Source organism: Rissa tridactyla, chromosome 9, assembly GCF_028500815.1.
Source record: "Rissa tridactyla isolate bRisTri1 chromosome 9, bRisTri1.patW.cur.20221130, whole genome shotgun sequence".
In the NCBI taxonomy this organism is placed as follows: Eukaryota; Metazoa; Chordata; class Aves; order Charadriiformes; family Laridae; genus Rissa; species Rissa tridactyla.
Window position 1 is genome coordinate 41,813,334 of NC_071474.1, and position 72,089 is coordinate 41,885,422.

Here is a 72,089-nt window from a genome sequence, read left to right on the forward strand (position 1 = left end):
TTCTGCAGAGCTTGTTACACTACACACAGTATTCTATACTCTCATCCAAAGCCTTTGGAGACAAATATCTAGATAGATAAACACAGCTTCTATCCCAGAAAGACATATACCTCAGGTTATTTAGATGTACCCAAACCACTGAAATCAGGACAGCAACTCGGGGCAGCAAAGCTTGGTATAAATCTAAATCCAAACAAAAACCTTTTCAGAATCAGAGCTCAGGAAAATGCTGAGGATAACTATAAAGAGAATACATGAATAATCTTTTATAGTTAGCTGTATTTTTATTTTCCTTCCCACTCTATCTCAAAACTGACTCTCTACAGAGAGCTCCAGATAGCAGAAGCCTGCAGAGAAAGCAATCCCGATGCCACCCCCACCGTCTCTAATGTACTTTTATTATAATTAAAGTATAAATCATATAAATTAAATTTTAACAAAAGCCTCTATTGTTTTACATTTACTTCCATTTTTATTCTGACGTTGCAGATATGTTGTTTCCGTATTCATCATTGTTAAACTGTAGGAAGTGACATGATAGGGTAAATGTACGAAGGAACAAAAGACAAATCTTTTGGCTGGCTCACATTAGTGACTATCATCTCGTATTCTTCCTGCAATAAATACATGGAAGGGAAGGCACATTTTAGAAAAGTTTTAAATATCCTGCTGCCTACAAAATATTTGATGGCAATTATGGTTAAAGCAGTAACAGCCATGGAGAGAGGGTGCCATTGGATAATTGCAATCACTTGATGTTAGCATGTTATAAACAGAGCACTTCAACCTTCAAGTTTAGAACAGCTTCAATTAGAGAATGAAAATATTTTAATTACAAATTGAGTTAAAAAACATCCCAAACGGAAGAAATAAAAGTTTTAATTTTTTTTTGACAGGACACTTCCAACGCATTGTTCCCATGATTTTTTAGATCAGCCACTGAACTGAAAAGTCCATAAAGAACACAACAGCGTTCTTTAACTACAAGCATTGAGCTGTTACTTCACATTCAGGTGTATTACTAAGTTTATTGCTTACGCTTTATATAACTAGAAGCTATTTAAGACAATGTTTTTCTCTTACATGTCTTCAGAAGACTGGAGACCTGATTCCTGCCCGTGCCTGTCCATGATCACATTATAGAAATAATTAATCTAATAGGAAGAAAAGGGGTCTAAGGTTCCTAACTGCTGTTCACAGCTATTGAAAAGATTCTCTGAGATACTGCTAAACTGCAGAAGGAAATATGTTCCTGCTGGAACGGCCATTTCCAAGCCACAAACCACTCCAAACCACTCCCTTTTGCACATTCTCTGTGAAAGAGGAGTAAGAACAAATACTGAGACTTTGCACCACAGTTGGGGCTTGTCAAAAGACTCCTTCTGAATTAGCTAATAAATAGGTGCAAGCCCCACTCGCTACATTCTGCTGATGTTTCATCATTCCCAGTCCCACCTCACATTTACAGCTTAGTTTGTTCATTTGGGGGAACACAGAAACTTTCTAATTTGCCTTCTCTCAGACATAATTACAACATGCATGAAACAGTAGAGATGATTTTGTCAGGGTTATTGTAGTAGTAAGATAACAGATTCTTAGAAGTGACTTTTCTTGCTCAGGTGTGTAAATGTTACAGAATGATTGAGATTGGAAAGGACATCTGAAGGTCATCTTGTCCAATCCCCTTTTTACAACGGGTAACAATAACTCTGTTGTATTTACAGGAAAGAGATTCTTTCCGTGCTCTGATCTAAGATGCTATGAAAGTTTGTATATTGTTAGATTTATATTCAGGAGACAGAAAGTATTTTTTTAAATCTAACCACAGAACTTGGGTCTTCTGAGACCCAATTCAAAGTTCCTAATTAGCTCTTTTACCTATATATCCACTTTCTGCATATTACCATGAAATAGAAATTGGCCATGAGGGAGAAGGCTGCTGCTAAAGAACAGAAAATACAAAGATATAAGCTGAGAAGCCAACTGACAACTAGGCAAAAGGTGAAAACACATAATCTAGAAGAAGGTAGGGAAGGTCGAAGAGGGACATGGGCTAGCGGCTGTGCATGGAATGATACGGTGGCTGGAGGACCCCCTGGGCTGACGAAACCAAGGTGCAAAGTATGAAGACCAAGAGAAGTGGCTGCTTCTAGAAGGTGGCATTTGTATCTAAGTAGCTCTAAAACGTGTATTGATTTGCGCATACGCACTTGGCCACTGATTCGTGACTCGGGATGTGCTCTCGGACCTCAGCTGTTTATTTTCCCTTTCTGTTTGACAGCCTTTGTTTTTGCCTTTAAACATGTATTTTTGCTGCCCAGTGAGACAGAAGCAAACAGAGAAGGTTGTTAATAGGGTATCTGCACTACCATGGCAATCTCCTTGGGAGATAGCGCGGAGGTTCAGCCAGCATGGCTTTGTCTTGCAGCCAAATCACTTTTCAAACAGCTTGTCCAGACCCAGAAGCTTTTCCAGCAGCCTGCGTGCTGCAGAAGGCCACACGATTATGCTGCTAGAGAGTGGGAACCTGCCGAGCCAGAACTCTGTCACTTTATTAAGTAAGAGTTTCTGAGGAAGCCGTGTGAATTAATCAGGGAGTCAGACAGCAACTTGACTAAATCACTGAGCAAGAGTCCTACAGTAGTAATGAGTTATTGTGTCCCCTGCTCTAGGGGAAGAGGAACACGTGTCAGGAGCAATGCTGACTGTATAAAATGACCTGGAAAGATTACTTGGGGATCCTTTGCAGAAGGGGAAAAAAAAAAGTGCGTGTATCTCTTTTTCCCCAGAAAGCCATTGTCACAGAACAGTGCCTGGGTGTTTATTTTCTCCTCAGCTGAAAATCCAAGGATAAACCCAGGATATTTCAATTGCTTCTATCCATTACACAAAGAGCAACAGAATTAGGTAAAAAGGAAAATATTGCCTTTTAAAAATGGCTGCTCTGATAGAGAAAGCTGATTTGCAACTGTGAAAAGTTCAAGCTGTTCTATTCTGCAAGTGGCAGGCTTGTGCTGCCAATGGAGATTGCACAAAGCCTGCCTGGAGTCTCTGGGGTGTGACTGGGCAAACAGAAAAATGGATGTACTCAAGCCTGAGTACTTCATGGTTATTAACGCAGAATCTATGGTACGGCGTGTTGATTATTAATATATGTGCCACATTCTCACATTGCACGTCTATAACAGCAGTTCACCCAACAGCCTAACATGTAGGAAGGCCACAGTTAGATATTTAAAAGCGTAATATTCGCAAAGGCACCCAAGGAGGCCTTATAAAAGAGACATCAGCAGAAATAATTGGTAAATCTGAGTCAAAGCCTTTAGAGGATTTGCCTAATTATTTACACTTTTGTAAATACAAGTATTCTCATTTTTAGGTACCTAAATACTTGTGTAGGTTTGGCTCAAGATAATTAGCACTGTGCAGACTACCCCAGAAGACAAAGTGGGGAGTGGGCAGGGATGAGATAAAGACTATCACAACATAAGCCACATTCACGTAACACACGTTCGCTTTCACATTCCTGTAACGACCAAGCACCCCTGCCTTTCACGTAGACGGAGGCTGCGTCTGTCAGTGTTGTGACGCACGAGATGCACTGTTAGAGATGTCACCACTTTCTGGGGGTTAAAAAACAGGGAGAAAGTTGTATGACCTCTAGTCATTGGGCTTTTTAAAAAATGAGAAGGCTCACTTTGCAGAATGTGGATATATACAAACTCTGGTAGAAGTCAGGCATATTCTGATCTACCACTTTTGAGTATTTACAAGGAAGAAGCTGTTACAAGGCTTCTCCCTAAAATAAACAGTACACAGATTGCAATCCCCAACACAAACATCTAAATTTGCATTTGCTGAGAACAAAATACTCGGGGGGGAGAAAAAATATCTCTATTTTAAAAGATGCTCTAGGATATTTGTTTCTTCGTTGTTTCACAGAATCTCAGATTTATCTTCAATTATCACACACCTACCAGTAGTTCTAAGGGTGAAACATTGTCTCTATAAAACCTAAGAAACGTGAGAATACTGCTGCATCCTCCAGTCATCAGACATGGGGAGCTATAGCTATGGCTTTAACTTACAAGAACTTCAGGGAGAACTGAAGCTTTATTTTTGTTTTGTTATTCATGTTGCCACATAAGCAACTCTAGAGGAAACTTTCCAGTAATCTTCCTAAGAGAATTAGAAAGTTTATGAAAACTGTAATCTTATGCTTCTTTACCAGTGATACAACTGAGTATAGGGTTTTGGGTTTTTTTAAAAATCTTTGCGCATCTGATATTTCTTCCGTGTTTGTCTGATCTGCAGTATGTTCCTCACAGCATCTCTGAGTATATTCCTGGGAAAGAGATGGTTTTAACCCTATCTGGCAAATGGGGCACCGAGACACGGTGACAATTGCCTGCGTTTCATAGCAACTGCCCAGAATGCTTGATCTGTTGAAAGTTAAAAAGAGAGCCGTGGCAGGGAGCGGGGCTGGCCTGTTCTCCTTCCTTCTAAAGCTCCCAAGGCGGGTATAACCAAGGGCACTAGAGCCAGGCAGACGCCTGGGAGAACATAAAGTAATTCCAGTGACTATTGCTACAAGAAGAGGCTCGTGCCTATTACTAAGCCTAGTTTAATATCTCTGGGTCTGGTTCAAGATTCTGGTCCACACAGTATCCAGATGTGTTCCCAAGACAGTCCGTATTTCACATTGAACGTAGCTTGTTAGTTCATCGAGCTGAATTAGGTCCTGCTACATTCTCTGCTGCATTAACTTCCTTTAAACCTTATTCTGTATTAGCTGACTCATTGCAGCATACAGCTTAAGCTAAAGGACATAGCTTGTGTAAATTTATAGTTAAAATAGCATTGTGATCTTCATTTGCGTGTGGTAGCAGTTCTCTCCCTTAGCACAGGAGATAAACTGCTGCTGGAGGAATGTGGCAGCCTCTAACACTTATTTGCCTTTCTAGACTTCCAGCAAAATTTCAAGAAAGAAACAATGATCACCCATCACCGATCACTTTTTCCCACCAAAATCTCTTCCTTCAGAATGTATCAAATGAAAAAAACCAACCCCTCAACTCTCGTTAGGGGGTTATTGTCTGTACTTGAGGATGTAAAGAGGAAAATAAAAACCCCTATTGCTAGGCTAAGAAAGTATTCCCTTCCTGAGTGTATAAATGTTAATCGGATAAAATAAAAGGCAGTGCTAATGGCTGATTTAAACCCAAAAGCCCAGAGACATTTACATTCAGTGCATTCACCCAAGTAAGCTTCTCTACTGAAGTAGGGTAGATGATGCAGTTTTCAGCAACTAACATGATGCCTAACATCAACTGGGTAAGTCAAGTACGAAAAGTGAGTCCAGCTTGCTTTCCCGATTTTTACTGACCCTTTAATTTTACCTAATGATACTGTTTGTTATTTAATTTAATCTTCCTTTGAACAGTTGTGTTTCTACACACAGGGTTGCAGCACACAGGGAGCTCTCTCCTTAGAATCAGTCTGACCCGAGTAGAAATGAGAGAGCTTACCGAGCTGTAATAGTACTCTTACAATACTCTAATAATCTTTATTATGCTATATTTCACATGGAAATCAAGGTTCGTGTGTCCACGCTGGCACTGCTTGTCATGCGTTCTCAATACTGGCGTCAAAGAATTCTCCAGCTATCTAGTATTAGATATGAATCACAGAGCACGGGTTTGCAGAGTCTGTACCCAGTTTATTTTATCATTACCGGTTTCCTGGTTGATCCCCCATCTCCCAGTGAGTAACATGCTTGCAGGGGGCAGGCAAGCAGGATAGACAGAAGGCCACAGCTGAGTTCAGACTTGGTGTACTACCTTGATAGCTGGTGTATTTCTTCATTACTGCTCTATATGTAACCTCCAAGTGACCAATGCATGAAATTCCCCAAATAAGACGTAATCTGAGTAATGGAAAAACAGAAGTTTCCTTTGCAGTCAGTGATCAAAAAGCGTCTCATTTCCATTCCAGCTGGCACGCAGACAGCCCACGTCAGGTTTATCTGACAGTGCCTCTGAGCTAAGTCGTGCCACATCATTTGCCATTTTAACCAAGACAATTGTATTGACAAGGGAATTTGTCTTTATCTCATCTATGCTATTGCCACGTCTTCAACTTTATCAAAAACAATAGGCAGTATAGCAAAACCAAATAATATCAGTTACCTTTGTTTCCGTGTGCTCTGAGCCAGGGCTTCCCAGATGCTCCCAAAGGTCACACACAACTTGCAAAGAATTTGTAGAAGACTTGGAAAGGAAGTCCTTGTTTGAGACGCTGCATTTAATTTAGGCATTGCACTGAAGATGAATTCTGTTATATAGCACTCCTAACCTGATTTCTCATGTTTAAGCATCCATTTGTGAGCAAAACTTGGAAGTCCCGCTCAAGATTTTATAAACCACAGCTCCTTTCTTTCAACATTATCAATGCTCATTTCTGTTGAAAGGTAACATTTTTGGGAAAGTTTGAGCAAAACACCCTCAGGTCTCTGATTTATGAGAGTGTAAAAAAATACATATTCTGATGTTCGTTTCAATCAATGACTGCCTCTTATTATTTAGAAACCAGCATTACCATGACAGTGCTCTTCAGGATTACAAAGATAAAAATCCCCGTCCAATAGCGTTAGTGAGACTGATGGATCCTAGGGTCAGGTTTTAAAGCTAAGAAGGAGTGCTTTCTGTGAATATTTATAAGAACTAGATAGAACTGATACTGGAAAGGACCCCAGGACTGTGCAAACTGTGTGAATTAAAGTGATTCTTCCCAAGCCATTTTCCCTCGCACAAACTATTCACCTTTTAATCAAAACTTACAACATTAATAGTACCATATTGAAACATGGAAAAACAAAAGAAAATAATTAATGCGCTTAAATTTATGACTGGGGAAAGAGAGAGCCGCTAGGAATAGACAGCAACAAGGAAAGCATATCCAAATCAGAAACTGCAGGTTTTACATTACATTATAATTTTATCTGAAATTTGTTTCAATCCTTGTATAATCCTCAGCCCACATGGCAAACTGCACAAGAGCATAAATCTAGAAGGATTATCACTGCACAAATGTTTTTGGTAATCTCTCCATCTTGGAGGAAGCGGGCCCTGTCAAGGCCAAGAAACTTTAAAATTGTGACAGTGTGGTGGAAAATTTTAAAATGCAAAGAAACCATCAAACCTGGTCACAAGCTGCGCCTTCAGTCACAGGTATTCATTTAAAAGGAACTCATGGCTTGGTCAAGTCAGGTAAGATCAAACAGGACCCTGAAAATACAAAAATCCAAGAGGTGGTCTAGGAACTGACTATTTATTTCCTTTTATATTAGAAAGAACCATTTTAGCTCTTTTCTTCCCCAAGGTTCCCAGCTTAGTTTGCTAACTTATCAGTCCTATGACTTCTTTCCCTGGTTATCATGAAGGAATTGCATCTTCGCAGCACGAAACCAGCCCAGCTTGTTCCTCTCACAGCACCTGTCAGGAGGAGTGCTTTGACTTTGCAGGAAGAAAAATGGATTTCTTAGATGAAACCACTGATACCCCTCAGCACTCTGCAGCCCGGCGTGCACAGCCTGGGGAACTCTCATAGATCCTCCACAAAGCACTGACTCTAGAGATGGAGAACAACAGCTGAATTTCTATACAAATCTGATACCGATGATCATGTCCATGCTGCGCGGAGGAGTTATATCATCCTTTTAGTTGACATAGGTACTCCAAGTGCTTTTATGTCATCTATGAATAACCCGGGTATAACCACCAGGAGGTTTTTCTCTGAGAGATTAAATATGTAATATTTTATAACCCAGTTTAAACATGTCCCATGCAAAATTCAGGATTGGTTTTCAATATATAATTTTCTTTTAATTTTTAAACAAGTTCTGGCAATTATTTTCATTTTATTATCTGTATCTATGGAACGATGAACAAATCAAAATACAAAAATCTACAGATAATTTGATATTTAATCATTAATCTATTCTTGTAAAATGAAATTTTAACCAATCATAAATTTAGATGTAATCAGAACTATATCTGTCACTATATAATTAGATTGCTGAGTTGTCAAATAACAGAAATCCATTATCCTTACATAAACTTCTAGTTTCCAGGGCAATTTAGTCTCTAAGCTCTGAAGAGCTGGCAGTTAAATAAGAGTGGTTTTCTTTTAAGTTTAACATAGAGAAAACTGAAATTCAAAATGAAGGACAAAAAGAGAATTATGGAATAGTAACAAAATGAAATGAAACCAAATTAATTTTTTTTTTTTATAGAAACATAAATTCTGGGCAAAAAATATCAAAAAAGGAATGTTTGGAAGAAATCTTGAATATTATTAGGAAACTCCACTGATGTTAGAATTTTAATCCAATGCTTTCTATCATTAATGAATGGACTCCATTAATGGAGTCTCCAGATACTTTATTTCACTTTTTGCAAATCTACTCAAGGTTTAGAAATAATGCAAAAAGAAGCTTACATGAAAAAGAAATTAAAATAATAACTGATTTGGGAGGAAGCGAAATGGACAACCCGCATTTGCTCTTAAAGGAAATCTATTGCATTGATCTAGCTTTTAGAGCCAGACAAAAAATAAAAATATATAGATTATAGATCTGCAAATGGAGGACTCATTTTGAGCTGCATTGATTCGCAATTTGTGGAATAGTTTGTGATTAAAAAAAATGCAAACATCCCCCTCTCCCCCCAGAAAAAATTAAATTATGTATTACTTTAATTTATTGAAGGTTTTTTGCTCCATGTTTAAAAGAAAAACAAAACCACCAATGCCCAAAGCAAATAAAACTCCCAAAACCAACAAAGGAAAAAGTGGTGTATCTTTGCAACACAGGTAAAGATTCCACTTTCCCTTTTCTCATTCCTGTTCAAGGGGAACTACTATCTACTTACTGTTACTCTTTTGCTGTACTTTTCCAAGTTTTCCATCTTCAGAATTTGTATCCCCTCCACAACTTTCGTTTCCACACACACCCCCCCACCTGTAAACCCAGCTGACTGTACAGCAGTCTCAGAGAACTGCAGCTTAGGGGGGTTCTTCCCTCGAATGGTGAGTACTGACCATCCCGTGGTTCAAGAGAGCTTAAGAAGGCAAAAGTGTGCATAAAAGAAATTAGAGATGTGGTTCATTTGCAGGTTTTCTCATGAAAATTTGTCTCTTCAATACCAGACGTCACTGTCCTTGGTGTCACTGTTTCTCACCAACAAGCTTGTTCATCAATCAGTATAAATATTATTGTTATTATTTCCTCCAGAGTCTGTTTGGCAATCCCTTAGGACACCATGAAAACCAATTTTCACAACAGGTGACTACTATACAACTATTTATCCAGAAGCTTTAGAAAAGATTGTCAAACACTGTTGTGTAACACCTACCTTCCTCTAGGCCAACCTGTATCCCAGAAACCTGAGGGCCAGGAGCTCTTGGTTTGGTCATAGTAAGTCAAACTGTACATGTGGTTCTTGGGCATGAATGACAACACTCGTGAAAGAACTGGGCTATTTTCCCAGATACTCTGCAGCTGGGTATTTTTAAACTGCACAGATGGGGGAGGGAGGGAGAAGAATTTTCCTGTTTTGTTTAAAAAGTTCTCTGCCTTGTCATTGAACTAGGAAAGGAGGAGGACAGATGGACCATGTTGTTAATCTTAATGGCATTCTCATATAGCTTTTTATTACAAGACCAAACACTCCCTGCCATCCTATACTACTTTTGTGGAGATTCTTCCCACTCCTCCACTAATGATATCGATGAACTGTTTATTGCCCCTTGATAAAACTTACTTTTTTGTTCTTACAACAGAACTAAGAAAAAGATCTGTGTGCCTATAATCTAAAATGAGGACATATCATCTGGTTCTGGAACAGCACAGAATATCCTTATATTCTTCTCTCATCCCCTCATGCAGTCCAGTCCTGTCTTTGCCTTTTTGACTGCAGATGCCTGTTAAAATGTTGCCTTAGTTGCGTGCTGTTGGGGGCGTTGGTGGTTTTGGATTTTTTGAGCGGGGGAAAGGCATGTATTACTCTGGCTCAGACTGCTGTGCCGCTGCTGTGCCTCTCGCTTAGTCTGTCCATCCCATTCACAATTCAGACAGCTGAAACTCAAAAAAAGATCCAGTGTAAGACAATTGAAGTCAGGAGGCGGCTGTGCTGTGCAGACACCGATGTGGGCACTGATGTGCAAATACCCGTGGGCCTGGCTGCTGCACGTTACCTTCTTCCCCCCAAATGAAGTAATTGGCAAGCAGGATTCCAGTGGGTTGTTACTTGGCCTGTAGTATCCTTCCCCTTCTGTGTCATGGGCTTTCAGACAGACTAAGAATTATTCATGTGGCAAACATCTGGATTTGCATAGCAGCCAGTAGACCTAATTTGTTCTGGCACGGAGAAGGGACATGTGCAGAACGGAGCTAACAACCCTAAATCAGAATCTAGTGAGGGGCAGGCCAGTGCCACCTCATTGTCCATCCAGCTGGAAAAGTAGAATTTAGGGAGAGGATTACAAAGAATTACAAAGATTTTAGCGGAAGGATTATATTGGCTGCGCAATGGCACATGGGCTGTATCTAGCACCTTCACAGAAGCTTATGTCTAAAACCATAATAATCTATGTTTTGTTGCTAGGGCTGATTTATCAGGAAGACAACAAAACGAAGCAAAATAAACTCCGAAACAAAAGAGCAACATCTGATCAGGCTTACAGGAAAGCAAACAAGAAGCTTACAACAGTGCTAATGCATGCTATTAACACTTACATATGGTCCAGCTCTTGGCCTAGCAGAATGTGTCTGTCACCATCCAGAGGCAGGAACAACAAATTGTACTCAAGCCTGTGGGAAACCATAGGTATAATTCATCTAACACAAGCAATAGATAGTCAAAAGAAACTTTTAATTTCGGATTAAAAGGGAGATAAAAATTATAAGAAAAAAACTAAGAGATCTCAGATTCTGCTACGTTTTCATATATTTATTTGCTCATTTAGTTACACAGGGAATAGATGAGAAAATAGCTTTTCCACAAAGGTATTCAGTAAGGAAGAGGCATGGATCTCTTTGCAAGCGACTGCCACCATTTCTTGCCCCATGATACATACCAGGCTTAGGAGGAGATTCCTACAAGTATCCCCAAACATATCTTACAATCTTGCTTCTTTCAGGATATGAAACTGTTTTCTGGGTATTTGGTTTGCTTTTGGTCTTGCTGGAGGAACCAGAGGTTGGCAAAAGGTGTTGCACAAAAGATGGAGAAACCAACACTTGCCCTTGCCAATGAGGTTCAACAAAAGCAAGTGCAAGGTCCTGCACCTAGGGAGGAAGAATGCTAAGCACCAGTATAGGTTAGGGGTGGACCTGCTGGGAAGTAGTTCTGAGGAGAAGGATCTGGGGGTCCTGGTAGACAGTAAATTATCCATGAGCCAACAATGTGCCCTTGTTGCCAAAAGGGCCAATGGAATCCTGGGCTGCATAGGGAAGAGTGTGGCCAGTAGGTCGAAGGAGGTCATTCTCCCCCTCTGCTCTGCCTTGGTGAGGCCACAACTGGAATACTGTGTCCAGTTTTGGGCTGCCCGGTTCAAGAGGGACAGGGAACTGCTGGAGCGAGTCCAGCGAAGGGCAACTAAGATGATTGAGGGACTGGAGCATCTCCCTTATGGGGAAAGGTTGAGAGAGCTGGGACTCTTTAGCCTGGAGAAGAGAAGGTTGAGGGGGGACCTTATTATGGCATACAGGTATCTAAAGGGTGGGTTGAAGGAGGATGGTGCCAGACTCTTTTCAATGGTTCCCAGTGACAGGACGAGGGGCAACGGGCACAAGCTGGAACATAGGAAGTTCCATTCAAATACACGGAAAAACTTCTTTACGGTGAGGGTGACAAAGCACTGGAACAGGCTGCCCAGGGAGGTTGTGGAGTCCCCTTCTTTGGAGATTTTCAAGACCCGCCTGGATGCAGTCCTGAGTGATGTGCTCTAGGCAACCCTGCTTTAGCAGGGGAGTTGGACTAGGTGATCTCTAGAGGCCCCTTCCAACTCTGAAGATTCTGTGATTCTGTGATCTTATGAAGGCAAGTGAGCTAGCTGAAAGCACATCACCACAGGATCAGCTCTCTTTGGTTTCTTAATTAATCCGATTTTTGTATGTACATGTGAGATGACACCATGATGATAACCAGACCTCAAGTGGAGAAAGCATACGATTACATGCAGTTACCAATGAATCATCCACTTTAACTCTCTTCCAACCAACTCCTCCTCTGATATTTCCAGTATCAGAAATGCTACTTTTCCAAGTCTCCTCTGGGGGAAAAATTTCAATCTCTCAGCAAAATGGTGACTTCTCCATGAATTACACTGATCAGAGTTGTGGGATGGATGGCTAAGAAGATATCAGGCGCTTTTTTCACTCTAAAAGATGTGAATGGTAGAACAGGTGGAAAACAAGGATTGCAGATATGATGAAAGTGGAATTGAGAAGTCAAACACATCTTATTCCATACCAGGTGTTGATTAGACACAGAGTGCCTGCTGAGGTTGGAGAAATAACAGCCTTTTCTGGCTTTTATTATCTGAAGCTGGAAAAATTTGATAGCTGAAATGTAACAACATGTTCTGAATTATTTTCATAGTTTCAGTAGTATCTTTGGTTAACTTCAGCCCTAAAAACACTAATATAAAATGCTGAAAGGGATAATGAGACAGTGGTACTTCAATGTTTCTCTCATTGATGTCCCAGAATGGTATATTGATTCTATTTAACTCCTAATTGGCTCACATTATTAAATTACCAGCATTAAGGATAGAAATTAGTTTAAATGATCAATCAATGCAAAATAAGGTCAAGATTATTAGTGACAGACTGGATAGGCAGATAAATAGATCAACAGAAAGAAATAAAGATAGATCAATCAGAAGTTTAGAATAAATGGAAAAAGTAGGTCGACCTTTTTTCTCATTCTTAATTACATACCCGCTGGCTTTTTCTGTGGGGACTCGAAATCTTGAAGTCTATTTCTACGCTGCATAATTATAATTCTCAGATCTGACTGATCATGTCAAATCTTAAAGCCGAACAAATAGTGAAAACTAGGCACACTGAGATGTTGAGCCATCAAATTACATTAGTAAAGTCACAGCTTAATAGAATCCTCTACTAATTCCACCAAGTTCAGATGTAGAGACCTCTGAAATACTTAGAAAAAAAAAAAGCTCCACATTAATTAAACAAGCTTACAATAAATTGATCTAGACTGGTGCATAACCTTAAGTTTGAACTGTTAGATTAGGCTGATTGTAAATTGACAGCACTTTTTTTTCCAATATTTCCCAAACATTAATTATTGAAAGCAACACATAGTCCTAATTTAACTAATATCCCCAAATCAAGGATTTCTTTTCTTTCCTTTGTTCTGTCACTATGGAACATGGTATATCATCCAGTAAACTTTTCACTTTCACAAAGTGTCTCTGATCTTGTCTCAGCCGCATCCAGAACATCTTATATTTTGGCCTCATTAGCCAAGAATAGTCTGGATTCTTCTTAATGATCCCTAGGGATCACTCAGATTTCTGCACAAACTAGGACAAGCTATTTCACTTTTTTGTGCCTTGGCTTTCCTGTCTGAAAATGAGGACATTGATTTTTGCCCTCTTTTCTTTAAATGAATGGAGATGCTGATGAAGAATACTGTTTAACCTTAAAAGGAACAATTATTTTATTTTCTGTTTTCCTATAAAAACATCACCTCAGACTTAGATGTTAAATCCCTGTTTATAATGTTAAAAGGTATACACCAGTTGTTGGTTTTAGGAAGACCCTTGATTGTACTGCTAACTAGTCAGATTAAAATCTATGGGTTATGACTACATTATTTCTCGCAGGGTTTCCCGAAGCTCCCCTCAAGGGATATCTGGGTACAGGGTGCACCCACAGGTATATGCTTTCAGGTGCACTCACGGGCATAGCCCGAAGCGTGGACAACCTTCTAGGCTTAAGCCTATCTCCTTCTTTACCAATCCCGCCTCCATGAGCAGCTCCTGGCCGCTGTGCCAGCATTCATGTCATTGGAAGGAGAATGGCAGCAGAAAAGTTTGTATTCACCAGTGGTCTCACCCTCCAGATACTGGGTGGGCAAATAAGTCCAGTTATGATGATCCAGAAGGATACTTTTTGGTATAGCTACCGGGTGACTTATTCACTACATAGTGACGCTTGAAGAACATATAAGCAAGCCAGTTTCTTCCAGTAGCAGAGGATTAGACTTTATGAGCCAGAAATTTCTGTGTTTCTATAAAAACTGAGCCCTCATCCACCCTTAATTGAATGTAAAACTTTTCCATGTTTACTTACCAGTTAGATTTCTGAATATACTCTTATTTTCTTTTTTGTCTTTTTTGAAATTTCCATTCCTTTTCCTTTTTTTCTACTGTATCCCACACTCCTTAGTCTCCCACTGCTATGCACTTGCCCACATGGCGGTTGCTCTGCGTCAGAGCTGATTAAAAACATAGAGAAATGTATTGAAGGAAGAAGTTACTGAAGTCAGTCCGTGAGAGTTTGCACAGCCATTTCATGCATTCAGAAATTTCTAAATAGTGTGGAAAAAACAAGTGAAAAAAGTAAGGAAGAACTTAAAATAATTCTTCCTGACAATAAAAACACACGTTCCCAAATGTTTCTGCACTGTATTTTCAGCTCCCATTTGCCCTCCAAGTCTCAAATGACCTCTCTGACCAAAGTCGTTTCTCTTGTTTCTCTTCGACTTTCAGTGGCTGTTGCAGTTACTTTACTCACTCTTGCAGACCGTGTACTGCTTTGCATTTTAGATCTGCAGAATTCTCCTACCTACAAAAAAATAAATCAATGCCTATCTGCCTTATAGCTGATAAAAGCGGCACTGGATCCTTCACCAGTCTTATGATGATGTGTATTATTGTAGGTGTCTAGTCTATGAGTCTGAATACAGCAGAACAGATGAGATGTCTTTCTCTAGACAGACTCCTCATCAGCCTTTTCAAACTCCCACTGAAAAGTCACTGTTTGTTCTCTCCTCACCACCCACTCAGGCTGGCTGCGCCTCAGCAGCTGCCGTAAAATTCTCCCCTTGATGTTAACGCACAACTCACATCTGCATTAATCAGAGTATGTATGTAGAAGCAGCAAGGGGGCAAATATACCCTCTTGTGAATTTGGAAGCTTCAAGAGCATCTAAACATATGTGTTATCCTTTCCTTGAGTGTACTATTAAAAATAAAGCATCCCAAACACACAGGATGCAGTTCAAGATACTCCGACATCTGAACTAAGGCAAGTTCATTTTTTCCTTGTTTATCTGATGGTGTTCACATCTATCGAAACCAAACACACGATAAACAACTGCAAGGCACTCTGGAGAATACTGCTGCCCTGCCATACTAAACTAAAATAGGAAACATTTTATACAATCCTGACATTGAAAAATTTGTTCAAATTGTCATAAATCACACTTTTCTCATGCATTTACATTATCTGCTGGATACAGAACTGACTGTCTCCACAACATATCTAAGGAAATTACAAACCAAGAATGGAGAAAAAAAGAAAATAAAATTAGTTTTCTTCAATAAATTGCAATCACATACTACAGGGGCTACAAGAAAAAATGACAAAGAAATGATGGCACATCTTTTCTTCATTTTGAGACAAAGTTATCAGTAGGGGAAAACGAAAGAAAATATAAAACAAATAAACCCAAAATAATTTTGCATTAAAAATAAAAATATTAGGCTGAGAAAATTAGAGCAATAGAGCCCATGTCACAGGGCAGATGAGCTTATCCTGTTTTAAAGAGATAGCTATATTACCAGCAGCAGACATACAGCTGTCCAAATATCTTTCTCACAGACATTTACTCAGTGATTTGAGGTTCGACAGAAAAGAAATTCCTAATTTACCACACACAAAGATATTCAGTGGTTTTTCCCCAGAGTACCCAGGGAGTACGAACCCAGGTCTTCTCCCCTCTGTGCATTTCTCTTGTCTTTTCCCATGCCTGCCCAATCCTAGCCAATGCTATTATTATAAGAAGCAACACAGTAGAAACGCATCCAGTTATGTCAGTTCGTCCCTAAAGCGAAAAGGACAAGAGGGTAAAAAAGAAGAACATTTAAACAAGAATCTAAGAAATATGTTCTGGGAAGCAACTAACAGTTTTGTTTACTGAAGTTTAGAGAGGACAAAAGATGAGAATTGGAAGCAAAAGGGAATTCAATTCATCACATAAGGCAAATGACCTAGTGTGATAAAGTTATATCTGTCATCTTTTAGGTGCCTTCTTGCACATAAATATAGGATTCATGCACATGATGATCTTCATCACTGTTCTGAGGACACTGATAGATTACAGAACTGGCAAGGTCTTTCTAGGATTTAGACATGTTTGAAGTATTTCTCCTCTATCTGTGAATAAATCAGAGGAAAATTTTCAGTGGAAGGCAGGGGTGCCCTTCCCGAGTCGCTTTTGTGCTGCTCTCTGCATACAGGTGATTTGTAGTCCGCTCACCAGCTTGATTGAAACACGAGACAATTCCAGATACGGGCTAAAACAAATGCTCACCGTGTGGATGTTTTCAAAAGTGAGCAATTTCCTTCCATGTAGCTTAAAGGGTATAAACTTTTAAAGAAAAAAGATCTTAAAGCAGAATAACCCAAAGGTCACCATACTTAACAGGCAAATTATGTTTTCAATATGTTTGGAAGTTTTCACGTGTTTAATTTACTCTATAGTTTTAACTTCTTTTCAGACATTCCCTCTAGGAATAGTTTATCACTGTAAATGTTCCCCAATCATAAAAAAATTACAGGAGACATTAACGTCATGTCTGCACCCACCATTAAGAACTGCAATATTAATGGAATGATTAATATACAGAAATGAATAACAAATAAAACTTGTGCCAGCTTGAAGCCAGATATTCTAAGAAAGATGGAACAGTTGCACAAAGAATGATTGTAATTTAAAAAAGAAGCAGCAATGAATGTCTGGGTGGAGGGAGGGGAGGAAGTAAAAAGAAAACTACCAGTTCTGAAGATTGTTAGGAGCAATCATTTTATACGGCAGATGATAATATAGTACATATGACTTAGCTGGGTGTTGGAAAAATGTTGAAAAAGCAGTAAACGAATGAAACAAAGGAGTTAAGGGATATGAAAATGGACGCACAAACAAGTAGACGTGCTGTTCTTTTCCAGGCAGAGTCCTAAATACACAATAACACTTTATACCAAGGATCTTTACAAGAATTAAGGAAAATCCCATTTAGGCAGCAGAAATGGAGAGGAACTGAGACACGTGGCTCTTGATCTAAGAAGCAATTTGCCTACGGTCCTGCTGGGAGCCAGTGAAAAAGGCAGAACAAATACACAGGTCTGTGAATTCCTTTTCTAACCACTAGACCCTTCCTACTTGGAAGCAGAGTGCGTAGTGGCTTGAAATGTTCTCAAGCACATCGACTTTTACGAGCTTTAAACCGATACCTTTTGGCAATGCCCTCTGCTCTACTTTCCATCCTCATAATATCAGCTGAAGAATTTCTTAACCAGATCCTTCATTTTCTAATGTTCACAGTTCCTCATCATCTCCTGCCTTTCCTTAATTTGGTTTACACCTATTCATGCTGCTGTTCTGATTATAAGACTGTCTTCATCAGTTTCTATTTGCCTTTTCATCCAATAGATCTAAACCCCGTAGGCCTTTAATATGACACATTTTTACCCATATTCTCAACTTTTAAACATTATATACCAATTTTCCCTCTATCTTCTTCTCAGAAACCTTTCCTCAAAGCACCTTCATTCTTTTGCCTTCTTCTTCTCTTGAAAATACAACCTTAATCGTTTGAACAAAAGGACGAAAAAAAAAAAAAAAGACAAAATAGATGGTCCCATACAAGTTAGTCTGCTAGAATTTTTTACAGCATAGAAAAAAACCGCACACAGGTCCTTTTTACCCAAGGACAGAGTTCATAATGGTCTTCCTAATACAAAAAACAGCTGAGCTTTGTTTGTAAAAAGAAATGTCAAAAAAGACACCTACCACTCACAGGGAGCTAGAGGAAATGTGAGACTCATCACTGGTGGCGACACACTGGCTTTATAAAGAAATTCATCTATTTATTTGCACATTGAAAAAGACTTTTAAGTTGACAGATTGGATTCCTTTGCATTTTCAAGACCCTGAGCTAATCCTCTCATGAGAAGTAAAAGAGGAATTAGCATCAAAGCAACTTTCTGCAATAAGTACGGTGGGTTTTTTTCTTGACAGATTTTGATTTATTACAATGCCCTGTAATACGGGGCTCTTTAGTAAGCCAGAGATTTTTCCAACTTGGCAAATTACAGCTGAACCAGATTTGTAGGCATACTTTATTTATTTATTATTATGCTTACTTTATTATACTACATTTGTACTAAGAGGGCAAGGAGCACTGAACACTGTATGGATTAAAACTACGCATACAGTACTATGAATTCTGTAATAATAGTAAAATCACAAAAATATACTCCTTTTTCTTTGCGATTACTCTCTTGAGACTCTTAATAAATACAGAATCTCAGGTGACTACAAGGAATGGAGTAAAGATAAATCAGTGGTGGTTATTAGAATTGTCTTAGTGGATAACATGCAGAAAAAATGACCATTTTGTGAAGTCTGATAGGGAATACTGTAAAGACAGACTATGGAAGAAAAGTAAAAAAATTACAGAACTCAGATTCTACCTTCCGAAAGAAAGCTCTACCACTTCCCTGCAGGCAGCAGAACTGCCCCAAAAGAAGTTGCAATACGCAGGATAAGGTTTGTGTTATTCCTAAACACAGAGATTGATGATTTTAATTCTCCCTCTTAATCATTTGTGAAATACTATGAAATGATCTGACAAGGTTTTTTATTTTATGTATATTTTTAATCTTAATTTCTTTCCTGACCTATTGTTTACATCTCTCAAATTTTGCAAATATATTAAGCTTGTCAGAAGCTCCTTTTAAACTGGCATGGTTTTACTTCCAAAGTAGACATTTCAGTGTATTTCCTTTCAATATTTCCTTTCTGCCTTATAGAAGGGATTAGAAAGGATTTCCGTAGTACCTGGATGTTTTCCAGGTACTATGTGACCTGTTTTCATAGGTGATCACAATAGAGAGAAATGTTAGAGCAAAACTGAACAGCCTGACTGAAGAAGTGCCATTTCTGACATGCTAAGCCAAAAGCACCCTCAGCCAAATTCAGAACTGAATCTCAAGTGTAGTGGAATAAAGGATACCTACTTCTGTCGTTGAGGAGAAAGAGAGAGGAGGAACACACTTATGCTTTGTGCTGGAGACATACAGGGGCTGAAGGGTGAATGTCCAAGCAGGACAAGAATCCAGCTGGACCCCTTGTTAGTTGACAGCTGGTACCAGCAATTTTCACCTACTCGAGATTAACAGATCCAGTGGTTCAACTAAGGTTAGTTGCTGTGAAATGGTCTAACAGGATTGTTTCAGTTTGTTTATATTTTAATTTTACTTTCTTTCCTGACCTGGTTTTTTGCATCTTTCCAATTTTGCACTGATGTTAATTAAGCTTGTCATCAGCTCATATTCATGACACATCTTCACAGACAAGTTATCCAAAGTTAATTTTTAGCATAATATTCATGCATTCATAATTCAATATTCACATATTCCAACATAGTTTTAAGGAAGGTATATGGAGTAAGAGGATTAGTGCTGGATATTCAAGGTGTGGGGAAAAGAAGGCCATCACTCTGCAGTTACGAATAGACTCATCTGTAATTGCTTCCAGCACAAGTCAATGTTAAGATTTGGTTTGTGCTTGTGTGGTTTTATGTATAACTCTCTGAAGTCCATGGAAAATGTATTGGTTCCAATAAGCTTTAGATGAGGTACGTTAAGACAGAACACGGCATCTTATGCTCACAAATGTCAACAGTAGTCCCTCTGTGACTGAAATGTCTGAGCCCAATGACATCTAGCAGTAATTTCAAGTGACACAAACTGTGTTAATCTGGACACTACTGGAGAGGCTAGAAAGACTCATATTTCTAAAACTCACTCTCTGCAGTGAAAAAATTTAAGGAGTTTACCTTGATACCATTCCGTAGGTATTCACTTCACAACTGGCAGCGCAGTCAGCATGTTTGCATGTGTAATCTTTCTGAGGAAGATATGAACTTCACCTGCTTGAGCTGAATTAAACCAGGCAGAGGCTGTAGCTACTAGAAGGGACTCAAAAACTTTCCCTATGAATATATGGAGACATTTAGTAGTCAGTCTCAAGACATCATCCAGAAGCTGCGTAACATTTAGTTCAGAAGTCATTGCAGAAAAATAAGAGAAGGGGCCTGGCTGAATTTTTTTCTTGATTTAGCTCAGGGTATTAAACTATTGCTTTTGGATAAAAATATTGTTATATTTCTACTTTTGTACTGAGGCTTTCAGGCATAGGTACTCTCAGTTAAAGTGAATTATCACTTTAATAATAAATCATGGCACACAGTGATGAGAGGCAGATTATGAGATTTAAGTGGCTTGACTTTGCTCTTTTCTGGTTTCAGAAATAAGAGCAAGGATCCTGGTTAGCTGTAAATGTAACCTCCCCCTCCCCAAATGGAACTGAGTTTTATATCTGCCCAATGCAAGGTAAGCCCAGGTGCCCCAAATAATTTAGCTTTGTACTGGCTCTTAACTCTCCAAAGATTTCAGCAAAAAAGATAAACCACTAAAAAGAAACCCAAAAGGAAGTCTGAGATAGCATCAAATATGGCAGCAGCATTTATATTTGGAACTGATCTGATAAAAGGAAAAAAGGGAAACACCTGTAGTAGCTGAATTAAAGCTCTGAGGAGTTAAAAAAATGAGAACTGAAAGAAGATGGTAGTATTGAAGCTGAACCCAAAGCTGAGAGAAAATATCTAATCTGCAACAGAGTCTGCTTTTTAGAACTTAGAAAAACTTTTAATGCCTTGATTGGATAAGGTGTAGTAATGACAGTACCATTTTCTGTTGTGCCCTTGAATAGATGCTATTTCTAAAAATAGCATCTTTCATCCCCCATCTGAACTTAATAAGAAAATAAATGAACCAAGAAACATGGACTATTTCAGAAACAAGAGTTCTTCTTGGGCTTGCTTGACATAACATAAGCCAGACAGGATAATGATCAATTCATGTTGAATATTTCTGAGAGATTTACTATGCAGCAAGAGGCAATGCAAAGAAGCAGGAGGTGGGAGGCAGAAAGGAAAGGAGAAAAGTTATGTGGTCAGAATATGTTAAAGGGAAGGGCAAACTGAGTATATATTTAACTTTGATTTCGTATCTTCCATTAAAGTCCAGGAAAACCTGCATGGACTAACACTGCCTTCTTGCCAAAACACGGATTTCAAGCTTTTAGAAGATTGAGAAGTCAAAGCTATAATCTAGAAGTCTCTTAAGAGATTCCTCTTTTACATCTTTTGTTATTTTCTATGATTTTTTTGTAGCTTGTTGAGGATGTTTGAGAGAAACATTACCTGGATGGAAAACCCATTGCATCCACCTGTGAGGGAAGTTTTGTTCTCAAGATTCATAAGCTCCATTCCTTCGTGAGTTCCGATGACTTCATCCAGGAAGAACAGATGTTGTGACATGGTAAGCACTGTAGTCAAAAGCTGATTGTAGATCTTATACTGGGTATTAAATAAAGAAATAACAACAGAAAATTAAAGGGTGCCCTTGAATCTCTAAGATCAAGACCTGTCATGAAGCCGAGGACAGAAAGGGCCGTGTATTAGAACTAGTGTACAGGCTCAGTTTAAGTGTGCTGAACTAGACAGGTGTTTTCAGGGACAGAACCAATGCCCCTAGATGTAAATGCAGGAACCGGTATAATCTCAAAAAATATATGTTCCCACTGGACAGGTCATGGAATCGTCTAATTGTTTGGCTTGGAGAGGACCTTTAAAGATCATCTAGTCCAACACCTCTGCCATGGGCACGGACACCTTCCACTAGATCAGGTTGCTCAAAGCCCCATCCAACCTGATCAACCACAACATCTTTGTGCAACCCGTTCCAGTGTCTCACCAACCATACTGTAAAAATATCCTTATATCCAATCTAAATCAACCTTCTTTCAGTTCAAAAGACTTGCCCCTTGTCCTGTCACTACAGGCCTTGGTAAAAAGTCTGTCCTGCAGGTCTGGCAGAAAGTGCATACTGCAAAGTAAATGGGGAGGCAGGAGAGAGGTGAAGAACCCATGGAAGACATAGGAGGGACAAGATACGCAGGGAGAGAAGAGGTTTGGATTTAAAGCTGATGTTTGATAACATGTTTGTTTACAGGACCCTGTAAACAAAGAAGTGTAGTAGCTCATATAAATATGACCTACGTATGCAGGCATTTATCACATTACAAATGGGTGCTTACCGCTGACAAACAGAAATACATCAACTATATCTCTTCCACAGGCAAGATGCTTACACAATGCAGCTCCCCCTGACAGACACTTAATACCTTACCCAGTCCTCCTGACAGAGATGGAGACTGCTTCATGAGTGACACAGATGGAAACATAGCTGCTTGCATACATTTTCAAAATATATCTGCAAAAGATCTTCCTCTGTGTACAGTTACAGTAATAGGGTTATTCCAGCAGCTGATGGAGCCTGAGGCCAGAAGTGAGACAAGGTTTTCAGAGAAGACGTAATATACTTAGAACAAAGGATGTAGCTGGGAAAAATGGGCAACTTTGGGGTACAATTTTAGAGGCACAAGCCTTTTTTTTTAGGTAACAGGAGGTGCATATGAATGGCAGTTGACTGGACCAATAAAGATGTTTCTTATGCCTACAAACTTCACATTGCATTATTTCTTTTAAGAACAGAAGAATAGGCTTTACCTTTCCCTTTTATATATTTGATATGATTCTGTTCTAGCTGTATATTACAGCAGCCATACATATTTCCAGTTGGATTTTACAAGTCCTGCAAAGACGGTTGTCTGCAGGGGATTCTCTAGGGTCTGCAGCACCATTCCACACCAACTGTTTGCACAATTCCTTTTATTACAAAACAAATTGTACACACTAAATTGTAACCCAGACCTGCAACTTACAGCTGGGACTAGGGAGGAACGAGGGACGCCACATGCAGAAGCAGCACCAAATGTAACGATGCTTGTTTGCCATTCGACGAAGAGACACTTCGCTCCAAATCGTTTAAGCTCTGCTGTATTTTGTCCACTAGATAATCAGATGTCAGAAAAGATAACACACTATGAGATGGGTGAAACTGGGAGCTCTCATCAAGTATCTCAGGTTTGTTTTTTCCAAGCCCCTTAAAACAAGCAAAATAAAATGAAAATCCAACCATAGCACTACCTCATCCGTAGGCATGGAGTTTCAATAGAAAATGTCTTGGGAGAGAGGTACCAGAGGTGCGACGCAACACTATATCAGATCATCGTTATTGGATGGGAGAAAAATACATATCTATTAAAAATGTAATATAAATCACTGAAGAAAAATATTACCAGAGAAATATCACCATCATTAAGATAAGTTGGTCCTTGGCAATTCTTTTTTAAATATAGTTTTTTTAGGGATGCTAGTGTACAAGAAAACTGAGTTAGCACCATAACCCAGCACAGGATTCCTCAGCAGTAAGTACAGACAGAAGCCAGCTAGGAACTGGGAACATCAGGGATAACATCACAAAGGGTAATAGAAAAGCTCTAGCTGAGTTCATAAGCCTGTGGATCAGGCAAAAGAGTCAGTGAAAGTTATACGTTGGTGGTGGTACATCGAAGTCGGACATGCTTATTCCTTGGTACTCCTGGAAGAAATTATGTTCTACAATGTATCTTGGAGAAATTGTATTGGAAAATACAAAATTCTTTAGCCACATACTTAAAGTTTTCTCTCATGGTTGAATCTTTCTGACAATTTCAAATACATTTTGTTTTCATACAAAACTTCATTTCACGATGAGAAAATCCTCCCCTATGCCCCTCTCTTCTCCCAAAGTTATGTCAATAAAGATCAATTAAAATAGCTGATTCTAATTCTGCTAGATGTTTGATTCTCTCCACACAGTACCATGTTTTAATTCATATCCAGTGTTCTCAATGTGATTTTTAAAAAACAAAATCACAAGTCTGTCACATCTGCTAGAGTCTTCCTTTGTAACGGTATTAATTATTGCTCAAGTCAGTGTAAGGAACAGATAATACCTGTTTTGTTCTTTTGACAACTATTCATTTCATTGATAGCATAGATGTGTAGGTCTCTGTAGATACAGGATTTAAGGAAGCAGTGTTTAAATCAAATCTTATTTTAAAAAGCTTGATTGACGTGGCAGTATGCCTTGTGATTGTTTTGCAAATTATAACTTGTATCCACTAGAAGAAAAAAGTAGAAAAAGTTTGGGTTTTCTTTTAGGCATGCCAGACCAGACAAAAGAGTTTCCTACTTTGAAGAGATTTGTTGTTGATGCCAGAAGTAGAGCAAATGTGTATGTGAAAAAAATCAATGAAAATTTGAACGTAATGTATCACTTGCGAAATCCAGAGTGCTCTCTGCTCTCCCTTGAGGCGTCCCTCTGCCTGATCCTCACACAGCTTCCAGTGAACACAGCAACAACAGTTGAAGTCATTTTCTCTTGGGCAGGATCTGGTGAGTTCTAGAATATAAATTTAAAAGATCACCAGCTACATTCATGGGACCAGCGAGTTTCTTTAGGCGTGACAACCAAGACGCCCTGTGGTTGCAGACTGCGACTTAGGGGAAAGGTTCTTCTCAGAATTTGGCTTTGCCACTGGGCTTCAGCTCAACTGGTACCAAAAATAATCCTGCAATACAGTTTTCAGATTTTAACCTCTAAAGACAAACAAGCAAAAGGTCACATACAAAGATTTAAAAAGGAGTCAGGCATCCCAGATTTGATCTCAGCCAGAAGAAACAGAACAGGAAAAGTTTTATTCCCCTGGTAATTGCATCATCCTCTTCCAGCAGAAAAGTTGGACGTTTCAGGCCAGTTGACTTCGCCCTCCCGCCGAGTACCTGGCTCTCGCCGATGGGATGAGGCAGCTGCTGAAGCGACTCAGGTCAGGAGTGCTCACCCAGCCCGCAGACCGACCATCTCTGCACCTGAGCTGTGCAGCTCTGAGCTTTCCTTACACTTCAAGGAAGGCAAGCACCTCTGCTGTCTCCCCAGATGTCTCCACATCTACCACAGCAGGTTTTGTGTCCTCTGCCAAGGCATCTACCTACTGAACCAGCAGCTTGTTTCAAGCTTTTTGAATAAGCCTGTTCCTGCTTTCCCCTGGACAAAGTAAATTACGCCATTACACGGTGGTTTGTTATTTTTTATGGGCACCATTGACAGCAGAAGCCTTTCCCACTCACTCTCCAGTAATTTCAATATCACATACTTACTGCTATTCTGTTATGGCAGCCTTAATTAATATAATAATTAATTTTACATATGTATGCGCAGGATGAAGGTTTTTGAGACCGGCTCCAGTTTTGTTAGTTTGTCTCTCCCCTGGTGTTATCCATACCTTTTTCCCCAATCTATAAGATGTAATTTTTAGCGCACACGCCTTGTTACCCACTGTCATTTCCTCTAAAACATTTGCACCTTCCTGACATAGTGCGATGAGGTGTCGCCAGCTGTGCAGCTACAGGTGGGATGATAAAAAGACAACATCCTCCAACAGGGACAATTTGCATGCTTGTGGCTGGCGAGTAATGGACGGTTGGCATTGTGGATTACGGAACTGAAGTGTCACCATGGAAAAGGTTGACCACATCTAATACGTGATTCAAAGGGAAAGAACAGGATGGCGATTTTTCTTTTAAGCACGAGCTTCACTTCAAGTTCCATGCTTGTTCACTGGGTTCATCACCACAGCTGGTTTCTCTGAGAAAGGAAAGACAAACTAGACGGTCCCAGATCACTTCTCAAGCTCATTATTACAGCTCACACTGACTGTCAAGCTACCACAGCCAAGAACAAACCTCTTTTCATCTCATCCATAATAACTGTAACTGTTCTCGGTCTACAGCGGACCATGGTACCCTCAAGGAATCAAACACAACGTAGGCCTCTTAAACCCTCTTTCACTTCAAAGCTAAGTTGAATTACTCGGATTTCCTGAAGGTAAAGAGCATATGCACAGAGTAAGAGGGGCTCAGCAGCTGTGCAACTGGCTGAAAGGCAGTGTGAGCTTCTAGAATAATTTTATGACGAGATTCTACTTATGTTACTCAGTGAAACACATTTCTGATAAACCTAAGACATGCGTTACTCCCATTTAATAACTCTCTAGGACGATGATTTTTTATTTTAACCTCTAACAAACAGAAGCTGATAAGACTGTGAAACGCCCAGGACTTTTTTTATTTTTATTTTTTTTTAAGTTAAAAAATTCTAGAGGTTTCCACAGTTCTTCAGAGCCAGATACACGTTTGGAAGTATTGTTTCCTTAAAATTTAAACACATTAGCTGAATTCAAATCTCCTTCCTGTTCAAACCTGACAGTGACTAAAATCTTGCTGTCAGACCCTCTGTTTTGGATTCAGACAGAACAGCTAAAGCCATCTCTGAGCAGGCTGTGGGATAACCCTCTGTCTGCGGTGCTCCCAGAAGCCCATTTGGCTCTCGGAGCTGGGGCAGAACTAAGATCTATATGTGAAGTGTTGCACAATGGAGAGAGGAGTACAGCAGCTGAGTCAGAGCCAGGCCTCTTCCTACTTCTGCCAGTTCTCTCTCACCACTAACACTTCCCAAGCCCAGAAACCTCCCTGGCACTTGCAGTATCTGACACGTGTCCATGACAGGAAATTTACCTAATGGTAGGGAGAGCAATTCTGAGCATTTTAACCTGTGCACTGGAGTTGGGAAAGGGATTTTTCCACATCACAGCTGTTCCCAAAGCAAGACTGAAAATCAACCCAGTTATATCACAAACCTGCAGTGAGTCAGTCACATAAAAACAAGGGATGTGCTTAATTAAAGACTTTTACGTGCACTTTTTTCCCCGATGTCAGACTCAATCATTAATGCCTTGATAACCAGTCATTTTCTTCCCACTGACATTAAAGAAGTGATTGTACTTATAGAAGAAAAGAGACTAAAACAACTTAGAGATCCACAATCTACCCAGAGAAGCATCTCAAAGGAGGACAGGAGAGTCATACCGTTCAACAAGATGATATAAATGGGGGCTTGTACTCAGCAAATGCAGTAAGAATGTGCCAGTAGAACCACAGAAATAGGGTTGATCTGAGTTAATATTTTAGATTCTTTTCTTGATTCTGTGTATGTAAACTGCCTAATTACTAGTCGAAACTGCTAGATTGTGCTACCCTTAGAGTTGCTGCACCAGGATGAGTATTTCATGTGAGCGCAAGGCTCGCCAGACTCGGCAAACTTACAAGTTTCCAAGGGAGCTTGTGAAAGTGCTTGGATATGATTATTGCTTTGCTTTTAAAAAAATAATTTTAAAACCTCCAATACTTAAGTATACATTAAGATTCAAATCTATCTAAAAATTACCTTTCCTTTAATTAATGATTACCAAATATGACAGATCATAAAATATAAAATAATACAATTTTTTTTTCAGGATTTGAATATAACTTTAATCCTTAAAATTTCTAGTCTGCATTCAGATTAACCGAAGTCTACAATTTACTCAACATACATTTTACTGTAGAGTGCTTAAGTAAGAGCAATTGCTTGCTGCAACTCAAGTTTCCAGTCAACTGCAGACATCTTCAAAATATAGCTCTTCAGCAAAGATGGGATCCTGGCAAGCTAAGTGTTCCTGTTTGCAGCTGTCACTGCTTTCACAATCGTTTCTTCAGTTGCCAGCCGAGGCTGCTAAAACCTTTCTCAGACACGCAATCCACAATACCACAAAAAGTGCCTGGTTTAAATACTCTTTTCTCCACATAATTTGGAGACAATTAAATAACTTTAGAACTCACTGCAGATTTTTTTTTTTTATAGCAGCCTTTCTACAAGCTGGTTTATTACTATGTGGATCCCTAACCATTACACTACTATCATTATGCCGCTTCTAATTAGGGGACCACATTTTATGTGCCAATGCAGCAGTGCAATGGCAAACACAAAGATAAACTCAATTGCTCTTTGTTGCCCAGTTTAATGATGGGTGAATTGTGTTTACCTGTATCCCCTTCCATACTACAACCAGTCAAAGTTTTTACAAGGAAGTGTTTTGCGGATTGCTCTTACCTGGAAGTCTCTTAAATCAAATTACCTAAAACTTTTTTATATTGTATAGTGTGTAAAAACACCTTAAGAGTACAGTTTAAGCAGAGAAAAAGGTGTATCTTTCCTATTGAAATTGGAGGAAGACTTGGTTTTAGCAGTTTATCCAAATCTGAATTTAGCAGAAAACTCTCTCCTTACCTTAAAAGCTTATTAGCATTATTAATGTTCTTCAGGATATTTTGGCTGATAATCTACAGATTGTGGGGCGGAGACTTACAGGGAGAGGTCTCTGTGCCACTATATTTGCCACATATACTGGAGAATGTCTTGCTTAAAATACAATTTTTAACACCCATTTGGCAAAATAAGAAGCAATGACTTTTTAAGCTTCTTTTAAAACTATCTCTTAAGAAGAAAAAAACCCCGTTTTTCACCTGCCACTCATCTGAGGCTCTTACTACTGTAATGCTCTGCGTAATGATTTTCACCCTGATCGTATTTTATTTTCTTCAGACCTGAAATTTCCATCCATCTTACATCCTCTTAGCACAGCTCCGCACCGGGCCCTCCCAGTTCCCTTTTCCCCACAGTGGCTCCCCGTCCCGCCCCTGACTCACTTCCCATGACTGTCGCAGCCTTCTCTCCCACGCTGCGGGTCCACTCTCAGTCCGTCCCGCTTTTGTCCCCCACTTTCATCCTTTGTTTTAATAACCAATGTATTTTTCAAAAAAATAGCCAACTAACTAACAATATGTGATTCCACAGGGGTTTGTACCTCATGGCTGAGTGAATTTTAAACTGAATTATACTAAGGCTGTAGCATGAGTCTATCCCTTATTAGACACTAGAGACTCTACCCAGAGAGAGGAATACCACCCGAGTGACTATTTAACTAGTAAGGACATAGCTTTGTTCTTTTAAGAGTAACAAAACAGAAGCCAGCACATACAGAAATTCCTTAATTCATATGCAACATTCAAAATGCTTATATATGCAGTCAATATTTTTAAGTGCATGGTAAATAAGCCCCGAAAATTTCAACAGAAATAACAATGGGGTGTTGGAACGTATTCATCTATTTCTCCTAATTAAAAGACACCATTGCAGACTTGAGCTAAAGATGAGTCTGGGTGAAGATGCATGAAAAGTGGGGCATATTAATCAGTCTATAAATGAAAACAAGAAAGGTGTGGAAATAATAGCAACGAGATTTTTATCTTTTTTAAATGGCAGGTCAATTACCTTGTTTGCTGCAAAAAATGTTCGTATTTTTCTGTTAATGCGGACCAAGCTCTCAAAATGGCAAGTAAATGGGTTTTAGAAGTGTCAAATCTGTTTTGCCTTATTTGTCAAAGGTACAAATATTCTGCCTGGGAATCATGAAATCATGAAGTCAGAGTTTTCCACAGGAAATAAATATACAGGCAATTTGCCGTTTCCCACAGGAAATTAGTCATAATATTACTTGTAATTTTTCTTATGTACAGTTAATAATCATGTATATTAAAACATTTACTTTATAATTCATGAGGTTTGGACACTAAAGAAGTTCTGAAATTGGACATGCAATTTTAGAAGCTCATAAATATACATGACTAAAAAGCCATAAATAGCAACGTGTCTATCCAGCTAAGAAATGTGCTACTTTTGTGTTTTTATAATCATGCATTGAAATGAGATCAGCCAACTACCGGTAGCTGTTGGAAAATGGGGTATATACAAACACACACCCTTGAATATCTAAAATGATGGCCATTGAGTGATGTTAATTAGGGATCTGATTCAAGACCTCTTAAAATCAGTAAAATAAGCCAGATTCTAAAAAAAAAAAAAGGTTCAATCTGGTTCTTCTGTGATGTTTTGGGAAAAAAAAGATAAAAAAAATAATAGGAACAGGAAAGAAGCCGGTTTTGGAGTACTATTACGACAAGCCAGTCAGATTACAAGGTAGGGTTGACTTTGAATTGTTGTTTCCTAGAACTCATCTCACATGTACAGTGGCATGTAAACAGGCTTGAACACGGTGAAGGTTTATTTGTGATTTAAAATAGTTGTTCTCCCTATGTACTAAGAAGAAAAATTAACAAATGTTTTACAGATTTCCCAAGAAAACAAGCCACTGTTCTTGTACCTCCATCCCAGCATATTGCAATTCTGGTGGAATTTTTAATGAGAATTTTTGACACATTAAATGTTATCAGATATAACTTTAAAAAGCCATTTCACAGTGAAATGAAATCTGTTTACTTTTTCTCCTAAAAAAAGAGTGTCCAGACTATCACATTTCCAAATCAGTATTTCCTAGGAGAAGAATACCCTGCCAGAAAATTTCTAACGCTTAACTGGAATACACCCTTTATAAATAATATTTAACAAGCTTTTAGTTTTTTTTCTCAAACGAGGAAATTTTAGCTATTTCAGAAACAAAACCAACTTGAAAATTACATATTCTCCATCTATGTATTTATTTTTTTTTTTTAGCTTATTTATGGATCTAATCTTCAGATTAACTGAAGATGGCTGTCGACAAGGAAAGATTTCTGTGCCCGGTGTTTCTGTCAGTGTGTTTCACAGAGTAAGCAGTCCGTGCTACCTTTGTCGCCTGCTTCCTAACTGCAACCTGAGGCACCTCGGTCACTTCAGCCATCAACAGAGTAACAGGACGAGCAGGGGAAGTTCACCAAACCTGCAAGTAGCCACGATAAAATCTCCGCATACAGGTAAGCGCTTTAGATTCCATCTGGTTTTAGTTTTGCTTGTAAGAATAAATAGGCAGTTAACATTATTATTAACATCTTTTTAAAATCAAACATGAAATTTACTGTGTGCATACACAGTATACACTAATAATTTTATCGCTTTCTTTTCCCGGGTAATGTATGTATTCACACCTGTCACAAAACAAAAGCAATTTACCATGCAACAACAGAAAGTTTATGAGCAGTGGAGCCTCAACAGAGAAGAGCAGCTTTTTATTTGCTTTTGCAATTGTTTCTGAAAAGTAACAAGTGCAAATTCCCCTATTGTGTTCCCCTGCTAGCTTTTGCTTTTCTGTGGCTTTTACGTAAGACGTGCTCCTCTTCAACGCAGAGCACTGGTCACAGTGCACAAAGAATTCTTATCCAGGGCACGAGTCAGCAAGACGACCCTATGGCATGTTCTAGAAACCAAGCCGGAGAGGTATACATTTGAAAAACAATAGGAAACAGCAATACAACCTTAGCAGGCAGTTCAACTCGCACTACTCTCTGCTTTGTTCCTGTGTGATTTTTATTGCTCTTAAATTCTGCCTTTGTTGATTCCTTACGGTGTGTTGGTATAGAGTTACGGCTCGGAACAGCTTTGAGGCTGCACACGAAACAGCTCTATGCAGGCAGTTTTTTTCAGGTAAGGTTGAAACCTCTTCATGGCAATGCCTTGGAATCTACTGAAATTCTTATTACGAGTCCACTCAGCTGCTCGCTACAGCTAGGACTTCAACCAGTCACCATGAGTCTCTAAGGCACTATACTTGATAGACAAGTGATTTAAACAGTATAACAGATCTACTCCAGAGCTTTCTGTTGCTGTTTCATGCTCAGTTTAAGCTTGTGTGCACAATATCGTTGCTGGAAGGTGGTCCTGCGACTCCTGTATTATCTGTACGTTGCTGCCCTTAAAGAGCTGGTTCAAGCACACGCGCAGCTGAAGGATAAACCAGGCGGAGGAAATGCACCAGCTGAAAAGTCACCCAAGAGAGGGGGGGTGTTTCATCGAGGAAGGTGTCTGCTTCTGCCAGTGGAGGGAAGGGATTGGTCTGGAGTGGGAAATTAGGGGAACCACATCAGCTGGTTTTAAGACTGCAGTGTTGTTTCCTACCTCAAACTGTTTCTTCTACTTTTCACTCCTCCCTTGACTTTGTGATCCAACATGTCCCTCCTTCAGTGTTTCTGTCTGTAGAAATTGCAATAAAGAAAACGTGTACAGAAATAATCAACTTGTGAGTTTGTATTTCTCAGCAACTCACTGTTCTCAGAGCTTTTAATTCTTTTGAATTTCTTCCTGATGAGGTACAGTGCTAGAGCATGCAATAAAATAAACTACTTTTGTATCTCTCTTGCAGAAAAAGTTCAAGCTAAAACTAGGATCATGGAAAGGTCTTAGAAAAATCCTGTGAGGCACCAAAAATGTTCTGAGCAGTCTGACACTAAGGTCATGCACCCAGCATGCTGGAAGGCTTCGGTTCCAGTTTCTTTTCAAAATTAGGCAAAGCGTGAAGCCGGACCTGCACTTCCCGCGAGCCAGGTAAGTGCCATAACCGTCTGCTCCCGGCTGCCTGGGGGAAGGATGGGCCCTGCTGGCTTTTTTCAGTGTTCCCCACTAGGGAACTTTGATGAAACTAATATATTGCCACAAAAGCTTTTCAGTTTAAATGGATCTTTGCTTTTTGATGAAAAGCCACTCAGTCGGGGGAAAAAAAAAGAAAAAGAAATACCACCTTGTTCTGAAAAACAGGAGATGCTGTTTATTGCTCAGGCTTGACAAAGCCTGGCTTGTATAGAGGGTGGAAAAAAATGAACACCCAGAGTGTTTTCATATTTCACAGGGAAAGAGAAGTTTATTCCCCACAGCAGCAGCATCCTCTGCTCAATTTTGGCTGGAGCCAAGGGGAAAAAAAAAAAAGGCAAATGGAGAAGACAGACAAGAAAAGAACTCTTCTTATTCTGGTTTTCAAACAGATACAGGAAACTTGTGAGGACCAGCTCGTCAGGAAGAAAGATTTCCACCCAGACTCCTCCACACAGGTCAGCTCGGTGAGCACACAGCACAGCCTGTGTGATGGAAAGTAACGCGGCTGCACAACAGCCAGGGCTTGTGCTGGAAAAGAGAGGAAGGCACTGAAGAGGAACTGCAAAGTATGCGGGGAAGGTGGATGACACTCAAGGCTGCCGTCTGCTGACAGAGGTTCTATCACAGCCACCTACCCCTCGCAGGGGTCAGAGGCGATAAGCTTGTGCGGGGAGTACTGACAGTGTCGCAGTAAGGACTTGGAGGATGTGAGTCTTGACACTGATGAATATTGCCATGATGCTGGCTAATTTTGGCTAATGCCTCCTCCATCAGTGTTTCTAAAGGCCCGTGGAAAGAATATCCTCTGTAGGCTCTGGGGCTCTTGTAAGCGTGCAATCTAGCTCATGGGTGCTTTCCTTGAATGGCTAAATCGATGATATCATCACATTTACCATTCTGAGGAAGCATTTAGTGTTTTCCTGAGGCTCTGAGATTAAGTATTGTGATAGCTAAACAGTATCTGCACTCTGACTGTTATTTCTGAAGGAGCGCCAGACAGTGAGGGATCATGCAGTTGAATTTCTGAAGATTAGTTAGAGAAAAAAAAAAAAAAAAAAAGAATAACACAAGTGGAATTAGTAGCAGGAACTATCTTACTACATGGCATTTGGAAATGACCCTTCAAATCAGTCTGACTAATGCATGAATTATTATTCATATTAAAAATAATTGCTTAAAAAAATCCCCAAAAACAAGTTCTGTGGAGTTTTAGTGATATATGTATACAAGTTGTCTATACAAACTAGAAATCACCTATATTCTTCAGCCGTATAAATTATTGACTTTTGACCAAAAAGCAGACATAATACATTACTCGACTGTATACTTCAACCATCATTTTATAGCTTGTGTCCAAATTTAGATCTTGTGTATGGATTTACTTTTCTACTAATGCATCCTAATATCACAACCAATTCCTCAGAAAAGACAGTTTGGAGACTTCTGCAAACAGCCGGCTGAGTTAAATCTTAGCAGTTCTAACCTCAAAGCTTAATTGATTACAGTGAAGATTAAAGAAGACATATTTCAACTCCAAGATTTATTGGTTACTCTACCAAAGATAGGTTTCTATCACACTAAGGTCAATAAAGACTTTCTACACTTGCAAACAGCAAGGAAATACAATATAATTGCACTTCAGCGTTAGATGAATATCAGCAGAGAAAGACCTGTGAATCTGTGTAGCTGGCAGAAAATGCGTTATAGGTTCAGAAATTGAACAATGAATTGAAAGCACTGCAGAAGAATGATTCTAGATTTATAAATTTCTTCAGATTTAGAGCAAGCATGGTGCACACAGATGGGCGAGAAATAACAGAATTTGATTTGCTTTGTTGTTCAGTTACTGCTTAAAATAGCACCCATTTAAATATTAAAGAATATAAAAATTTGGCACATTATAAATTTACCATGACTTTTAGAAACCAGAGAAATATTTGGAAGCTTTACGCTACCTGAACCTTACTATCATGCTTTTACAACTACAAAGTAACCTTAAAAAGAGACGTGAAAATTCTTTCAGGAAATACCTACCTGAAAGGTTTTGCAGAAGCAGATTATTAAATTATTTCTTTGCCAATCTCTCAGAGGTTCACAGTGCCTTCATCTGCTTCTTGGGTTCTTACAGCAAGCGATTGCAAAAAACGTCTGTGTAAAATTTAAGAATTTTTGGCTGTTATGAATGCATCAGTGTGCACATGCAAAAAAAATCCAACAACATTGCCAACAGGGTCAATTTGGATTTTTACCAGCACAGGAAGGACAGAGGATAAAAACCCCACACCCTTAAGTGCCCATCTGACTGAAAACACATTAGGATGACAAGACGGATGAAATTTAAAGATGTCAGATTTTCTGAAATCACACCAAAAAAAAAAAGGACAAAATAATCTGTAGAAGCCAGTCTTTTAAACAAAAGGCAGGGTGAACGACTGATACAATCTCAGAGAAAAGACCCCAGAACATGACAGTGGTTTTGGAAAAGAGCCGCCGTGGCTACGGGCACGGGTGGAGGTCTCTAATCCAGAATAGTCACACTCGGGACGGGAAGATTCTGATGAGAAAACAGGCTCTGGAAATTGTATGCAAGTCTGTTTATAGTGTTTCATCCATCTTCCTGTTTCTCTTGAGCTAATTAATGCAAAGAACAGTCTATTTTTTTCTCCTTCTTTTTTCTTCCTTTTTTTTTTTCCTGACATCTGCGTTATTTCAATTACTAGATGGCCTGTAAGAGACAAATTGTTAGCACCCAAGGAAGTATGCAGTCTGTGGGATCAAAAGTCATCCAAAGTGCCTGTACCAGGTCAGAAGTTTGTGCCAAAAATGGGCTGGAGGAGACATGAGAGATGGAAGAGTCTCACACAGGGAAAAATCTGAAATCAAAGAGGTCTAGTAGGCTGGGGCCTAAAAACTGCACGTTCCTAAGTGTTCAGCTTATATTCAAGATTTTGTTGCGCTATTATAGATGGTGACACAATTAAGTCAAGTCCAAGAATGACAGCACTAAACTAAGTGTTTCTTGGTCCGAGCTATTGGTTGTTCACTGAAGTAAGCAGAATGATCTCCATTTATATCAGGTTGTTGCCTGATTTTGGATGGCTCTGAGAACACAGGTGTCATTGTAGAAAGCAATACGGAAACATTATTCTGCTCACAGAAATCTGGAGTTTACACTGGGTTTGCGTGTTTGTTGTCCTCCTCAGTGCAGTTATGCATGTGGGAGCAGAGTTACCTGCTAACTTTGAGAGATTACTGCTCCCACCAGCCAAATACAGTGTGACAAATGCTTCAGGTGTCACAGAAAATGATGAGATTGGGTGTAACTACTACACAGACTTTTTGTCTGAGGTCACCACTGGCAGCTATTTTTACCTTTGTGAGAGATTTAAATGTTAATGCATGATATTTAATGGTAAATTCTTAAAATTCACACATCTTTTTCACCTGTACGTTTTGTTTGGAGGTTGGTGGGGTTTTTTTGAGACTTGCTTTGAGTATGCGAAACCTCCTTTTACTCTTTTCCCACTACAGATAGTCCTTTCATAGCTATTGTCTACCTGTAGTACAAAAACAAAGGCTAGCAACTCTGATTACAGTTCTTATAGTCCCAGAATTGCCATAAAACAAATCCAGTCCCTGTCCGAAGGCGTTATAAGTTGAGTGAATGATAACAGCAATCTAAATACAAACCAAGGCTTCTATAATAATTGCTAATGTTTTCTAAATCAGATTTACACAAGTATACACCTCTTTGTAGGTAGTTTTAAACTGAACTCTCTCATAGGAGAGTGTCCACCAGGAAACTGAACAGCTCAGATGATGTGAATGATTCAGATGCATCATCAGGAACAACAAGATCCCAATGCATTTAGTCATATTTCACTGCCTCCTACATAATTAATTTAATTTATTTGCTATACTCTCAATCCACTTCTCCATCAGTACCAAAAGAACTGAGGCTTGAAAATCACTGCTGTATGCTAGCTAGTGGTAGATTTAAGTATCCACGGATTTAGAAATACATTATGACAGGAGAATAGGCAAAGAGGCACGGTGTGATTTGTTTCAGCTAGCTGTGACCACCTGCTTTTTTATACCAGCTACCCCGGCTCCCTCTTTAGTCAACGAGTATCTCCTAGGAGGAGAGGAAGAAATGCCCTCTGGCATTGACCTAATTCCCCTTGGCTAAGCCCGCCACACACGGGCACAGAGCCTTTGGGTTGGAGTCTAGGCCCAAAGGCTTTAAATTATTAGATTCATTCCTAGGGACCCGAAATTGTGTGGCTCAGGTAAACAAATGTCTCTGTATTCCTGGAGCTGAAGGCAAGCAAATTTCATTTTCTTTTAGACAGTTTAGTTGCTATTAGCGTCACAAATTCTGTTCATTATCGAATATTCCTGTGGGACAACCAAGACTGGGCCTTTGGCTGGGTGTGTGGCTGCTCAACACAGCAAATTAACCCGGGAGCTCTCTATTCTCCATTGCTCTAGGCTACATGGCAACTGAAAGTCCTAGGGGGGGTTGAGGGTCCTGAATGAAAAATTATTTCTCAGTTTGAAACAGGTGTTGCTCTGTTGCTCACCGTCTGAATGCCTTATTGCCAAACTAATAACAACTTCCCCTGGGTTTTTTTTCCTGTGGTTGTTTTTTTTGTTTTGTTTTTGTTTTTTTAAAGGACTACAATAAATTACTTTGACACCCACCTTGATTATAAAAAACATGACCAAACTGAATGATGGCATAGAAAATACACTTATTAAAATCACAAGTGACTCTAAGCAGAGGAGGGCCTCAAGCCGCTTTACAATTCAAAATTATTTTGACAAACTGAGAAAATGCTCCAGAAAAAACCTAAGATGCCATTCGATAAAGACACTTGTAAAGTTAAACACTTGGGGAGGAAGAATAAACTGCAGAAATACTGGCTAGGGAACACTTCACTAGGCAATGGTAATGCTGAAAGGAAGCTAGGAACTGTAATAGCTCACAGCCTCCAAGCTGGTGAAAAAAAGGAACCGGCCGAATGAGGATGCGTAACTGGGCATCTTCTCTATTGGATATGGGACAAAGGCTTCCCCCTTCACAGGCTGGGACCACAGCATCAGCTGTCGTTCATATGGAGAAGTGCACTTCAGGAAAGATACGGATGGTGGTGTCCAGTGTCATTTTCTTATTCCTCAGTATAGATATTCTCTTTATTTTAAAAATGCCCAGAATGTGTACATTTTTCTACAAAATATCATTGCTAACTGTACTCAGGAATATTAGAAATAATTTGCCTTCTGATTTATTGTTTCACATTTAATAGAGAGGTGACAAAAAAAGTATCTGTCACATCAGCCTGGAATTTGACATGTTTTTAATAAAACATGAAATAAGTGTTATTGCTGTATCTATTCTATGCATAAAATAACATTAAAAATGCATGTGGAAATACTGAAATATTTCATTCTACTTTGCTGACCTGAAACGAAATGTTTAATTTCAGCCAGCCATTAGCTGAGCTGGCCTATCTCAGCCACTTTGCTGCCCAGTGGGAACCACAAAGCCATGTCCCTCTTTGGCCAGATTTCAGTTCCCATTACTTATTGTTGGCTCAAACAGACAAGAGCTAAGGTTGGTCAGAAACAAATGATTTCCTGAGAGAGAATTTTACTGACATAGATTTTTCTTTTGCAGAAACTCTGGAGTTAAAGGAAAATCCATTTACTAGTGAGAAAGCATTTGAAATGAAACCAAAGGTCCTCAGATTTTTCTCTTTGAGGAAAAAAAAAAAATAATCTTCCATCATGACTAATGTTACTTATCATCTCCCAGAGCTAGAGGTCTATCTTTAAATCCTCATGCAAGCAGAGTATCCCACATGAAGCTCACACAACCCAAAACTGCTAGACACCCTTTTTGGGGAAAAGATCCTATTCTGTGTCCTCTCTTCATTGACCTGCTGACTCATTAAAATAGAAAAGGTCATGCTTTGAGTTTAACGACATAGGTTTCAGGGATTTCAGTCCTTTCCCAGTAAGATTTAGATTTTGCAGCTTGAATGTGAGAGCTCTACCGTTGACTTTCAAAGTTACATTTGCAGATCAGCTTATTATAATTTGCACTGAATTATTAACGCTGAGCTGACTGATTAATTCAAAACGCGTGTGCTGGTTCTATCAGAGCATACTGTGCTCTACGGAGCAAATGAAATCGGAGCAGATTGAGAGGGGCAGAACTTGAGCAACTTCTTTGCTGACCCCTGCAGGCACAAGATGATTCTGTCAATTTTTACCTTTGACTACATCTATTTTGTACACTTCTTGCACAACACGGAGCTCAGGAGGAAATTAAATATGGCCTAAATCTGCATTCTAATGCAATTCTAATGCACCGTATTATTTCTAGTAATAATCTCCCCCCACAGAAAGAATTGATGCATATTATCAAGCATGAATATATTTAATAATTTAAAAGAGAAATGAGTTCATTAAAGTATTTGTTCACCTCAAAACAGTACTAAGTCAGAGGAACAGATGAGGAAATAATTTTGCCAGGTTTTTCAAACACCACAAGTAGAAATTAAAGCATTTCATATGAATAATGATATTCAGATTTCAGTTTTCAAAAATTAAAAAAGATTAATTTTTTTTTCTTTAGACTTTGACCAATCTACCATCTTGGGGTGTAGCTATGCCATTCATACCTAGTGTCATTGAGGTTAGTGTTTTCCAGAATTTTTATTGCCTGGGGTTCTTCCCTGGCATCCTCCTCCTGCTTGGTTTGCTGTCTCCTCCAGCCCCCCCAGGCTGCCTCCTGGGCTCTCCAGCCCTGGGAGACTTGCTGCTGCTTCCCCCCTCCCATGCCCCAGCCAACTCATTCATTCTCTTCCTCACATTTCTGCTCCCATTTCTTACTTCCAGACCTGTGCTTTTGCCTCCATGCTCAGATATATCTTCCACAACTCCTACTGTTCCTTCCCTCTCCACCTCCACATCGCATTTCCTTCCTCCGCCTCCCCTCAGCTAGTTTGGCTCTGCTTCAGCTCCTCACATCTGGCTCCCACACCTTGCCTTGGGCTGGATTGTCCAGCTCAACTCACTGCTGGGCTCCCTGCTCGGTCCCAGTATACTCCGCACTGCTACCGGTACCTAGCACCCTTCCCTAGCAGGCAGCCCCCATCTGCCAGGGAGAGCTCAGCAGTCCTTCGATGACATTACCATGGGGGCATCATCCTCTGCCGCATCCGTTCTATGAAAGCTGTTATCTCTGAGTAGAGGGATCAAAGTAAAAAATGGAATATTTGACAATTTTCTGAGTTGTTAAAGATCAAGAGTTCCCATTCATGGAAATATCACATCATATTTAGAGTGACACTTAAAAACAAACAACCAAGAAACAACAACAACAACAAAAAATCTAATGTACTCAGCTTGTTTTGGAAATCAGACATACAGTTTTACCAGAGGGAAGAACTAGTGTGAACTCCTAATGATATATAAATATTCCTTGTGGGAAAATAAATAAAACAATGTTCTTTTTGCAACAGTGGGTATGAAATCTTACAGTAAGAAAAAAAAACCTCTTTCTTTTTTTAAGCATTTCTATCTTTCTTGAAACTGTTTACATCATGAAGTCTAGTGCCTTTCTGAAGCAGGTGAGCAACAAAAGATGATTAACCATAGTTCATTTCTTGAGTAATCAGAGAAAATTGCATGCAAACCTCAGATAAGTTGGATGGGAAGAGCATTCGCCCTATATAGACAAAACCACATTTTTAGGAGGAGTGTGGATTATATAAATGGGCAATGCTGTCCTCAGCTATTTGAAACTTGGACTATTATTCCCTGGACACTTGTTCTCTCAATCTAACAAGATCATGAGAGTTTAGTAAGATTATTGATACCTTCTGTATTTCAGCAAAATTTTAATTGCACAATGAACTAAGTATAACGGAGCGGAGGGGAATCCATGTAACTATCTAAACACTATTTCATTGACGAACAAAAGAAATCAATTTGTCTTACTGAAACAGATGATGAATACAAATACTAGACAAAAGTATTCTAACTTTAATCGGGCATGTTTTTAGAATCAGATTTTACTGTAGTTACAAAAGAAGATAAAGCCTTTAAAAAAAATAACCTGTCACTACACCTAAGAAAAATTAAGTCTCCATGCTTTCTCAGATGTACCTCCAGGTGAGATTCTCAGGCAGAGGAGGACCAGTCAGCTCTCCGACTTCAGCTGGCATTTTCTGTCTGGTTATTCTACTTATTTCCTTAGATAGAGTACAGAAATAAACATAACATACCAGGCATGTATGAAATTACAGCAAAGGAAAATCGCAGCGACAATATTTGGATCCATCTTCACATGAAGAAAAGCGGAGAATTCACAACTTCTACAAATCAGTCTGCGCCCGAGACACTGACTGTGGGCAAGATTTCTTGATCTATGCAGACTGAAATAAAGGAGAATAAATTAATGGCTAACTGAAAGGCCAAAAGGTTACAGTGAGTTCTGAATTAAAGCTATGAAAAGGAAAATTAATTTTGAATATCGGGAAATATTATTTAATTATGTGTTCTGTTAAACAACAAGGGCATGTGCATCCATGAAAGTAGTGTTACGAGGTGACATTTTATAACTGGGTGGGCAAGCTAATTTTAAGTATCCTCTAGGGCATAATTTTACATTGGATAAAATACAGGTGTAGCATTTTGCTTTCAATTGTTTCTCTAATTCTAAGATGAACCAAAAAATTACTGGGCTTTAACCACTCCCTTCTCTATTAAAACTTTTCTATCAGGTTATTGTTCTTTGTCAAATCTCCCCTTTCATCAAGTACTTCTGATAAGATAGGACCTGCTGAGTTTCTAAATGTGCAGCGACTTTTAGGCATGCGATAGACAGCAGGAAGACATGCAGACAGCTGAAAGCACTTTTTAGAGCCATTAGATATGTAATAGCATCCTTATATGCCTAAACCGAGAAAAATACAGCTTAAATTTTCTTCTCCAAACTTTCGAGTGGCATTTAAAAAACTGCAAATTTCCCTTCTTCAGAAATGTCTTTTTCTAAACAGTATTGTTCTTTCCAGATTCATTAGCTGCAGGGCATGGAGATAGAAATAAAATAAAGTTAGCATAAAATAAGGTAAACACTGCAGACTTTGACTAGGTAATTACCACTTGCCCATGCTCCTCCTCTGTCATTACTGCCATGGGTCTTAATCATGGTCTGTGGCAGTGAAATGAAAAAGTCCTGTTAAAGGACCATTACTTGGCCTAGAAAGACGAATCAACAGATAAATGCTTTCAGAAATTCAGTTTAATACGTTCTCTGGGAGCATTCCTATTGTCTTTTCTCTGTATATGTGTATTTCTCATTCACTCTAATTGTCCTTTCTAAGCATATTATTCATTGCTACGTTGCTCTTTTTTCTTAAGGTGAAGAGGAAGCCCTCAGTAAAGTAGACTCTGATGAAAACAGACAATACAAAGAGGAAAATTACAAGGCAAGAAGACACTGTTAGGAAAAATCCAGAATTCTGTGAGAAAAATCTTTATCCCTGTAAACAGCTGCAATACCCTTCGGATACTTCCCATTGTGCCTGTTCACTCATACAGATGCAACATATTCAGTTTCTCTATCTAAACAGAGATTTTTATCTAACTACCCAATTAAAGTAGTTTGGAAAGAGATGGAGAAAATAACTTACCTAGTTTACTGTTTTTGCCCAGAGGGCGGGTAAAGAACAGCCTGTTTTTTTGTAGATACATAAGTGATAGAAAATAAATAGATTGAGGTTCCCTGTTTATATCAAAATTGCTATAGTTTCCCATTTCAGATTAATTATTTTTCAGTATTTTGGCTATTTTTATTTCAGTGTGTTGTTCTTCTGTTCATCGTTAATTCAAATACTATGAAACTTTGCCTGAGGTTTGTTTTCTTTAAATATCTGTAAAATCTCCATTGATTTTGACGGAAGCAGAGATTAGTCAGTAATGAGATAAGTCAGAAAATCCTCATCTCTGTTTCAAGAGATGGTCATTACTGGACAGAACTAGTACAATTCAATGTTATACTCTGTCTCAATTCAGAATAAATTATGCAAAACAACTGAGCAAAGGTAAACAAATTTCATTATAACTTTGTGAAGTTACAGAATATTAAAGAATTAAAAACCTTTGAAAACCAATGGCTCAATTCTGTAAATCTCTGTTTCACAGAAACTAAGCAGCAAATTACTTTAATGTGAACAACATGCAACTCCTCAGGAAAGTGTACCCAAAAATAAGAGTACGCATGCATACATGAATAAATTGTCAAACTAAAGATTTTCTGTTATAAATTCACCTAGAAATTGTTATTATGAACAATTTAGTTCATAATTTCAGCTCAGGAAGACAGTGGTTGAATTCTACCGTGCCAATAAAAATGGTGATTTGTAACAATTCCTTGCAAAAATTCAGAAATCGGCAGAAGGGGTGTACTATTCAGTTTGATTATGTTGCCATAATGTAGGTGTAGTTAAATAATTGGACAAAAAGTGTGTTAACCGCCCCACTAAATTTTAATGGTTTAATTAAAGTTATATCTCAGGTTAAGAAGAATAAAATATCTCAAGGCTTGTGGGCAGCAAGTTGAAGGCAGTGGAGTATTGACACATCAAGTGAAATGCTTCTGTTTTGGGGCTTTCCCAATAACTTTGGGACACTGAACGAGTTAAATCAGGCAGGCTGGCGGAGATGATGGAAGAGGTGCTATAAGCATTTGTTCACTGACTAAAGCAGCTTTTCTAGCTTTGAAATGACCTGATTCAATATACAGAAGATTTTCCTATTCCAACTCACCAGAATTTTAAAGCCACCCTCAAGCATTCTGAATCAGAGGTAACATAAAAACTGCTTTTAGCAGAACTGAGGAAAAGAGCATCAAAACTTCAAACCTCTGCCAAACAAAGCAAGCGAACAAACAAATCCCAGAGCAGAATTATACTCAAAGAAATCCTACATTAATGCTTAATCTGTTGAGCCATGGGGCACCTTATAGGCAAGTTAATTTTTTTCTGTATTGCAATTTCCCCACATATAAACTAGGACAGCAAGGTTTGCTTAGTTGCAGTGGTTGTGGGAATTTAAACCCTGCACCCATCCATATTTTGCAGACAGTAACAAACATCCATTTGCATAGTGCTGGGCTGGGGAAGGCATCATTAATCATAAAGAACATTAATCATAAAGAAGAGATCAATCAGTTCTCTGAATTGTTCTGACAAACATTATTAATGACAAAATCCAATATGGAACTTCAGTCTACCTGCACCTCCTCCAGCTTTGGGCACCTAGCTGACCTGCCTAAATCAGAGGCCTCATCACTCTCAGCTCCCTCTACAGCTTTTTGGGAGGGAGCGATGTTCCAGATAGCGTTCCATACCCTGCCTGGCACTAATTGCCCTCTGCAGCTGCCTCCTCGCTGCGCACACGGCCTACGGTGAGCACTTCAGGTGCTTCAGTTGGAAACTACAATTAAGTAGGAAGAATCCAGGGGATAACTCCAAAATTTATGGTAGGTATCCCAATGTAACTGGGATCCAATCCAATTGTGTAATCTCCAAAACCTGTGCTTCGTTCGTAATAGTACTGATACTTGCTTTGCTGTAAAAATAAAAGTTCTTGCACTAACAATTTATTACAGCTACACACAGATTTCTGTGTAACAGTCCATGCACTGAAAACCCCAATGTAAAGAAGGGTTTTAACCCAGTTTTACCCATGCAGCACGCACACTTCAAAGCACAAACATTTACACAGATCCATGGGGTGTTCATAAAGGATAAAGGAGGTTTATCCTCCTTTAGGATGGATGCTGTTACTCTTTTTCTTAATGTAAGTAAAACATCTTTTGAGGACTTGGACAATTCCCTTAATACTACTATGCTAGGATACATGTAACAAAGGTTAGAATTTTCACTGTTACCGAGAACACAATGTAATGACCCTAAGCATGGGCTTTTATGGAAACTATTATGCTGGGTTAACAGTGTTTCCTGCAAACGCAGATCACTTCAGGCTAAAATTATAAGTCAGGGTTGCACAAAGATTTCCATCTTTTACACTTAGGAAACAGGTGAGGGGAAATACGAAAACTGTCGCTGATAATACAAGGCACCAGAAAAAAAAAAAGAATGAAAGCATAGATATAGCTGCTCTAATAGGCGTATCATTGGTTGCTAGGAGAAGGATGCCTTTACTATTACAAAACCCTCTTCTGAAGCCAGAGATGAAGGAAATAAAAATATTTCAATGGGTGCTTTAGCAAAACAACTAAAAATAGCTTTCAAATGTTCTCCCCAGCTTCAAGCATTGGTAGGATGGCTGGTTTTTTTCCTCTCTCACCTCTCCATTTTCTTGGTTTTTATTACTTGGCTATTCATCTTTCAAAACGTGTTCTAAGAAATAAATTTTTTTTTTAAATCGACGTGATCTCTTCTTTCCTAAAAGGACAGTGATACTGAGGAAGTCACGTATATTTTCCATCCAGTAGAGGCCAGTTAAACCCATTCACCTATTGATTTTTCAGCTACCAGGTAACTCTGAAACCCCTGGGTTCTTAGCAGCACACGGAAGAAGAAAAGAGTTTTAATCATATTCTTCTCCAATGGGATGGTTCTGCTTGGAAATAGATTTGATTTAAAGGAATACTGTAAGGAAAGAAAAAAAAAAAAACACTTCTATCTGTTCTCTTCCTGTCTGCTGTTGTTGAGGCAGCCTCAATAGTTCCCCAAGGCTCTTTTCCAAGGAGATCGACTCTCCCAGCTTCTGCCGCTCTCTGTAACAGCTCTAGAAAAGAGAAGCAACTTTTTGGAGAAACAGATTTATGAAGCTACAAGTGGCAGGAGAATCAAAAGCAGATGTAGTATTTGAAACTATTTTAACCTTTTTAACTGACCAGACCTCAAGTTGACCTTGAGCCTTTAACTCGGACACGTTTTAAATTTTCTAAGCCAATTACTATTTCCATGCTATTAACAGGCTGAAACAATATAATGCAATACATACTTGAGTTCCTTTTACATAGCACTGCACCTACAGAATAGTACCCTTATATAAAATATCTAAATGGTAAAATCTTGGCCTCACTGATATTATTGGGAGATTTGCCATCAATTTAAGGAGTCCAAAAGTGCTGTAATAATACAGAATACAAGATTCTTGGTGTTTTAAAGATCACTGTAGACCAGTGATTTACGTAATGTCAGTAATATAAGCAGAACTGACAATATAGTGTATATCTAAATAGCACTCATACAGTTTCTGACTCCATAAGAAGTTTTGCAGACAGGAGGAGTATCAGGCAAATTTTATTAGGTAATTATATATGATTAACTGTGCTATTCTGAATATGAAGATTATTCATCATGTCTCTCATCGTTACTTTCACAACTTGCTGGTATAAATCTATATTCTGTTTTTATTTGCCATTTCTTTTATTTGTTTTTTAATCTGTCATCAGAGAAAGAGGATCTTTGTCTGGTCAGCAGATGTAATTTTACTTGTCTTTTAGTAATGAATGGAGTTGAGCTCAACCTTGGGAATTATTCATCACATCTTCTGATGATTACAAAGCTGTTAAAGAGAGAGTAAACGTGCCTCGTGCAGGACACACTGTAGCTGATTAGCTGACTGGGAAATACAATTCAGATCATCTGACTTCCATCTGCTGACCTGCAGGCTCAGTAACTCTGGAGAGTAGATAACGGCTCCTATACCCAAGGAAACAAAAGAGGAGCTTTTGCCATGAAGTCCAGGTCTTAAGCAGGAGGATGGTCCACTGCAAGGTCTCACTGAGGACTTACTAAAACAAGATTGAATTCACCTATGCTGCCAAATAGGCAAATTTTCCAATGTATAAACATTCAATACTGTCACATCTGAGGAAACAAACACAACTTCTGTTTTCATTAAAAGAGGGTGGGTCAAAAATAACTGGTGACTCAGTTACTGCAACAAGATACAGATGTATACCACAGCTACCGGTAACATAACTTTGGAGTTCTACAAGCAGGTTTTAAGTCTTAAGAAAGACCCGAATACGCAATTCCATTGAATTTTCAGGAACTGGACATGATTATTACTGGTTTTCTAGGAAAAATATGACGAGGCAGGTTTTCAGCGCATTTTTTTTCTGTGATATCAGCTTTTTGGAAAAACAAGGCCTTATCTGAAGGCAGTGCCTTCAAAGCGCTACATTTGCATGTAAAAATAAGGCTTACTTATTTATTTTTTTTTCCTCAGGGTTAATATTCTCAAGCACAGATGCCTCACGCAAAAAGTGGCACCAGAGAACTCAGAAAACTCACAGATCTCAAAGCAGAGTGTTTGCATACAAACTCGTTTCTAGAAATTGTCCCTGGACAGCTGTGCTAATATCCGTGTCATGCCCTGGAATTATTTGGACTGTATTATTTGGCATGGATCAAAAGCCTTCTTGGGGCCCTTTGAACAGGACAGCAGCTCAGGTGAATAAGCTCCAGCACCCAGGATGATGGATGTTTCTTAGCTCTGCTTAGCCCAGTAGTACCACATGAAACTCAAGCTGCATCTCCTCCAGCACACTGACCCTATCAAGTCAACTATACACGCATCAGTTCTTTCCAAGTGCTTGTTTAACTTGCTCTTTAAACTGTTCTGAAGATGTTTCAACAACCCTAGATGGTCTCCTTCAGTGCTTAGCTACCTTGCAGTGAAGTTTTCCTTCATGGAATGCAGCCACAAGGATACATGAACAGTAATGTATTCACAGTGTTTAAGGAAGCCCAGGGCAAGCAAAATAACCTCTCCGGACCTCTTTTAAAGAAGGATATAAACCTTCACTAGCCAGTTATGTGGGGTTTTGTACTTTACTCTTCTCCACAGCATCTTGGTCTTTATTCATTGTGTGAACAGACAAAGTTACTTTCAGCTTTCAGCTTCCAGCATGATGAGACCTTTTTTCACCTTTTTGTCTTAACTTGCAAAAAAATGGAAATATATTTATTATCTATTAGTTAATGATCCACTACCTCCAAATTTCTCTTGTTTCTCTTGTCTTCACCTCATGAGATATATTACTGGGTACCTTAAGTTCCTGTTTAGATATTGAAAAGTTTTTGATTATCATACACAAATTAATTTGCAAATTCGCCTATGTTCATAATTTACTTTAATAAGTATCAAAGTGAAAACTCTGTAGAGTAAATTCATTCTGTACAAAACCAATTCTCATTCTCATACTTGAACCGTTACTAACTCTGGCCAAAATAAAGTCAGTCTTTCTTGCCTCAAGAGCCACAGGTTGGAATTTATTCATCTCTGCCCTTGATCATAGAATCATAGAATGGTTCGGGTTGGAAGGGACCTTAAAGATCATCTAGTTCCAAGCCCCCTGCCATGGGCAGGGACACCTCCCACTAGATCAGGTTGATCAGAGCCCCATCCAGCCTGGCCTTAAAAACTTCCAGGGATGGGGCTTCCACCACCTCTCTGGGCAACCTGTTCCAGTGTCTCACCACCCTCATGGTGAAGAACTTCTTCCTAACGTCCAGTCTGAATCGACCCACCTCTAGTTTTAATCCATTCCCTCTCAGTCCTACCATTACCCGACATCCTAAAAAGTCCCTCCCCAGCTTTCTTGTAGGCCCCCTTAAGATACTGGTAGGCCACTATAAGGTCTCCTTGGAGCTGTCTTAGGAGAACTGTGCCTAACGCAAACCTTAAGAATAGGAAAGAAGCAATGGCTCCCCTCCAGACAGTTTCACTGAAATGCAATACAGTAATGAATCATGCAGAAGCTGCATTAAAAAAAAGTAAAAAAAATGCCATATTTTTCACAAAATAGAACTCACATATAAACCGCAGACTTATTTTATAGAGGGACAAAGCAACTTTTTGTCCTACAACTCACTTTTTCCCTGAGCTATATTTTCAATTATTTCTTAATCAGGGAATGCATTTCTCCTTCCTATAGGGTATTTGTTAGCTTCACAGCTTAGACACCTCTGTATGCCGGAACATAGCACAGAGATATTGATGTGGCTTTCCCCACTCTGCAGAAATTTCAGGAGTAGCCCGCTGTATGTTTCATGTGTGACGGTTTAATTATGAATAAGAGTAACAGAGTTGCTTGGGGATTATTGCTTTTTTTTTTTTCCCCCCTAAATGGAAATGACTTGGCATGGAAGGAGGTATCAGAGGAATATGACTTGCTCCAATTTAAAAAAAAAAAAAAAAAGTAAATTTGCCTACTTTCAGACTACAATGTAAATGTTAAGTGCATAGATGTGTCATTAAATGAGACTCAAAAACAAGACAGTGCCTAACTGGCATTGCTAGCAATAATATGCTTGCAGATTTTAAATCCTGTTCCACGAATGATATTGCAATGACTCCAGGATGAAAATAAATCGGATATTTCAAAACTAGCTAGAAAGTGATGGCATTTAGAAGAATAAGACTCTGCTTCCACCTGTACCCAGAATAGACAGAACAGGGTATATTGAACATGGTTATGTTCCAGCTACTATTTATTACTGCCACATGCCCTGCTAGCATCAACTGTTGTGCACCTATATGTGAAGAAAGCACATTCCTTACGTTTTCTTATTTTCAACTGTTTTGCCACAAGCAGAAAAGAAAACATACTCAAAAGAGAGTGAAAGCTGAACCTTTTTTCTAGCCCAAGAGGTTAAGTATCAGCTATGGTTTTTTGCCAGCAGCTTGTGTTCTGTGTTAGAGAGACAGAGCTAATAAATCTGGATGGTGTATATGCAGGGGAAGTTATTTTTCAGATTGGGAAAATGGTACCGAGGCCTCCTCCCTTAATTTTTTTTTTTAAAAGTAATTTCCAGTAATACATTAAACTGAAATTCAATTACAAAGCAAATATATCTCAGCTAATGTGAAGATTGGCTGGGCTCGCAAGGAGAAAGAAAGGTAAGATAGACTTACTGAACACCAAAAAGATTGTCTGTTATGAAGAGACTTATTTCTAGGTTTATTTCCTTACACTTGAAAAGCTACGTGGCACTTAAGTGGGCAAAGCAGCACTGAAACGTATTTTTAAACTCTTCAGAGAACTAAGAGAGCAACTTTAGGTGGATTTGTTATGATGCTAATGAGAGATATAAATAAAAATTCTTTATAACCTCAAGAATATGTGATATAGTAATGCTTTGTTTTTATTGTGTATGCAGATAATGTGTGATCTTCAGTTTTGAAAAAAACAGGGAAATGTAAGTGTACATGAAACACAACATTCTTGAAGAAACACAAATAATTACAATAAGTCTAAAATTTAAAACTAAAGTGTTTTCTGGGGTTCAGACTACTTTTTTTTTTTAACTAAATGGTTTTGAAAATAACATATATTTTCTGTGAAAAAACCCCAAACAAATCTCAATATATCGCTTCTGAGGAAATGTATAGGCCAAAAATAGGTAAGTTTACCAGAAGAGGGAAAAGTGAAAAGGACTTCTAGTTCCTCACGGGAGCTGTAATTTCCTCTTTGCAGCCTATTCTCTTCTGGGGTGGGGGGGAACTTCAGCAGAACGATGACTTCCACACAGCACCGCAGTCCTGGGTGTACAGCTTCTGCCTGCTCTCATGGACACCGACGCACAGTATCAGAGACTACGGAAGCAAGTAACAGACATTTTCTAGGAAGTTCTCAAGTTCTAATGCCCCAAAGTAATTCTGAGGTCACACGTAACCAATAGGCAGTTTTTAACACACTCCCCGCCCCGGTCTTGTCCTCACAGCCCATACACACCAAAATCAGCAATGGTAGGAAAAAATAAATCATCACTCTCCAAACAGCCAGCTTTACGTGGCTCACAGCTTTATGTGCTAATTCTGGTGTGTTTACTCAATGTAATAGGCACAATCCATGACAACTGACTCATAAAACTGAGGTATCTGGACAGCAATTAGTGCCAAAAATATCACGTGCAAAAAGAGCTAAATTATTATGACAGCACTTAAAAGCTTCCTAAAAAGGTATCCTTTTGCGTTCTAAAGCATGCTATTCCCCTTCCGAACTAATTTATCTAACATTCTTCTGAGGCGTTCAACATGTCTGCCTCCAGTTTCTGATCTATAAATTTCCCGATGATCTGTTTTCTACAATGCCCACCAATCCAGTCCATACTGTCTTGGTCAGTATTAAGGATGCCTGAATGTGCAACAGAGAGATTCCACAGAATTCACCCCACAATAAAGACAAATACATTGGAGTGTCGTCTGGCATACACAGCTGAGGTTCAGCCAAATTCACTTCGTGCAAATTTAACTTAAGCCAACCAAAATGAATTATTATCCCAGAAAAGTGACAGATGATCAAAAGGTGAAAATAAAAACAAGTTTAATTAAATCTTTGACTGGTAAAAAAAAAAAAAAAGGATAATATATTTATCTGTTGGCCATGCTGTTCTTACCAGAATAGGTGAAGCATTCAACAAATTCTGTTTCCAAAGGAAAAACAGAGGTCATAAATTTTAAGACAGTTATGAAGCAGTTCTAGGAACGTTTGGCAGATCATATCAGTATCTAAGTAAAATGAGTTGGGAATCCGCTATTATAATGATTTTCTGACATAAAATTCAATTTCTGAGGGAACAACAATTCTCTGGAAGGTGTTCTTTCTCCACTGAAGATAAATGAAAATGCAGTATTTTCTTGGGAGTCTAATTTATTAGGATATCTTGACTAACTATCAGCCTCAAAATATCTCACTTCAGTCAGATTAGCCAAGTATCAAACACCATTTTGTTATGCTTTATCTCTTAGTATGTACAGAAATTCTGTGTCCCTTTTTTAGCTTGCCAGAGTGTTCAGAAGACATTTTTCTTGAAGCACTCCACCATTTTTCTTGCAGCCAAGCTCTGCTATGCTTCATGAAATTATGTATCTCGGATGCATTAAAAGAAACAGGATCATATTAGATCGGAAGGAAAAACAGTGATGAGATCTACATTTTCATCAAGTATTAATTGTAATAAGATATAAGTACCTCAAACCACATAGGAGGGCAGCTTACTGCTAAGATTAATTTAAATGAAACCCTTTGGGTCAATGAGCATCACTAACCATTTAGATTCTTAGAATAGCAGAACATCACACTTCACTATTTCCAAAAGAATTTCCTTTATTATTTTCTTTTAGAGATTGATTTTCCCCTGCCAGTTGTCGAGATGTTAATATCGTCTGCAGAACAGACAGTTCAAATAATACCAAATCTGATAGCTTCCAGTACTGGCTCTTTACTGATCTTGGGCAGAGGTATCAGAGGTACCTTACAACCAGAGCTATGCTCACGTATGGCAACAAAATGTTGACTCTGAAGTGCCCAAGGATAGCGGCTGATTGCACCTGAGTTTACCAGCATAAAACTATCTGGGCTATGGGAACTGTCTAGATTCCCCCCCTGGTTAATGAAAGGAGGTAGTGGGAGGCTCATCCATCTGGGTGATTCTTCTCTTTTCTCTCTCTCCCTCCCTTCCCATGGTAAGAGCGCACCTCCACGACCGCTCTACAAGACACCTGATTTTTTTGGTTGCTCAGACTGAGTCTAACCAACTTCTGAAACAGGACAAAGGCACTTTTGAAAATATTGCTCTCTGTATATTGTGATAAAATCATTGTCTTCCTGTCAAACCTAAAAACCGGACGAAAATGCGAAGTACTGCGTTAGGTAGTTAGCATAGTGAACACCACAGTCACTTGGACTGAAATTTTCATTTTGATCTTCCCAGAGTAACTTTCCTGAACTCTCTCTTACTGTTGTGTTTTGCGCTTTGAATTAAATGGCATTTCCTCGTGAATGACAACCAAATGCTGTGTCCTACAGAGCTGGCTGTATCCACTCACGCGACTGCGAAGTCACCTACCGCTGCGGGAGCCAACTACCCCGCCTCTTCTTCCGCGTTCCTTGCTCACTGCACTTTGCAGCTGCGCTTCTGCTAAGGTTTTCTGTTGTTTCTTACCCACTTTCCTTCTCCCTCCCCCGATGGTTATATTTGTCTCTAACCTCAGTGCTATTTGCTAGATTTATTTTTGTTGTTGTTGTTGAATTTCAGTCCTCAGTTTCTTTTTTTATAAGATGGTCTTTGCTCAGCCATACTGTGCAACAGCAGCTTTCTTTTCTGCCTCTCAGTGCAGCACTGCTCTTCCTTCTTCACTGGAATGGCAGCCCGACTCTCCTTTCTGGGTTAGCATCCTAATTTGTACTGGTGTAATCAGGGGTAAATATATTCATTTTTGGTGAAACAGATCATACTTTCATGTGAAAAGAAGAGCTCAGTAAGACAAAGAAACCATTTCAGAGCTGTAAAGGAAATTTTTCTGGCACTTGTCTTATACTCTGTATTTCATTCTATGAATTTAAGCGATAAGCCTGAGATGCTGCATGTCAGGGATCTCATGCCTTTCCATCCCCAGCACAGAAGGAACTAAATCAGTCAGTGAAAATTATAAAAGGTTCTGGGATTTAGGTATGAGCTAAACTCAAATATCACTGGACTCACTAAAACCCCAGGAGGAGGTGCATAATACAACCTGTCAAAACGTCAGTCATTTAAGAACTGACCAAAAAAATTACACTAAAAGTTAATTGATGAAAAATGGCAGATTACCATATTTTCAGACTCTCCTATTTAATTGTTTTATTTTATAAGCATAGAGTAAAGTTGTCAGGTTTTTAAAAGATTAAGATTGCTAGCATGAAACGCAACCAACTACAGATGCTCTGGGAAAGAAAAAGTAAGTATTAGCTGCTTCCAGACAATTTTTTTCCAACAATTATGTGCTCAAAACAATGTAATTCCAGTCAAGACAGAATCTACTGATTGTGCTTCTAGTGTCTTTTGTTAAAGAATAACAGCAGCCTTTCTCTCCTCTATCCCTCCTCCCCCCTTTTCTTGCATGAATCAGATTTTTGGCAAAGGGGCCGGCACCCTCCTCCTATCTAAAATTTCTCCCCATATGCTGAACAGGAATTAACCTTTTGTACCCATTTATTACATCAGCAGGCCCACATCCGCTGTGGTACATTGGGAAAACAAGCAGTGCCACACTGAACAGAACGGTAATTATAGCACTGGCTCCCACCCCAGGCCTTTCTGCAAACGCGCGCATGCGTGCACAGAGACAGACTCAGGAGGGGGGAGAGAAACACTGATATTGAGAAACTAGCTGCTCTTTAACAGAAGCGATCCACGGCATTCACTTTCTTTTCAACTGCTCCCTTGAGAGGGAGTTACCTGCTTTGCCTCGGATGCACTCGGTGGAGATACACAAAGGCATGAGTCTGAGTCTCAGACACTAGCGCTGCCTACTCTTCTCCCCAGGATGGCGTGTCCCCCTGTACGCACGATTCACAGAAGCTGTCGCTCCATTATAATTGAAACACACAAATTCCTTTGCATTAGATCAAACCAAGGACCGCCTGTTCCTTGCAAGAGGCTGCAGCCCTGCGTGAGCTGACTCACTGTGAATCAGATCACGAGTCAGTCAGAAATTCAAAGTCGTCACATTGGCAACTGCAACCCCAGACCTGGCTCTTGACTCCTGAAATCCCAGAGGCAAGGTTTCCAGCAGACAAATTTGAGAAATTCTACAGTAAAAAGTCATTTCATGTTTCAGATCTTTGTATGACAGCAAATATCATGTGCATTCACTATTATTTAAACTGTATTGAGACTTCGGATGTGCAAATTTGTATCTCTAATAAATAGGAAATACGTAACACACTGTCTGTCCCACCACTCCAGTCCCTTTTTATGAAGATTTATAGAAACTTACTGTCTTCAGACACAGAGGTTAACAAGTCTGCTGGTACAAAGGCTTCTCTCCCAGTCCGTAACTCCGATCTCGCAAAAATGGTAATATCCAAATTCCTTGAGAATACTGTAAGTGCTTAGAAAATGACGGTTTACTTATCTCTATAAAGTGCTTGGCATACTTTTTAGTCCAACACAGTATGCGATTAAGGTGACTAGCCATCTACCTAACAATGCAGAATTCAAATATTCAGAACGCAAATCTCTCGGGGAAACAGGTAACTGTCTTACACAGACATCTCAATCATTTAAAAAAAATCAATTACAAAATAAATCATACTATTTTTAAGTTGCAAATTGAAGATGTCTAATTTTTGTGAATAAATTTATTTCTGTAAGGAAGAGAAGCTTTGTTCTGAAGATACTGTCAAAAAGTTAAAACATCACGATGGGAAGCTTTGATTTTTCTAACACATATGCCAATCTACCAGTATCTTTAAAGAATCCTTTAAAAAAAACCCGGGGGGGGAGGATTTTAGCCTCAAACTTTCACTTTAACCTCAAATGTTAGCTGGAGTATGGGACTAGGAAGCTTTCCAAGCTTTATTTGACTACTCTTTCCCTATTACAGCTCACTGATAGCTAGATTTCTCTATATTCCGATGTGAGGCAAATTAATATGCTATGAACAAACAAAAGACAGCTGTGAATAACCTAAAGAACCACTGTCTGTCACTGTTCTTCCAGCAAGGGAGGAAAAAAAGACATTAGGGAAAATTTCAATAATAAAGTTTGGTAAAATCTAAAACTGCACCTCATTATTCACAAAAATTAAAAAAAAAGAAAAAAGAAACCAAAATCAAATTGTCCTGGCTAAGAAAAACAGTAAAAGCTTCACGCGTGTATGTACATAAACACCCACACAGAAATAAATTCTCAGATTAATTTGAGGCCTTCTCTTGCTGGATAACTGCTTCTACACACAGAAAACAATTGGGAATACTTTGGTATAATTAGGGACAGAATTTAAATATTAATTTCCTTCACGATGGTATCAATTATACATTTTAAACAACAATTGTTGCTCTTATTTAAGAATTATGCCCTAAAAGTTTTGTAAAACATGTCTTTTCAACAGTGAGCTAAAGCTCTTCCTTTCTCCTGTTTTTCTCCAAGATTGACCCAGACTAGTTTTCTTTACTTGTATCCACATTCTATGGAATATCTATTGTCCAAAAGAGCTCCACTCAACACCTTTTTTCAGCCCACCACCCATGAGCTCCAAGCTCAAAAAGCACCACATGTTCCCAACAAACACATTATGCAATTTTAGTTGTTTATATCCAGTGATTACGTACTTCTGCCTGCCATTTGTCTGCCTGCTTTGGTCTTCATTAACCAGCCAACAGAAAACCCCCTAAATCTTCACACCATAGAGCCATTTAACCCATCTCTTACTTGTAGTCACTGGGCTATTCCCAAATCAACAGCTGCTTCCTAAATTATGTGGTATCTGTTGAATTGGGCCTTATCCCAGACAATCAGGACAAGAAGAAATGTACTGTACGTCTGTTCCCTGTTTACTTGAAGTTGAAGATATTTTCTGAATTACCATCCTGCTGGCTGGAAGCAGAGACTTACCACTAGACTCCATGCAAGCCACGGTTATCGCCTGACCATGATGCTATGAGGTGGCCTGGACTGGGCTTCTCTCGCTGTCTCCTGCTTAAGTTATTATGGTGCTGCAAATAAATCATTTCTTGGACTTCGCCATGTCCCAGCTGAGTGCCATAACTACCAGCCTAAAAACTCATTTTTTTTCCTTCTTAATCTTTCATTCTCATCTGTGGTCCAATGAATGCTTAATTAAACACACTTTCAATAGCAAATTATGCTGGCAATCAGACTTAGTCTGAAGCCACTGGGAGCATTGTAAGTGCGTTATTGGGACTCAGATCAGGATAACTCTGAAAAGTCCATTTGTTTTCTCTCACATACTCTTCTATCCTTTCTTTACCAGGCATCTCTCTAGAAAAAAACATGCAAATCAATCTTGCCACTGGCAATTAATAAGGTTGATAACTATAAATTGATAAACGTTGTCCATCAGGATCAAACACACAAGCGTGCTCATGTGCCAGATGTTGATGCAGAAAAATATGTGTATAAATGACTCATTAACGGTAAGGAAAAATGAGAGATTATTTTTAGCCCCTATTTAATAATAAAGTCTGCAATAACCATTCCCATACAATAAATTATCTTTAATGTGCAGAATATTAGCAGAATGTCTCATTATGCTCCACACCTTTATCCTTTTAAAAGGAGGAAGTACATTTGAATTTCTCAAATTACATTTCAGATGAGAGATATCTTATGCAAGTGAGTTAGGACTTGACAAATGAGGCAAAGTATTAATTACTGCAGTGTTTTCTCTGTTGTGGGAGAAATATTAAATCACAGTGTCAAGAATATTATCCAGCAATATATGAATAAACTTAGGTAAGAGTACGTGCAGGGTAATTAAAATAATTCTCTCCTATCTTACTTAAACATTGATATTATTTAGTATATTGTGAAAACACTTCCTAGTTTAAGTAGGAATACCATAACAAACTAGCCATGGATGCTAGTGGCAAAAACTTTATTTACTATCAGCCTCTCCTGCAAGCTTGGATTTTTTGACTAGTTGGACTTCACGTTTCGTGAAAATTTGGTATGACATTCTGGTCCAGAGAAGTCAACAGGAGGCATAGTATTGATCGTAACAAGGCCAGGATTTTACTTCCTGTACTTGAAGAGATAATTTCTGATATTTTTTTTGCAGGGATTGATGAAACTTTCATCAAAATCAAGATTCGATGCTCATTCCATCAGTCTATGAACTTGCCACAAATTATTTACCTGCTTGTCTTTGTTCAATATATTTAATAGCTTCCTGAATTTCTGATAATACATCTTGCAACTTGTTTTCTCCTTTCTTCTCTTATCAGTGACATATTAGGCTACCCTCTCAGTCTCCACTAAATAGTTTCTTTTGAAACTGAGAGGGGACAAAGGGAAAAGAATGTCAAACAATTGATGAAGTGTTTTGCAAATGAAGAGCCTTGGCCCAGTTCTTGTCAAGAGGAGGATTCCCCCATCTTAAACTGGGCTCATTTCTACATGTTTGTCAGAAATAAAAGTAGATTAATTAGTTCAGTACAGTTAAATATTAGCAAAAAACCCCATGGTTCCCAGCACTCTGCCCAATGGAGGATTTTACAATCAAGCAAAGGCATCTGTGTGGACTTCAATTGCAGTTCACTAATTTCCCATACCCACAGATATCGCAGGATGTGCAATTCCCAACAGCGTTCAGACCTTGAGCTCGTTTCAGTAAGGTATGACATTTTGCATAAATGTTATAGAACAACTTTACAGACTTCAGAAAAGCTATTTTCATCCTCCAATTTTGAAAGAAAAACCCCCACTCTCTCCTTATAGCAGCTGACACCAGCAGGGCTAATCAACCTGGTAATTTTCTAATCTGCGCTAATGACAATGGTGATTAGCTGCAGGCCATCTGGGTCACTAAATAATTGATTTATATCATATCTAAAATGAGCACTCAGAAAACAAAGGGCTTATGCTTATCTCTAGTCTTGAAAATTAAGGTTACATCTGACTTCGGGTTTTGGGGGCTTTTTTTTTGTTCTTTACCTAGAACACTTGAGACTCTTCATGTTCATTGACAATACCATATGGCAGTCCTGTTCCACTGCAAAGAGGAGTTTTGTAAATTAAAGAATAAGGAAAACCGGGAAGCATTTTACTCCTTTACTAAATCTCCTGGTTTATTCTCTTCGTATTGAAATACAAGTATTTCAGCTAAGCACCACGTAGCGGATCCAATACTTCACTTGTCTTGTTCAATAAACAGAATCCCAAGTTAATTGATTTCATATTTTCATGACACTGAACTAAGATTAGTAGAAAAGAAAACACTGCAACTTTAAACTGCTAAAAAACGCTCTTCCAGTTAGGCAATTGTAATTAGTACTTCAATTTTGCAATAGGATGAAAACCGTTATCTTGCACAAACTTTGAAAATGTTCGTTTGGATAGTCCTGTATTGTTTATTTTACCTTGTTATATTGGAAGCTTATGGCATTAAACCAAACTTATATAAAAGATCAATGAATTATTAAAATTTTCAAAGGAAAATAAATGGGGAAACAATGACATTCATTTTCACCTACTGAATGATCCAAGGAAACAAGACTTCATCTGGGTATTTTAGAGACAGAAACTCATGAAATTTATTTTAATTAACAAGAGCCTCCCTCTTTCAAGAATAGGGGAAAACACAGGGAAAAATTTGTGGAGAATTGCAAATATTAAGGCCAAATAACACAACTGCAAAGGTGTTTGGCTTATATATTTTGAGGTTCCGTTGGATTGAAGGTAAATTCCTTTTTTCAGTATTTTTTACACACAGTTGTAGAAAAATCTGTGGTAGCTTCTTGAGAGGAGTAGCAACAATATCAGGGAAAATCTAAACTATGTGACATTTTTCATGTTTCCCCCTGCTGAAATGAATTAACAAACATGTTTTCCCTAGTGTTCCACATGCTAGTAAAATGCAGAAAGTCAGCACCTCTCTCTCTCTCTCAATGAAATTAAACCCATCTATAACTCTCATTCTTCATCTATCTAGCCAGAACAGGAGTGCTGCTAATTCCAAATAGAGAACAACCTCCTTGTAGAATGATGAGACATTAAATTAAAATAGTTTATTGCATTTTCAAGATGAAGGCTCTCTTTTTTATTTTGTACCAGCATATTTTGCACCAACACATTTTGCTGCTACAGAATGTTCTTCCAGTAACGCACAGTTATCAAATGATGTGAAGGGAAAACACAACGATGGCTTTTGCATAAGACACTGATGTAGTCTGGTGCTTCAGTATGTGTACTAGAAGGAAGACAGGTTATATCTCTGCTATAACTGTAGCAGTAAGAAAACCACCTGACTATATTATCTACCTAATTTTACATGCCCAAAGTTAGACAACCACACTTCTGCTGAGGTATTTGCAGAACAGTTCTGCAAAGTGCTTGACGATTTGCCGGCCTGAAACGATGTAAAAAGCCAAATGGCCTATTTAGATATTTCAGGGTAGATGCAAACTTCGGTTCTGTGCTGAGTAAGATCATTACATGCTTGTCTATGCTTGGTTCTCAATCTTGACTGTAGCTATTTAATTCCTCTGAAACTAGGCCACCTATTTCTTTGCCTAAGATTTTGGTGAGGAACAGAAATACTGTCATACTGGATGGAGGCAAGGCCTAGCTACTTCAACACCTCCACCAGCTCCTAACACTAGATAAAAAAAGAGATGCAACCAGACATGAGACAATCATCTTTCTCCATTTATCCATCTACAAAAGTCTCTAAAGGTTGAAGCTGGAGGTTTAATATCGCTTCGGTATTTTTCTTAGCATTAGGTTTATTCTGAATGCTTGTATTTTTCATCAACAATTTTGCATCTTACATTTTTTTTCCCTCAGTAGCTTCCAATATTGGGGTTCAAAACTAATTGTGAAGAGAAACACATCTTCTTTTTGTAGTTTTAAGCTAACCTTTTTTTTTCCCCCATGTGAACTTCCTTGTTGCTTGTCATCTTGACCACCCAAGGAAAACAAGTTTGAAAATAGCAGCACAGACCTCTAATGAATAGCATTTATGACACTGAATCAGAATGGATTGCTTAATTCACAGAGATATTTTGATAATTAATTATCAATATATATATTCACAGACATGGTATGCTGAAGAGCCCAGTCTCACTTAACTGAATCCACTGAACTTAAACGCACACTTCTATGAAATGCTTTGAAGATTAAAGTCTAATATGATAAAAGTTAAATACAGATCAGAAGTACCTAAACCATTTCTTTTTAAGGAAAAAATTCCATATATTCAATTGATTCATGTTGTACAGTGACAGTGGTACCAAGTTAATGACTACCCTTCTGGAAATCGTTGATGTTACCATCCTACTATTAAAAGAGATGAGGACTGGGACCTCAACAAAATATTCCTTTTACTTCAAACAAAATCCCAGTAGCATAGATGTGGATGCACTCTTCCTAAAATTGCCAAAATTAAAGATTGTTAATGGTATTCTGGCCCTCTCCACAAAAATGGAGACTCAAGGGTGGTGTAATCACATAAAAAGAAAACAGCCTCCATCTGTCTCTATGGCTGAGTAGGAGGCCGAAAAAAACTGGATCAATTAAGAAGAATAAAGAAAAACATCTACCAACATAATTGAGGCACTGGCACTATTATTGAGAACATAATCCAATATTATCTTCCGACTGTCTTCAAAGAACATGCTCTTGTCCGCAAATATTTTAAAATAACTAAGTGCACTATCAAACCACAAAACCATTTAAAGGAGAATGCTGAATAAGCCATTTGGGATTAGAATAAGCTACTCTGGGATTCTGTGGCAGTCACAGAGCATTTTAAATTATGCTTATGGTATTTTTTTTCCTCAGAAAGGTTGTGCAATGTGCCTTAATGGAATGGAAATTTGCATACCTAGTATAGACATCTGATGAACTGAACAGTACTCAGACATTTCTTCCCCACCAACAGTAACCTCCTCTTTAATAGGAGCTACAACACAGTACATGCAGGTTCATCTACTGATGAACATGTATTCTTATGGAAATTTATCTTAAATATGTGTCATAATAGTTAGCGTGGCAGGAGGACACGGTGTAGCAGGAGTTTTGTAAGTTACTTCCAGGCATATGAAACTTCCCCCAGGTATTGGAACGTATTATAGTATTGTAACATCGAGAAGAATCTCTGATGAGACTCCTTGCAAATTACTTTTAGTGTAAATAAAACATATTTTGATTGAGAGTACGTCTCCAAAATTACCCCAGTGCAATAGAAACTATTATTCTGTGAATTCTGAGATAACAAGAACAGATAGTAAAAAAACCTCTAAGACAGGGAAAAAACCCCAAATCCTCCTCTCAACGTAGTTTCTAATGGTGTTGGGTGCTCACTAGTGTAACATACAGAGATCCTCTTCAGGTCAAGTGAAGGGGTAAGATGTTCATGCTGACCTCAGCACTTCAAAAGTTATTTTCATCGCTGCTCGGTCAAACTTTACAGCCAAGACAAAATATGTCACACTGTTTAAAAGCTACTAAATATATCTATCTATATATCTTCACTTATTACTCCAAAAGAACATATTTATAAAAAAATTGGGCAATCTCTATTAGGAATATAGACATTTTTCTCATAACAATAATCGGACATCATGACATAATTGAAGTTAAAAGGTACCTCAGAAGATCACCTAGTCCAGCCCCTCGTGCTTAATGCCTAATTCAGATGATGTAATTTAGGATTTTGCCCAGTTATGTGTTAAGGAATGCTTTGGAATATTTTAATCCAGACCGAGACAGGGAAAAATATTCCTGTGTATGTGTCAGAGTCATCTATGGACACAGCGTGTCTATGGAGTTACCTAAAATAAAAAGCCAGCAAAGCCTACTTTTTTCCTCTGACAATTAGAAAACTTCTAATTTACAGTCTGAATTGATCTGTGCCCAATTAATGCCTATTTGCTCTTGTGATAACCTTGATCTTTGGTGTACATAGCTTTATATGTTATCTAGCCCTGATATATTTGTGGAAAACAGTCATGTGCCCTCTATATTTATATTTTATACCTACATTTTTGTAACATCATTAAAGTTAACTAATAACCATCAGCTAGTACTTACAAAAATCTTCTGAACTTGAAAAGGCATATATAAATGTTGAACACTTGTTAGCAATAACCATTATTGGAAGTTCCTTACAATTTCTCTCCTGAAGCAAATCACAGAGCAGAAATCTTAAGAAATTATGTTCTCACTTACATTTCTGACTAAGCTGCAGAACAAAAATATCCAGCTTGGACTGCTGCGCAAAACCTAGTTGGAGGCTATACTATCAGTAACTTCTGCAATTAATTGCAATCGCTATGAAATTTTTGTTACTGTTTTGCCTTGGAGCGATGGGCAAAGAATAAACACTGTGTTTTTAGAACAGATAGAGATATAAACAAAGAGGAAATAAGAAATAAAAAGTAGTTCCTCAAGCATTTTTGCAAGAAACCTAGTCATCACGAGCAGGCCTATTTTCAGCTTCTCCTTGACCAGAGTTTCTCTTTGCTACTCTCACACTGCTGTGTTCCCAACAGCTGGATGTCTGATGAAAGGGGTAACACACATACTTTCAAAAGAGCTTCATCATATATGGATATATTTATTTATGTTGTCTGCCACCATCCTAATGAAGTGTCATGGAAAACATGAGCCGTAAATAATAATCTCATCTAGGAAAGCAGCGTGCTAACGTTATGGTTTTCAAGTGACATTTTCCATACTGCTTATTAACCTGTCAAAAGCATAAAGTTGTTTAATAAAGTAAAATAATTTCTCATTCATGACAGTAATTATGTCAAAAGAAATATTTATATTTGAAGTCTTGATTGATTTTGTTCTAAGAGGACCACCTATTAATATATTTATTACGGAAAATTACACTACCACCACCCCCCCCCGGCAATGACAATGACCTTGTGGGGAAAAACGTGAAGCTCATGTACCTTCTTTCTTCTATATATAACATACATTATCACAACAGAAGTTAAATATAATTTCCTTAATGGAAAAAGGATGTCCTTAATTGCTTTATATAAAAGTCAATTTAAATAGCAGAAGATGGAAAATGTCAAACCCTTAAAAACTTACTAATTATATTTCCAAATATGATTTAGAATTTACAGTTCTGTTATTGAGAGATTTAGAAGACAGAGGTAATTTCATGAGTCCAGGAGGAACACTAGTAACTTGTGTTACAAAACATATAAATGGTATATAATAGCATTATATTTTAAGAGATACCACAGTACTGTCTATCTAAACTAAGGCATTTGTCGAAGTTCTATAAAACTTTTCACACTTAAAAAGTACGTTGGAGCAAGACAAAGTACCAGATTTGGGTAGTGAGCTACTTGCAGATTTTTTTAAGACCAGATAAGAGTATAAAATTATCTGGTTTGATGATGTACTTTTGTAGATTATAATACGTATGTACATATTTGTAAAAATAAACACACATCACTATTAGTGCTGACAGATTCACAGAGGATGATGTGCAACTTTGAAATCCCTGCATTTAACCTGTCGCAGAAATACTGAGCAGCTCTGATAGCACAGCTTTGATTTACTATCGTTTTAGTAGTCTCCAAATTCAATGAATGTTTTCTGTTTAACTGTAAATATCATGGTAAGGTAATGACCTTACTGGCTTCTGTGTTGCCAATAATTTCAAAGTTCTCTTTCAAAAGGAAAAGATATCTTCCTGCCTATTTATATTAAAATTGCTTGTTATTTTCCTATAGTTTTTCTAACCGTTTCTATGACAAAAGCATTCTCCTAAAAAGAAAGAAACATAAAACCACTTTACAACACAGCAATCCGCAACATCAAACTCACAGACCAGATATACTGCTTTGATCAGCAAAGGTAAAGAAATGAGGCATGAGACCAAAATAGGATTCAGAAGAATTTAGATCAAACTATCTGTGAGGATAAGTCTAGTCAGACCATCTTGAGTTCTCCATAAGAACTGCAATAGGTCTTCAAAGTAGTTCTTTTGCTATATAAAAATACATACGTGGCATTACAAACTCAAATAGTGTGTATATTGGAGCTGGCATGGCCAAAACAGAACTTAACACTGAAGAACAGGTCCTCTCCATTGTACAGTTCTCTGGCTGCCAAGAGTTCCTTCCAGAATTAAAACCCCCCAAAAAACACCTCACACATCTTCCCCATGCATTCTCTATGCTTGAAAAACTCAGGCTATGGGCTGAAGGAAGGCTCAATATCTGTGTTCTATGCATCATATGACTTTTCCATCTGATCATAATTCTATGAGGAAATGAAAAGAAACTAAGAATACAGTGCACCTGAGAGTAAAACAAAGGTATGTTTTACACAGCACAGTAGGATTCACACTCTTCTCTTGGTCAGAGCTATGAGGGAGCTCATTCACCTGAACTGGTTGTTGAAATAGCAACTGATATTGAAACTCCCTGTCAAAACTAACATTGAACATGCATCCTAAGAGTTATTTTTATTTCACACTCACCCGAGTAGCTCACTTACCCTTCTTCCTTCTACGACAACAGGATTTTGCCCCTTCTGAAGCCTGCTAAGGATGTCTAGTTACCACCGCATGTGACTTTGCAGAACTCTTCCTTCCTAAATTTGGTTGATGCCCGCCCGCTTTTACTCTCAGTGTCACAAGCCTGAAGCTAGAGTGAGCCCAGTGTTACCAGTCCCTTCCTTATGAATCTACTTCAGAGTCAGTGAGCAAATAGTGTCATTCAGTCAAAGATGAAGGAAGAAGAGCAACATCATGTTTCAATTAGAAAATTCAGTGATAGTCAACTCTTCTCTCACCTAAGCTTACCATTTGAGCAGAGCTGAGAGAGTTTCTTCTGACTTATACCAGGGGGGATGAGGCTTACAATATATTTCATGAGAATGACTAAGCGAGGAGGCTGAAATCAACTGTAAATCTTGTCTGGAACAAGAATGAGAGGAGACCTAGGGTACTAAAGCTGAAATATTATTCTTTTAACTTGATTGGTTTTGTGCTCTAAAAGCTTTTGGGTGAGGGTTGTTATGCTCTTGCTGTACTAGATGCTCTTCTATAACACAGACATGCCATTACGCTCTTTGTTCCCTACAGCCATTTTATACAGTGATTCAGTTCCAACACGAAAATACTTCCCCTCTTCCCGATTGATTATGTTCTTTACAGCTGTTGATGGAAAAGACTGTCCACCTAGTGATACCCTGAAGGTTGCAAGGCACTTCATAACACCGTCAGTCATCCTGTCACACCCTGTTATTAGAAAATCTCCTTTCGCTTCTGCCATAACCGGTTTCCACTTCACTTCATGCCTCAATGAGTTTTCCTCAAGGCATTCCTGTTAACTTCAGTTCCACAACTAAAGAATTTAATGCCTAGGCACTCTTTACCTTAATTGAAGAACTCTCTCGTATTTTCACCTTCACATAACATCTCTAATCACATGGTATATTTCATATGGATTGGAACCAAAAACGCCAGAAAAAGGTATCAGAACCACAGCACAGGAAAACATGGGAAATTAGTCCATTCTCAGAAAGCCTTCTGTTCCCTGCCACATATGGACTTAAGCACAGAAGCATGAGGTTTTAAAGTGAACTCTAGTTATTATTTTTATCTATTTAACCATAAGCATCATGGAATTCCACCCAGATGAGACCCAGGGAGATCTAGTTTGTCTCTGATTCAGTAACCAAGTTGAGCTCATGCCAGGCTTCCATTTGGGAATTTCTAGAGGAAATATATATATATATATATCTGCCTGTATCTCCATTTTATCATAGAAACATAGAATAGTTTGGGTTGAAAGGGAGATTTGAAGGTCATCTAGTCCAAACCCCTGCAACGAGCAGGGACATCTTCAACCAGATCAGGTTGCTCAGAGCCCCATCCAACCTGACTTTGAATGTTTCCGGGAACGGGGCATCTACCACCTCTCTGGGCAACTTGTGCCAGTGCTTCATTGTCGGCATTGTAAAAAATGTCTTCCTTATATCTAGTCTGAACCCACCCTTTTAGTTTAAAAGCATTACCCCTTCTCCTATCACAACACATCCTGCAAAAAAGTCCCTCCCCATATTTCTTATAAGACCTCTGGACCAGCTCCAGCAGGTCTTTCCTGTGCTGAGGGCTCCAGAGCTGGATATGTGACTCCAGGTGGGGTCTCACAAGAGCACTGTAGAGGGGCAGAATCACCTCCCTCAACCTGCTGGCCATGCTTATTTTGATACAGTCCAGGCTATGGCTGGCTTTCTGGCTGCGAGCACACATTGCCAGCATACGTACAACTTTTCATCCACCAGCACCCTCAAGTCCTTCTCCACAGAGCTGGTCTCAATCCCTTCATCACCCAGCCTGTATTGATACTGGGGGTTTTCCAGACCCATGTGCACGACTCTGCACTTGGTCCTGTTGAACCTCAAGGGGTTTACATGGGCTCGATTCTTGAGTTTGTCCAGGTTCCTCTGCATGGCATCCCATTCCTCAGGCATGTCAACCACACCACCCAGTTTGGTGTCATCCACAAGCTCACTGAAGGCGCACTCGATCCCGCAGTATCATTGATGAAGATACTAAACAGTACTGGTCCCAATACAAGCACAGGAGTGTGGAGACTCTCCTACCATATGGCCTATCCAGAAACAGAAGGACATTGTCTTGATTATCTATGGGTAGGAAGAATAAGAGAAAGCAGAGGAAGAGACAATAAAGTTGTGTTCAAGATTGCCAGGGTAACAAAGAAATATTTTAAGCAGGGCCCAGGTCTTAACAGCCTTTATTATTGGAAATCCTTTGGCAATCCGTGGATATTGTTCTCATTTAGTGGTTAGTCCATGCACTGATGAACAGATAATTAAACAGTGTGTATATGTCACAAATATGAAATCCAACTTTGCTAATGACATTTCTTCATTATCAAGTGTTTCCTTTCAGTACTGTTGTTCTTATTTCTCTGCTGCTTAACTATAGAAAGTTCAGTTAAAGCAGGATGTGCAATTAATCCATTTCCTTAACGAGCTCCTGTAGAGCAGGAGCCTTTGCAAGCTCTGTCTATATGGACAGCAGCATTTTTAGTTAATCTCACACTAGCTTTACCAATCTTCTATGGAGAAATCCAAAGCACAGAAAACTGAAAGCATATTGTTTGTGAAAACCTCCATATGCTGAGAGCAACTTATTTCTTAGAGCAAGTGGCAAAACAGTTGGACCATTTTTCTTAAAGATGTGACAGCCAAATGCTGAGACAGAACAAAGACAGCGATTAAAAAAAATGACATAGTGAGTGGGGATGAATACGGTATATCATTATGAACTAGATTCACACTGTGACTGGCAGGTGACAGACCAGATTCTTTTTAGTTTAAGTTATTTTGCAAATGTTCATGCCAATTTATGTTCTTTTCATATTACTGATGTTATTACAGTTGCAGTATTGTAGCTAAGTGTTAAAATTAAAACATGCCTATTTCTCTTTATTGCAACTAGACTGTGCTTTCTCTGTTTGGATGTGTGCAGAATCAGGAAAAATCTTCCTTTTCTTCTTCCTCCTCCTCCCCCTGCACCTTTTGACCCCTACAGTTCAAACTTGAGATTGTACTTTGTAAAAGAAAACTCACAATCTCCATTTAACATAAGCAGGCAGAATCTCAGTTAGCTTTTCCTATGATGGTTAGAACGTATAATTGCAGTCGGTATCTTCACTAACTTCTTGTTTCTCTAAACATGGGTTCAGAGGGTTAGTGATGGTAAAGAAAAATACTGACCTCAGCTTTGCCTCAGTTAATACTTCCTTTCCAAGTTAATTGCAATTTTCTTGTTGGTCAAAATTAAACTTTATGTAAACCTGTTATACATTAAAATTTATGAAGAAATTAAGATGCTTTTATATTGAAATAGTAAAATGCAAAAAGTCAGGTCAGGTTCTCAAAACTGAAGGACACAGCTCATTGGATTACTGAATAAGAACATGTCTTGATGCCTTATCTCTAATTCAAATATATGACCTTGTAGCAAAATAAATGTAATACAAGCATGAATTAACCGTATTTACCACCACAGAAACAGCACTTCTTGCTTTTAAACAGCTTTGCAAACATTAACTAGTCTCCAAAACTGCTGGGGAGACAGGAAACCACTGTATCTCTGAGGATCTGAGTCAAGGCAGTGACATGACTGAAAAAGGCAATTAAATTCTTAATAGTAACTTCAGGCAATACAGAATTACGTAGCTTTAAAATACAGTAAAGTGAACTTCATTACACAGCTAACATACACAACAGGTCATGTCAGTCTTGTAGATTTACATCTTAAACACTTATGTCAATTTGGAAGAAGTGTTAAGTGTTGGAATAACACTAAAATAAATGGATTTATATTTCAATTTCTGGTGTAATTAAACTTCTAATGTACTGCTTCACATTGGTATAGAACACAAACGTTCAGTCACCTGCCTTAGAATGACATCGTTTTGGAATGCATTTTATAATAGCATCACAATACAATTTTGCTTTTTCAATGTCACAAGTATGAATACTATAGGAACGCCATGGAAATATATGCACTTAAGAGCACAAGAATTGTGCTATAAGAGGAAAATTTTAGTTCAGTTTTCTCTCTAACCCAATGGCTGTTAGGGGAAAATCAAAAGATGCATGAGCAAAGTGGTCTTTAATTCCGGATGATGTCCCAGCTGACAAACTTGATCTTCAGGGATATCTGCAACTGGAGATTGTACCTGGATTACCTTATTTTATAGCTTCTGAATGATCTATCCTCCACTAATCTGTCTAATCGCTTGCTTTGAATTTATTTATAATTTTGGCTTCTAAGACTTCCCATGGCTATGTTTTCCATATGTAAGTTAAGTGTTATGTGAAGAAGTATCTCCTGTCTGATAATTTTGGAGTCATCCAATTAAATTACTGGGTGCGACAACTCTGTTCCCTATTCACTTTCCCTACAGAATTCATTGAAGTCTACTGCATCTCCCTGTTGCATCTTTAATGCGGCTCTGGCTTGAAGCACAGTCAGAGATAACACTTCACAGGAGCACAGAAGACACAATTTTAAGTCCTAGATCATTCGTAATATAATTCCAGTAATGTTTACCATTGCCTTGGGAGTCTTTTCAGTCTTTCCTGGCAACGCAGACTACATTAGTTGCTCAAAGAAAAGGAAGCTGATTTGCATAAGTGCCAAGCATTAATGTGAAAGGTTTTGCAGTTCATTGAAAAGTTACTATTATCACAAAAGCTGGGGTTTTTTTGGTGTTGCTCCTGGACTATTAGCCAAATACTAACTTTGGTGCTCAGTGTTTCCTTCCTGTGCATGCAACCAAGATGTACTTCCCTCCCTCACCCCAAAAACCCTAGAAGATTTTTGTAGATAATAATTTAATGAAAAACTTTCATTTTCTAACACAAAGAAAAAAATGAAACAACCCTGAAACTTTTTGATTCATCAGTTTATCTTTATGCAGCAGTAATGAGAATGAGCAAACTAACAAAAAAAAAATCATCGCTTTTCCGTCAGTGCAAGAAATGATTTTTCATTTCTTTTCTCATTTAATCAACACCTTTAGTTTTATAGTTCCCAGAAAACCACTTCTCTGCGGACAGGAAGTTAGTGATATGGAAACCAAAAATTCCATTTCCAAATGAAAATTTAAATTTATTGGCAGGATGGAAATCTCAACATTAGCAATTTCAAGCAAATTAAGGAAATGACAGGAAGTCACTTATTAGACAAATCAGTGCAGGATAGGGGAAAAAGAACTATTCAGCATAATTATACCAGAAAATCATAAAATTTTATAAGTCATTTTGCCTATGAAATCCACAGTCCTGTGGGAGTCTGGGATAAAAGATATCATGGCTTACATTTTATTGGCTTTTTTTTTTTCTTCTTTTTTACTCTTTTCTGTGTTCACAAAAGGCATGAAACTAATTTACTTTAAAACATTTATTTGATCTGATAGTGTTACATAAACAGGTATATTGGTAACTCTCAAGGAAACTTCACACTAAGTTCTTTTTTCCTTTTTTAGATTTGTAGGAACTAAAATGATGATCATAAAATGAAAACACTTTCTGTATACTGACTGATGTTAGTTCTTTTCAGCAGCATTCTTCCCAGGTCAGGCATTATGATAATCATGAAAGGTTGCTTGAGACATTAGTTCCCATATCTACTATCAAAAATACTGAAAAACTGGACATAGAAAGGCAAATAGAGAGATTTTACCTGTCAACCAATTAATCTACTTGTGAATGTGATTAGGCTCATAGAAACGTGTTTGCCAGTAACCTAACGACATGTAACGCGTTGCGCTGAGAGACATTGTTATCTGACAGTATGACTGACCGGTAACAGTGCTTTCACTTTTGGTTACCGGTGGCCTAGTAATGAACTTCTGATCTTTTTAATGAAATGTTTGGAGGCCAGTTACATGGCTTAATTAAATGTTACGTTTGCATGTTGAGATCAACTTTGTCTTTAAAATGTTGCTGTGTTCCTAGACACAGGTATACTGGGCACAAGTAATGTGCTGATGCAGGTAGTGAAACTCAAAAGCAGCAGCAGCAGCAAAGGTGAAGCAAATTAAGTATGCGTCAGCTGTAACAGCTACGACTGAATCCCATCTCCACAGTACTGTGAGGTGAATGCACTAGAACTAAGCAAGGAGCCAAGGCTTCAGGTCGTAGAAAGCTCTGACTCCATTTTACCTCCTCCTACTGAAGTAGACAGTTGTGCCCCTGTTTGTTTTTAAAAATATTATTATACAAAATAGGAAAATTAAACACCCCACTTCTATCCTTACCCATCAGACAAGTGTTTTCTCTAACGAAGCCTCTAGTAAGACCTGTATGTTAAATTTCAATTCCTCTTCCCATGTAGCGTAACAGTACTCAAAAAGAAGAATACAAAAAGGCTACTTTTTGGAAAAAATATAAAAGTTTAAACAAGACGAACTGCTAAGGTTAGAGAAGCTCCCACTGCAAAAGCCCAAACCCCCTAAGAGCGTTTGCCCTGCAGCAGGGACGGACTGGATGGCCTCCTGAGCTCCTCCTACCTGTTTCTCATTCCCTGAGGTCCCAAGGAAGCCATTCGGTGGTGACGAGCGGTGTGAGACCTGCGGCCCCCGGCACCATACCGCAACACCGAGCGCCATCTCCCGGCAATTTGCCAGCTAGGTACACGGACAGACGGACACCCGCCGGCGCTCCCTGCGGGGGTGGACAAGGGCAGGCTGATCCGTGACTCCTGCCACTGCGACACGCATCCCGTCCCACGCAGCTTGTCCCGTCCAACAGTCAACAGTTTCTCCTTAGTCATTGAAAATCAGAAATAAACTCGATAGCTAATATTTGACATCTAATAAAATACATCAATCAGTTCCAGCAATGTTTTGAGTCATCAGTGGATTGAAAGTTTTTTTCCCCATGTAGTGATTAAAAAAACCCCAAGTTTCATTTCTTTGGTCTTTCCACCTCTACTCAGATGTGCAGAGCAAGCATTTTTGCAAGCAGAGGAGACCGCTTTGTAACTCAACAAATCATGGAAACAGATCTGTCAGCTTCCGATGCCTCTATCCTCAAACCTCCCCAGACTATATTTGAAACACTTGCATAAGACCTACACTTTTCAATCACCAAAGAGTAGGCAGCCAGCATTCCTCAGTGTGTGCTCCCCCAGTATGAACATATTTGTGTTTTCATACTCTAAATCATTGTGTTTCTAAAAAAAGGCAAACTAGCTCATGACAGAAAAAAACCCCAGACTACCGAAAAACCAAAGCCGACTACTGCCTTGCCATGGATGTGTTTGTTGCCATGGCACAGACCAACAAAATAAAGCTGATTCCTTAAAGGTAAAAATCTTTGCAACTTTTGAAGCTGGCAGCTCTATTTCAATCCCCTGCACAATACTGTGG